The 72,089-nt window shown below is 37.4% G+C and overlaps 1 protein-coding gene across 1 annotated transcript; it reads right to left on the bottom strand.

The window, feature by feature from the left end:
• Nucleotides 1-24,318: 24,318 nt before the first annotated feature.
• Nucleotides 24,319-44,516, bottom strand: LOC131047913 (protein PAF1 homolog). Its single transcript, XM_057981731.2, has 12 exons — nt 43,133-44,516; nt 41,264-41,332; nt 40,930-41,037; nt 40,635-40,818; nt 40,342-40,421; nt 40,048-40,167; nt 39,830-39,935; nt 34,788-34,874; nt 34,614-34,685; nt 26,382-26,453; nt 26,127-26,294; nt 24,319-24,901 (listed from the first exon to the last, which is right to left on the bottom strand). The coding sequence occupies exons 1-12, from the start codon at nt 44,182-44,184 to the stop codon at nt 24,773-24,775; spliced, it is 2,247 nt and encodes a 748-aa protein (XP_057837714.1). The 5' UTR covers nt 44,185-44,516; the 3' UTR covers nt 24,319-24,772.
• Nucleotides 44,517-72,089: the final 27,573 nt, after the last annotated feature.

The raw sequence follows: 72,089 nt of genomic DNA on the forward strand, positions 1-72,089 counted from the left end.
AAACACACACTTTTTGGGATTCAAGCGTAGTTTGTATTTTTCTAATCTTTCTAAGATCTGCTTTAGAATAGGAATGTATTCTTGTCTTGTCTTGGATTTGCCTAGCCGATCATCCACATAGTCCTCCATAATTCTATGCAAGAGGTCATGAAAGATTGTTGTCATGGCGCGTTGATATGTAGCTCCTGCATTTTTAAGGCCAAAAGGCATGACCCGGTAACAAAAAGTACCCCATGGTGTTGTGAATGCAGTTTTATGTTGATCCTCATCTGTTATTATGATTTGGTTGTACCCGGAAAACCCATCCATGAGTAATAGCATTTCATGTCCTGTTATAAGGTCCACAATCATGTCTATATTGGGGAGCGGGAAATCATCTTTAGGACAAGCTCTATTTAGATCTCAGAAATCTGTGCAGATGCGGATGCCTCCAACAGGTTTGCCGACAGGTACAATGTTGGAAACCCATTCAGTGTAGTCTATAAGTTTGATAAATTATGCATCCAACATCTTTTGAAGTTCTGCCTTGACCAGGAGAGCAATATGCAGGTGCATTTTGCGTAATTTTTGTTTTATAGGTTTTGCATCTGGGCAGACGGCAAGATTGTGAACCACTAAGGCAAGATCCAACCCTGGCATATCAGCGTAGGACCATGCAAAATTGATTTTTACCTCTGTAAGGAAGTTGATAAAATCTTGTTTCTCTTGTTCTGTGAGGGACTTAGCAATGAGCACATTTTGTGGGATGCTTTCGGTGCCCATGTTGATGCTATATGTTTCTTCTATTAGCAAATTCGATCTGTCTTGCGGAAGGTAACCAATGGTAGGGAGGTCAAGTCCCTCATCGTTAAGTTCCTTTTCCAGGTTTTCACTTTTGGATACACCCTTTGTTTTTATTTTTTGCTCATCCAGAGGCACCTCAAAGAGGTTTTCACCTGAGGAATCATGTTTTTTGCTTTGATTATCTTTTTTGCGGCTAAGGGAATTGACCTAACTACCAAAGTATCCCTTTTCATGTAGCTGAATGCCCTCTACTATGTTACAATCTTCCAGATTTCACATTGTTAGGAGAGTAATGAGAGAATTATCATCGGCGCGGATATCTAACGCGGGTTTGTCTCGTTGGCCCCAGTCTATGAGTTCAGGATGAACAAGATGTAGCTCGTGTGAGAGGGAAGAGGGGATGGAGGAAATGGTATTGACATGAGTGTCGAAGAAGATATCGTTTTCGTATTCATAAGGCATTTCGTGGAATTCCTCTTCATTAGCACTTTCGATATCCAAAGAAGGACTAGAAGGGGCACCAGCGATTAATCTTGGGCACCGGGGTGTATCCTAAGCCTCTGTTGTACTTGTAGGAGATAGGATTTATGGGTGCTTTTCTTCCTTTCTCCTCTGGTCCCAGGCCATGCCCTTTGTAACCCATTTTTTCAACTGTGATTGATGCTTTTGGATACATCTTTTTGGATATTTTTGTTGGATCTCCGTCCTCTTCTCGATACAGCCATGAAGAGGCATCTGCTTCGAGGTTCTCCTCATCAAGTGGACCCCATTGTTGGAAGGTGGTGTTTTGGCATTGCATGACTGGTTTTGGGTCCTTTTTGAGCTCTTTCGATTTTCCAAATAACTTAGGAGAGAGAGGGAGGTTGCCTATTAATAAGACGTCCTCCAATTTGTATTCTCCACAGCCATTGTCCAAGATCTTGATTTGATTATTTGGTTGGGATGAAGTGGAGGCAACATTTGATGTGTTAGATGGAGGTGTTGGTGAGGGTCTATTTAGTGGGCAATGATATGGATGTTTCCCCTCTAATAGTTTACAATATTGAAAAGGTTGGGGATCACCTTTGATAGTGATCTCTCTTCCATTATAGGGAAATTTGATGCATTGGTGGAAGGTGGAGGGCACGGCCTACAAGGAGTGAATCCATGGCCACCCGAGGAGAACATTATAGGGGAGATCAAGATCTAGTACTTGGCATGGGGTTTCAATTGTGATAGGGCCCACTTGAAGAGGTAATGTGATCATGCCCTTCGAAACTCTTTCTGCGTCATCATATGCTTTTATGGTGATCCTTCCTGATGTGTCCACCAAGTCCTCAAAAAGTCCCAATTGTTTTATTAACTTGTATGTACACAGATTAAGTCTGGATCCACCATCTACCAAAATACGCTTGACCTTATGTTTTTGAATAAGGGCTTCGATGTGCAAAGGTTTATTGTGATCTTCATCGTCAGGAGCATCTTTGGAGGTAAATACAAGGTGTTGTAGGGCAGAAAGATTTCCAATGAGAGCTTGGAATTGAGTAGCATTGATGTTATCAGGAACGCGGGACTCAAGGAGGGCTTGTTCCAAAAGTTCCTTATGTACAGGGGAAGTCTTGAGAAGTTTGAGAATGGAAATCTGTGTAGGGGTCTTCCCAAGTTGGTCCAAGAGGTCATATATGCGGGTAGAAGACATGGGTGGGGGGTTTGGTGGGTGAGGAATTCCTTTGATAGTGACTTTGCCCCGACATGTGGTTACATTACAGTCATTTTGGGATGTGGACGGCATGGTGCCTTGAATGACTATCCTAGCCGGATTTGGTTTGCTTTGGGGAGGGGGAGAGTTGACCCCTTGGATAGTTATGACGTTAACATGGTTGTCTACGAGCTTGATGCGACCCACTAAAGAGTCAAAGTCAGTTATGTGATTGGTATAGTCATAACCCATTGCGTTAGATGATGAGCCTTTTCCTTTATCATGCTTCGGGAATGATTCCTGGTACATTTTAAGTTTGTCATTGTTATTACCAGGTTTTGCATTTGCTACTTCAATCTCACCCCTATCAATCAGATCTTGTATGTATATTTTGAGCTTCATGCACTTTCGTGTGTCATGTCCCTTGATATGATGAAATTCGCAATACTCATTCTCATTATACCATCTAGGTTTGGGTTGATTGGGGTCAAACAGGCGAGTGATCAGAAAAACCACTACACCTGCTTGGACAAGTTTTTGAAACACCATTTCAATAGGCTCGGCAAGAGGAGTGAAGTCTCTTGGAGCTCTGTTATTCGATTGGGGTGGTCGTCCCTGGATTGAAACATTGTTGTGAGGCTTTTGTGATTGATTTTGGTTGTTTTGATTGTTGAATTAATGATTATTGATGGTGGATTTTTGGGGAGCAACCACTGTTTGGACCTGCTTTGCGTCAGTTACACCATCATTGACCACGTTTTTGTTTTTAGACCAGAATTTTGGCTTGTCGTTATGATAAGAGGAAAAACTTTATGTCGATTTCTAGTAATGTTTCAAGGTTCCTTACTCCAACAAGACACATTCAAGAGTGAGGCCCTTATCGGTCAATTTTTGGAAGGATTTGATACATTGGGATGTCAAGAGTCTTGAAAGTTCAAGCACCAAGTTCTTTTGAAATAGCTCAATTTGATGTTGTTTTGGCATGTCCCACTGGAATTTCTTGATAATATGTTGTCATCTTTGTAGGAAGTTGGCGAAAGTCTCTCCGGTCCTTTGTTTTATGTTACATAGGTCCATCATAGAAACATCATTAGCCATGTTGTAAGCATAGTGGGCCACAAATTTCTCTGCCAAGTCTGGAAAGGAGACAATGGAGCCTCGTGGTAGAGATGAGAACCATGCCAGGGCATCTCCCGCGAGACTCTTGGGAAAGAGTCTGCGAATATAAAGATCACTATAGGAGACTTCTTGACATAAGATGTGAAATTCCCGGACATGGTCGCGGGGGTCTCCTTTGCCCTCATACTTGGTGAATTTGGGGATCTCAAATTTTGGAGGGTATGGTGCAACTGATATAGAAGGGTCGTAAGGACAAGGACAAAATTCGTCAAATGAGTAAGGTTTCCTTTTGTTAGTCCCTTCTTTCATGTCCCTGGTGATATTTTTCATGTCTTGAATTTCCTTGATGAGGTCTTGTTGTGGATTTTGATAATGATGAATTGTATTTTCCCCAAGAATTGGATGAGTCAAGGAAGGTGCACCACCACCAATGTATTGAAATGCTGAGGAGGCAGGAACGTGAGATGTGATGACCGATGTCGTAGGGACTTGGGTGATAGTTGGTTGGGATCTGCAAACTGTTGTGACAGGATTGAGTACGGCCCGGATAAAATTTGCGACATTGCTAACAGGAAGGGAAGTTTGTGGAATAGAAATATGAGGTTGAATGGAAAGAGGTGGTATAGAAGTGTGTTGGAGGATGGATGAGATCGGATTTGATAGTGGTACAGATGGTAAAGAGGAAGAAGGTGGGATGGAGACCATGGTGGGAGGTGTCGCGGGTGGCATTGATTGAGCTTGGATGATTGATGGGGCTGCGATTGATTGAATTTGAGTAGCGGGTGCAGCGCTCTGTGTGGATGTAAGATCCCCTTGTGGTTGTTGGCTGAGAGTGGATTTATCAAATGCAAGTGGAAGTTGAGCTCCATTTTCAAGGAGAGTCTTTAGAAGTGCAGTAGGATTGTGTTGGATGAACTTTTCAACCATCTCTTGGTTATAAGAGTCTGCTAGAAAGGTTTGCACCTCCGGGGAGAGTTCATCTTGGCTAACCATGTTAGGATTTTGGCTTTGATCTTGATTGCTAGGTTGCCCACTTTGTGTAGGATCTTGCGTGCGATCTTCATATAGGACACTAATGTCTGGCATGCCATATTGTTGTTCAGCCATCTTTTTCTTTTGGGATCGAGTTGTGACCATACACGACGAGAGTTAGAAAAGCTTGGAGGAGGAAATCTCTTGATGAAAGGACTTAGCAAGATGTTTGTGGAATTTTGGATTTTGTCTTTAATGAAAAGGGATTTTGTTGATTTGGTGGGGGTTCTTGGATTAGAGCCCGGATTTGATTAGGATTTGACACCTTAGTCCTTGGATGAGGATTTTAGGTGGTGGATGAAACCACAAGCAAGGTAATGACCAAGTTGGGTAGAATTTAGACCTGGGAATGATGATTAAAAATCCCCTCTTACACCAAGGGTTGACTAATGACCATAGGCAAAGTAAAGATGTGAATTAAGAGTCTTGATCAACTCAAAAAGATTAGGAAAAAGATACTTGGAGAGGATTCTTCTTCAAGCACGCGAACCAATTGATTAATGATGAGGTCTAAATGGAACTTCACAAGGTATGCAACCTTGATGTGAGGTTAAATTGGATTAAAGGATGATTGGATTTGGAATTTGATAAATTGATTTGATAAAGGTGAGAGATTGATTTGATATGCTAAGTCCTTAGGAAATTTGAGGATGATTGATTGAGGAGGTGTGATAGTGATGACTTAGAAGAAATTTGATGACTAGGTTGTTCTTGGCATGAACATGACTCAAAAGAGGATCAATTCAAATGGCAAGTTGTATGAAGGGACACGACCACCCATATTTTGACGATAGTTGGTGTTTCAAAAGGACAAACTTGGCAGGGAAGTTGGACTCTTATCCTCTCACTTGGGCTTATGGGGTGTGGGACGAACGGAGCTTTGACGCAATTTTGGACTTTGTGTGGGTAATGACTTGGACAATTGTTTGTGTCTTGACAAGTGCTCGTCTTTTCTTTTTTTTTGCAAGGTGTTTGGGGAATAGTGATGTGTCTTTAGTCTACTCTTGGCAAGTATGTACCAAACAAAGCAAACATGATGATCAAATGCATATTATCTCAAAGACACTCATGCTCATATACAACATTCTTAAGGCTCGCAAGGACAATAGTCATTGGATCCCAATTGGTTTCCCAGCTACGCTTACCCAGAGCGGACACTTAAATGCTTGACCCCACTAGCTCCCCTCCACGGCACTCACTTCTTGGGGCAACCAAGCATCAGTTCCCATGAAAACTCCTCATGACGAACTTTGTGTCTCTACTAAGGGCCGTAAAAATATGGGCGGCTTTGGAGGTTCGACCTCCTGTACCAATGACTAGAAGGTTTTTGGTCACTATAAACAAGGTGTTTAGTAAGTCTTCACGTTAGGAGCTACCCTTCGCAGTTGCGCAAGTACAATTGAGGCCTATATCCCAACGAAGCACCAAGAACTTAGTAGTCACGCAAGCGTGATTGAGATCTCTAGGATCCTACTAAGCACCCAATGTGAGAGTGAACTCTCATATAGCCCCAACCATTGACCCTTTCGTAGTCAATGGCCTATTTATTATAGTCAGTTGGGAACCCTAGGTCCGGGTGTACTCACTTGGGTCTTTCCCCTCTTACCTTCTCAAAGAGCAAGTTGGGAGGGCAGGCCCGCTAGAGGTACACACACAATCAAACAAGAAAAGGTTGGAGGGTCTGGATTTCTAATCGTCTAGTTAGACGAGAGCATACTCTCCTACCTTTACGCTTTTCTTAAAAACACGTAAGACAATGGTTCATTCCCTTTTAATTAATATCTAGGTGCCTAATTTAAATAAATGCACAACATTTGGTTGAATCTGCTAGGCAACCTACAAAACAGCGGGATTAGTAGTTTTTCTGATTTTTTTGAGTCTTGGACGGTCAGATTAAACTGCAAAACTGAAAAGATGGAAATTAGTCCTAACCATACTACACAAACAGCGCACGCGCTGAAGTGCAATCAGCCGCATCGAAACGCCTGCATATGCGTTGAACTAAATAAACCAGTAAAACAAAAAATGACAGAACACAGAATAGGAAAGGACTTTATACCTGTCTGCCGCTCTGGTCAGAAATGCTCGCGTTGAAACACCTGCGCTAGCACTGGACCTTAAAACAGAGACCTGTGGGAGTTAGCGCGTAAAATTTTCAAAATTTAAATTCAAATAGTTGGGCGGGAATAACATAAAAATGCTCGCGCTGATTAAAAATCACCCACGCTAAAACGCCTGCACTCGTGGTAAACAAACAGACAGATAGTAAAATTTTAAATTTTAAACAGCATGCGGGAAAAAATTTGAAATATGTCAAGTCGGTCGCGCTGATACGCTATCGCTCGCACCGATGCACCTGCGCTCACACCGAAGTAGGTTTTCTGTCGCGCTAAACCCGAGTCGCTCGCGTTGTTTTGCAGTCTCTCGCACTGTTCCAGAACCTGCGTCTCACAACTCATTAAAAACATTAGTTCTTAGGGACGTGGGTCCCACCGGGCATGCCAAAATGAAGAGGGGAAAAGACTAGTGAGGCAGATTAGATAGCAAATATGAAAATCAAACATATAATCATATGAAATTAAAAGACATAATTTGAAATGCTCAAAAAAAGAATAAAATGCATATACCTCACAAATCTTATACCATCTCCTTCAGATGGAGCTTGATGAAGTGAAGGCACCCTTGGATGATGCTCCACTTGATGTGCTTCTCTTGCTTACTTGATGTGGATGGCTCTCCAATGTTGTGCACAATATGAAATGGATTTTGGAGGATGATATGGATGAGATGATTAAGTGTGGATGAGTTATGATTTTGACATGGTAAGGTTGCTAAGATGATTTTCCTAAGCTCAAAAGGGCAGCATAAGATTACTAAGCTAGGATCTGAAAAATGGAGGGATGAAGTCCTCAATTTATAGGAAGAGGAGAGAAAAAATGGATGGTTAGGATGGATCCAAGATGGAGGGCTAGGATTGCTTGTGAGCTCACACAAGGACCAAGAGAGGGTGTGGAGACCAAGAGATATGCCTTAAAGGCATTTCTTGTCTCCACACTCCTCAAGGTGCATTGGGAAGACTTCCCAAGGTGCTTTGAGAAGAGAAAGATGCATTGGGAAGACTTCCCAATGTGCCTTGAGAGGAGCAAGGGATGTGACATTCCTTGAAGAATGGGGAGGAGGAATTTAAAATTCCCCTAAAAGGGATGATCATAGGGATTGGAGGAATAAAAAGGAATTAAAAATTCCTTGGGAGAGGGGATGCCTAGAGGAATGTGAGAAATCTCACATTCACCTAGGAAAAGAGCATTAAAAGCTAGTGGTTGGATGGAAGGGACAAGGAGTTGACTTTGTGGCTAATCATGATGATTAGCCACTAGCAACTCATTAGGAGGGGATTAGAAGAAGAATTAGGTGGGATAGGATTTGTAGGAGGATTTGACTAGGAGAGAGAATGAGTGGGGGAATTAAAAATTAGCAAAATAATGTTAAGTGGGTTTAGGGAGTTTCTAGAAGACTTTATTAGGCTAATAATAAATTAGGAAGATGATTTGGAGGGGTCATGTGGGTTAACTAATTAATTGAAATTAATTAGCTAGGAGGAAGATTTGTGAGGATTCAATTTTTAGAAGAATAAAGAAAGGGATTGATTTATTAAATAAATCAGTCACATATTATAGTGACAATATTAATTAATTAATATTGAGGAGAATTTAAATTAATTAATTATGTTTAGGAATTAAAAATAATTATTATTATTTTTAAGTGTCTACAAGTATGTTGACATGAATGACAACCGGTAGCCTATACACAAAATTCTCCTTCACCAAAAGGCATAAGCATCAATGACAAAACTCCAACATACCTATTGTATAATTACATGTTGTGTTTAAGAATGGGTATCCATTACTTCAAACTTGAAATCTTGACCCATGTTTTGCTTTTGGTTTCATCTTAATAAAGGCATTGGGAAGTAAAAGATATTCTCCATGAGTCAAATTATGATATTGCTATTAGGATTCAAGTGTGTAGTTTTGAGTCAAAACTCATTAACCCTCATTTTGTAGTGGTTCACAGGTACTCATCTCTCGTAAGAATGAATGGTGCACTTAGCACTAATGTGATGCTCATAGATGTGAAGCATTGAGCCTTCTTAAGAGGTCACCCAACTAAATACTAATCCAACTCAAGCATGCTTTACCATGGATTTTCCCCCAAGATAAGTCCACTTAGCTTGCTACCCCATTTGCAAAACCTTCTGCAAGTATCCTTATGAAATATTCATTATAGAGCTTATTTACCTCATCAATTGATATGTAAGATATATTTTCCACAGCGAGTCAAATTATGATATTATTATCAGGATTCAACAAGTCAAAAACCACTAGTTCTTATCTTTGTAGTTTTTCCAATTCTCCACCTAGCTTTAGTTAATTGATATCTACACTTTTTTGTTATTTGAGCTGAGCAATTACTTTCTATTTATGTCTATCAAGTATAAGTAGCTAAAATATACTTGGATGCAATAACATTTTCAAATCTCCCTCTTCCTGAGGAGAGCATTTTTTATAGAACCCAAGAAATGTTCTAAGATTCTCAAGTAGTCTTTTGGAGATAAAAATTCATTGAAATATTTGTAATGAGTTCCTCAAATTAGATGTACCTCAACTAAAAATCCTCTTTCACACAACAACTCTAGAAAGTGATAGCTAAGATCAATGTGCTTACTTATTTCATGACAAACTAGATTTTCAGAAGACTATAAATATCATAATATCATAATAGAAGACTATAAGATTTGAAGATTTCTTATCTAACTCTAAAATAAGCACCAATAACCAAATGGTTTCACAACAAGTAGAAAAGTGAGACCGATAAATCAAATGACCCAAGGGACGCACTTGTCAAGAGGAATCTCTAGTTGTCACATCTCCCATCACTCAACAAATCCAAATAATTCAAAACCAAAACCAATAGTTCCTTTGAGATGTGAATAATTTTTTTGGTTGTAGATGACCATTATTTTGTGCCACAACTACATAAGTTGTAATTCTCAAAGGTAAGGATGTTTGTTTGTAACTATACTGAGCATAAGCCTGTACAACCCACCTTCTCTAACCCTTTTTACCAAATAATCTTAGTGGTTTGAGATTGTAATCTAAAACAATGCACTATTGATCATTTAACTCATTATGAAATTCTTGCTTGTGATAACTAACTCTAAAAATATTTGTTTAGTAGACATAGAACTTAGTAGTCAACCTATGAAAACCTCTTGTAGTAAGCGTGACTATTTGTAACACCTCTCATGTTTTTGTTCTTACATTTATATTTTGAGATCTAATATGTATAGCGATACTTGTATATGATTATTTAGGATTGTGCATACCACCGTTCTTTTTGTATTCACATCTATATAGTGCACTTCGTGAGACACTTATAGTATTATTACAGTGTGTATTATGTTTTTGCTATTTCAGTTGATTATGCTCATGTATAATCATGAGACTAGTTTCATTTTTATGATGTTTGACCTCATTTGGGAAGATTGTATGCTCTTTGGGTATTATATATAAGCACAAGTACCCTTGACATGTGTTGAGTGGTTATATGTACTGGTAAATTTTCCACCTGGTCTTGCAAGTCTAAGTTGTTCCCAAATAGTGGTTATGAGGAAATATCACATCAGGCAATTCCTTCCCACTATACCTTACCAATCATACTCAATTCGAGTATGATTTCCATGTTATGACCAATGATATACCTTGGATAGCATTATCAGTAATGTTCCATAAAATCTAACCCCTAAGTGTTTGTCCAATGAAGAGTGTTTCAATGTTTATGTTAATTTATATTTTTTGTATAATTTAATGTGAGAATGAGTTTTATGGTTTTAAATGGTAATTTAGTATTTAAAAAGAAAAAACGTAGCTTATGTTTATTCATTTCTAAATGTTTTGCATAACTAGGGTAAAATGGATGTATTTGGCAATTAAAAAGTGACATTTAATAATTTATTTTCAAAAAGGGATAGTGAGTTGGGTATTAAAACGGGAAAATAAGTTCATTTGACATTTAGTCACTTTTGGAGAAATTGGGTGCATTGAAACCCTCTTTTTATTTAAAATTTTAATTTGGGATTGTGAATCCAATGTTGGAGGGAATGGAATGAGATTTGTTGCAATAGATTATAAATTGGGAAGGATTATTGTTGCTTAGTAGATTATTGTAGAAAGGACACATGGGAGTCTCGTGCTCCTTTTGGAAGAAAAATTCTCGCATCAAGAAAGTTCCATGCGAATGGACCACGTGTTAGCACCGAGTGAAACTAAAATTAGTTGAAGAAATGCAGCATGAAGAACTCTACTTGTATGCCACATGCCAACATCTTAGAGTACTCAATCGCCACCAAAAAAGGGTTCTAAGATTTTTCCCACATTCATGACACATGTCCTTCATGTGCCAATTAAGCAATTGGGAAGTATGGCTTGAAGGTCAAGCATTATGTGGCAATTATATAAAAGATTCCAAGTGATCCTAGTTGGCGAAATCACACATGCATTAGTAGTTGGATCAAAGCAAGTAAAAAAGATCGACAATGCAAATGGAATTGGGTTTTTTTTCCCTCGAATTATGGTAAAGAGGTGATCAAGATGCAGATGGTAGTCATGTCGATGAACAAGGGAAGATCAAAGGTATAGAATTTTCTTGCACAGAAATGATTATCTCCACCATCATGATTTCGCCACCAAAAAGATATTATCAATAACTAAATGAAGATCCATTTGAAGGTAGAGGAAAATATATAAAAGCCCCAAAGGATTATAGAAACAATGAAGAATTTTTTTTTTGCTTCTAATGAATGGCAGGCTTTTGCAACCCTTTTAGTCCTGCATTATACAGCAGACATCGGCTCATTTTTGTTTGGAAGGAATTATATCTTGGTTTTGTGTTCAAGCCTCGGCATGTTTGCCCTTAATATAATATCGGATTGTGCCTTAGTCATCTTTCTTGTATCTATTGTGGGAAATGTTATGTGCTTCTAAATTAAATGCTTGATTATCTTTTGTCTAAGTTTTTTGTGTTGTTTACATCTCTGATGATGAATGGATCGTGTAAAGAATTTAACTCTTCCAATTTTTGTAAGGGATAAACACTGAACTATACTATTTAATACAGAATTAACAAGGTAGTGGACCACTGTGGAAACACAAAGGATTTCTTTAATTTTGTTTGGCCTTTATGAGTGCTTCTTGCAACGAAATTCTGAATATTTCATCTTATGTTTCTGTTACTTTGATGATTTATTCTCCTTCTTCACAAAAAGTCTCTAGTTACTCTGCCCATCTCTCAAAATAAATGAATCCTAGATGTCTCCATATTGTAAGGATTAAATTGTTATAAAAGCCCTACATTTCATTATAGGCTTAAGAATTTTTTAAGTGATTTTTTTGGCTTTAAGCATTTTGAATTGTTTCTTTCCTTTTCCCCTCCCCTTCTGGATTTATGAAGATCTGGCTTCTAAAATCCTAGAGGTTACTTCACAGGTCGCACTACGTCCCACACTTGTGGAGCTTCCTGGCTGCCCTCGTTTAAGGTGTGAGCCTTCTTAAGAATCTACAATATTTTTTGGCACTCCTGGTAGGACCACCAAAGTTTTCACTAGCATGTAACAATTCCTTGTCAGGGAGCTTCTATCAATCAATAATGGATGACTATTTTGTGAATCCTCGCAAATGTCCCCCCATTCAAGATTCATTTATGGCATTAATTTTTTAGGAGTATAGTTTCCCAAAAGCTGGGGAGTTATTATTTGGTTTCCAGAACCATTTGAAGGCCATTGAGGTCAAAAAAATGCAATATCAGCATTCACTTGAAGATCGTGTCTTGATGCAGCAGTAAAGGGAGGAGAGACAAAAAGGTAAAGAAATGTCAGTTTTGCCTTCTCATGTGACGAGACATTCCCGGAACGATGAGGAACTAAACTACACATCTGAGCAGTCTGATTTTATTGAAGAAGATTGGTCATCCCTTCTTTTCTTGGAAAAGATTTTTTCATTTAATGAATCTCTTGAAAGAAAACTGCTCTTTAAAGGAGGACCAACAATCTGGAGTTCAAATTGGTCTTATGAGCAAATAAGAGGGATTCCATAGTTAGATACCATCCCAAAAATCCCTATTGTGAAGCTGCCTCTGAAAGTGGCTACACGTGAACTAGATTTGGAGCTTAATTTCTTGGACCTAGAGAAAGTTTATCCCCTAGAAAACAAGGAAGCATTATCCAAGGATGGTGAAGGTCATTTAGACATAAGGAGTGAGGCTTGTATTCTGAGTCATGAAGCAAACAAGTGGATGAATCTCAATTTTGGGATGAATTAGAGCTTTTTTGCCTGTCTCGAGAGTCAGAAAATGCTCGAGAAATAAGAGAATGCTCTAGTTCGCAAAGAAAAACCTGTTACAACATCTCTTGAGAGCCCCTAAGCCTAACGTACGAGACGAGATCAAATGGTGGAGGACTCAACCCATGCTATGGATTTGGTATGCATTCTTATAGCTACCCAATTAGATATCATGCACAACAAAAGGTCAGTATATCATTTCAATTTGCTCATCTCTTTGAGCATGAAGAAGACTCTCTCGAGGTAGGATCATCAATCTTTTCTTTAGGAATTAGTCCTTCCATGTGTGTATATGTTATAATTCCTAATGTGCATGTGAAATCTGATTGAAAGCAATGTTTGGTATTCTTTACTTGGCTTCAAGGTACAGAAAAGACATGGAAATTAGCGTGAAAAGGGAGTTACTTCCAAAAATTGGTTAATCAAATTATTTAGCTTGGTGTTGTCATAACCTTTAGAGTTAGGTAGGTAGTGATGGTTATTTCTTTTCCAAGAAGCACTATTGTGTATTCACTGATCCTCTTTGGGTCAGTTATGTACAGTCCTCATTTTCCCTACGTGCATTGTGCAAGTGTTTTGTCATTCATCGGGTGGTGACAGTGATTGTCATATGTTTGTGATTATCTTGATTCAAGTTTTAGCAAAGGTGAATATCATTTATGGTGGTGGAATTCTGACCTTCGTGCAATGTTTTTTTAAAGAGAAAACAGGCTCAAGATAGAATATGAATTATGTTGGAGTTAATGGTTTCTCAACCCCGACAGGTATCGGGTACCCTCTCCTCTCCACTGCTTGTTGTATACAGTGAATGGTGTCCATCATTCTACTTCTACATGTTTTTTTTTAAATGATAGCGGTACCCATTTATTTAGTGTTCTTTCTATATAATGATTTAACAGAGCCTTTTAAGGTTACATCCATCAGAAATAGTTGCAACATACATTGAAAGAAAGATGCAAAAATGAACACAACTTTTGGCAAAAGTTATATGTATATATTCATTACTATAGATAAATATTTACCATACACATGTATGCTTCACGTTCAAAATCTTTTAAATAGAAAAGTTGCGTTGTATGCAAGTCTTCGCAGCGAAGAAAAAGAGGCTAAAAAACAAAATGCAATGGAGTCCAGTTTCGCTTGAGTTGTTGTCTTCTTCTTTGTCGTCTAACACCAAGAGTTCCTCATCCCTCAGCATGTCACTATCTTCTGTATCCCAGCTCTTGTCATCATAGACCAATGCTTTGAACTCCTCGATCCACTCTACGTCAAAAACCACATCTGCCCTCGTGATCTTCCACAGAAATTCACAGGCAGGCCCAAAATGCTCGTGATGTTTCCTAAAGCTCATGGTGCGGAGGTTGATGATAAATGGATGCCGAGGAACCACGGCGTCGCGTTCCACATATTCTTGTAGGTATATGGTTGTGGGAATACAAATCCCATATTGAGCCACCTCCAGAATTCGGTCCAACCCCCCTATGTAGTCTATCCCGAACAATCCCCACGTTATCAATCCTATATCAAATTTTGGTTCTCCCAAGTCCAACAAAGACCCCACGAAGCGAGATACAAAATCAGTATTTACCCTATATCTATCCTTGTTGGTGAGAAAATTGGCCCCAAGGACCCATTTAACAATCGCAATGATCAAATCTTTGTCAGTTTTGAGAAAATGCTCTAACCTGCAATTTGTAATGAGGCCTAGAAACCCATGTTGAGCTTTGTTAGTTGTCAACCTAATAGGGTTATCCATGCTAGCTCAACTCAAATAATTAGTATTGATCTCACTACAAACTTCATGATAATCTTGCTTAATTTAGAATGTCTTCTGGACCAAGATTGCATTTTTTTTATAGCCAGCAAAAGTTTTTTCACATGCGCGAGTGGTTACCCTTGAGTTAAATTTTGAGGCAAGTAAACATTCCCAAAGGATAGGTCAGTAAGCAGTAGCAGTCCTGAGGTTCCAACAGTTACCAAACATTCAATGCAAACATGCTTCCGCATGACAACAAAGATAATACAAAGGAATCGTATGTCTAGGATGGAGTGAAAATAAATGCATTTAACACTATCTTTTATGATATAAGATTTATTTGGATTTTTTTTTAGGCTCTCAATTTTATAATTAAAAGAATTGTGTGCTCTTAAATGTCTTGTCATATATAGGTGAAGTCTCTATGAGTTTCAACAATAAATTCACATCTTAAATACTTTTAGTAAGAATGAGATGGCAAACATGTACATCTTCGATTTAACTGAAAAATCCTAAGGCCACTTCTACTACCACTGTGGATGCCAACCTGATGACATGACTTTATTGTCAAAAGCAAAAAAGAATAAAAAAAAAATCTTAAAAAAGCAATTAATCAGGTTTTGTTGGTAAATCCACCATGGTTATAGACGCCCAACTGGTAGTGGAGCTATGTCATACAGCAACTAGAGTGATAACCTTGTCGAGGCTATGGATGCTTGTTTGGCAGCAAAGCTCTATCTGGTCAGCTATGGAAGGTTAGGCTCAACTATGTAGCTTAATCCAAGGACGTACATTTCTACTTATTCTACTCACAAGGAGGAGGAAAATGATCAGAATGCACATGCATTTGGATTCTCAAATCTTCAACCTGAATAAGGCTGCATATTGAGTACGGAGGTCTTCTGGTTATAAAATCAGGAGACTCAAAATAAAGCCCTTAAATCTTATATGATAAAATATGGTATTTAATTCTAACAATTTTCTTCCTTCTATCAGCTAGGTTTCCTTATGTATAGTTCTTTCTAAGAGTGATATGTGCTTTTTCCTTGAACAATCACTCATAATGGACCATTGTTTTATTTTTGGAACCTTAATTGTAGTCTTGCTCCAAATTGCAATTCACTAAGAGTAAGAAGCCCCCTACTTTTTGTAAAGGAAACATTTCTTTCATTTTACACTCTTTAATAGTCCTTTGACACTCATGGTTGTAGGAGAGCTAGAGATGCAATGATGCGCAAGTGGAAATACCAAAAGGCCATGTTCATTTGGTTAATCATTAAGATCCGATCAGAGACATCCCACATGAACCTACGACACCAAAGATTATAGGTTTGCCTCTACAAGCGGAAGTCCCCTAAAAGTCAACAGAATTGTAGCTTCCACCTACCGTAGTCAGTTTTCCAACTAAAAGTCAATCATTTTTTCCTTGGCCGCACAAAATAAATCATAGAAAGGAAACATGGGAGCCTCACACTCCTTTTGAAAGAAAAATTCCCCGCATCAAGAAAGTTCCCCACAAATGGGCCACATGTTAGCACATAGTGAAACTAAAGTTAGTTGAAGAAATGCAGCTAGAGGAACTCCGCCAGTATGACATGTGTCAACATCTCGGAGTACTCAGAAGCCACCAAAAAAAGGTTCTAAGAGTTTTTCTGCCCTCCCAACATGTGTCCTTCATGTGCCCCACCTCAGTTAAGCAATTGGGAAGTACAACTTGAAGGTCAAGCATTATGTGGTGGTTATATAAAAGATTCCAAGTGATCCTAGTTGGCAAAATCACACATGCGCTAGTAGTTGGATCAAAGCAAGGGAAAAAGAACAATCATACAAACGAAACTAGATGATTTATTCCCTCAAATTATGGTAAACTGGTGATGAAGATGCAAATGGTAGTCATGTTGTTGATCAAGGGAAGATCAACAATATAGAATTTTCCAACACAGAAATAGTTATCTTCACCATAATGCTTCTCCCACCAAAAAGATATTCTTTCTAACTGAATGAAGATGCTTTTGAAGGTAGAGGAACAAATATAAAAGCCCCAGAGGATTAAAGAAAAAAGGAGGAACTTTTTTTTTCTATTTCTAATGAATAGCAAGCTTTTACAGCCCTCTTAGTCTTGCAAAATAAAGCAGACATTGGCTAATTTTTTGTTTGGAAGGAATTATATCTTATATCTATGTTCAAGCCTCAGCATGTTTGCCCTTAATAAATTACTGGATCGTGCCATAGTCGCCTACCTTGTATCTATTGTGGGAAATGTTATTTGCTTCTAAATTAAATGCTTGACTATCTTTTTGTCTAAGTTTTTTGGGTTGTTTACATCTCTGATGATGAATGGATCATGTGAAGAATTTTACTCTTCCATTTTTCGTAAGGGATAAACATCGAAATGTACCATTTAATACAGAATTAACAAGGTGGTGAACCATTATAGAAACTCAAAGGATTTGTTCGATTTTGTTTGACCTTTACAAGTGCTTCTTGCAATGAAATTCTAAAAAATTTATCTTATGTTTTTCTTACTTTGATGATTTATTCTCCTCCTTCACGGAGAGTTTCTAGCATACTATGCTCATCTCTTAGAATAAATGAATCTTAGATGTCTCCATATCGTAAGGATTAAAGTTTTGTAAAAGCCTTGCATTTCATTACAGGCTTCAGAATTGTTTAAGTGATTTTTTGGCTTTAAGCATTTTATTGTTTTGTTTTGTTCTTTTCTCCCCTCCCCTCTAGAATTATGAAGAGCTAGCTTCTAAAATCTTGGAGGTTGCTTCATAGGTCGCACCAGGTCCCACACCTATGGAGCTTCTCGACTACATTTATATAAGGCGTGAGCCTTCTTAGGGATCAACAGTAGGTACCTCATCCCTTCCCCATTTCTCTTCTTTTTTGTTTCTAGTTGCTTGTAAATGGTTTAATTCATTAAAAGAAGCACTTCCTTTATTTAGAGTTCTTCATTTGATATAGTATTTAAATTGTTTTGAGAAAATTTTGTAAAAAATCCAATTTAAGTCACACAATGCCCAAATTTCTTTAGGATGGTTGAATTGTTGATTTTATGATGGAAATGAGGTGTTGGGCACCTTAGAACCAAAAGCGTATCTTCGATTTTTAATTTTAAGATTTTAAAATTTTCGTGAATTTTGAGTTATCTTAATGGAGTTTGGGCATTTTTGTTGGTTTTTAATGAAAATGAGAAAATGATTTTTTAAAAAATGGAATTCTTGTCAAATTAAGATGGATTATGATGTGGAATGATCGGCATATTGAGTGAATTATGAATTTGGATCTATTTGGATCATGTTTCATGTAATTATTGCCAATTGAGAAAAATGCACTTCTAAGATGAAAATTTGTGAAAAATGAGAGATTTGCATTGTTTGATTTTGATTTTGATTTCATGTACATGGAGACTACGATGAGATTAGGATTAGGTACTAGAGTGGGTTAAGGGAGTACCTCCCAACGTGTCCCCAACCTGAAGTGGCTTGTGGGCTTGATCAGAGATGGGGAGTCATTTAATCAAGTGAAAATTAAAGAAACATAAGTAATAAACTAATTAAGATAATGAATGCCCCTTGCATACCTTGAGATCTCGTAAAGGCTAAGGATTATGACTTGGGAAGACATGCCATGTTCGCTTGTGGACCATTGGACTTGTATCGACCGCACGTTCTCATCCGTATGAGAGGAAGCTAGGTTCTACGTAATGACGTCCCTTCGTACACACATGATGACACTCCCTAACTAGCTCTCTAGAATCTAGTCCCAAAAATATTATCGAATATCTTCCTCGAGCATACATATCAACAGTTATTTCAGATATTTTACACTAGAAAGCTAACCCAAAAAAAGTCTTCATTGTTTCAATACGGAGGCTTCAAGATCTTACAAATGTATAAGCTATTAAATTTTAACATCTCAAGCTTCAATAGGCAAGGACAATCGGCTAGTAGTAGCTATTATTTTCCTATTGTTATTTTTCAAATCATGTAAATGTATGATTCAAGGACCTTGTGTCCTATGCAATGTAAATTTGTAATATTGTTTATTGGAGGATTTGTAATCAAATGTAAATGAAAATGATTAGTGTAGCTTGCATGTCTTAATTCATACTCGAGCATAATGAACTTGCATCTTGAATGTCATAAAATGGTTAAATTTAACATAGGAATATTATTTTAGGTTTAAAATGAACCTAGTGAGTTGTAGAGTCATCTTGGAGGGTGTCGTAGATCCCTCATTTCATCATCCAAACTTCTAGTCTCGAACTATGTCGTGTTATGAAATTTGTGGGTTTGTTTGAGGCCTTTTAGAGCATCTTGTAAAAGCTTGTAAACTTGAAAGTGTCATCATGTCGTTTTCTTGCATATCCTAGCTTTGGGTAGGAGCTTAGGATGTTGGTGAGGTCATTACACATCTCCCCATCCTCTTCTTTTATGTGTCAACGGTGTCTAGTGTTCAAGGGAGTCATTTTCCTTCCTTCTTCCCTCAAGTCTTCTCTTGGTGTTTTTGTGTTTCTTTGGCTTAGTTGGCACCTCTAGCCTAGTCCATTCCATTTGTGGTGTCTTGTAGGTTGATCCCTACTTTTAGATTGCCCATTGGCCATGACATTTGCACATCAAAGGACACCAGCGCAGGAGACGATCAACACACTTTGTCATAACACCATAGGACACCAGCACAACATGCTAGTATCCTCTAGTGTCCTCGTGAGCATTAGTGTCCTAGTTGGGTGCCCTAGTCCTCTTGGGGCACTACTGTCCTCACACTATGGACGACGAGTATTTTTGGGCCTTGGAGGGGCAAACCTTGTACATGGAAGTTGTTTGATGAGTCTTTGAAGGGTCTAGAGAATGTTTGAGGTGGTCCATGTGTGTTGTCAATGAAACATTATGGTGTCTTTTACATTATTTTGTGTGCCTTATCTATTGTGCATCAATTATCACACCTAGGACTGAGGAGATGGTTAAGATCGTCTTGTGATGTCTTCTGAAATCTTGTAAGGCTTGAACCCCTTGTTGATCATCCCAAAGGTGTTCCAAGCCTTCCTCCTCAATTGGTTGGTGTTTTGGATCCTAAGCCTTCCACTTGTACGTCATCCAATTACCACAAGATGTTGTATGTTTGTAGTTTGAGCTAACTATAAGTTATAATGTTTAATTCAATGTTTCCAAAAAAAATCATTCCATGTTTTCTTGGCTAATGTCCTTGGGGAATCCTTGGTAGGGCATTACCTTATTCCAAAAACCTTAACTAGGCACGGAGTGATCATTAAAGGCAACATGACCTCCTGCATTCTCCTGAATCTCTCAAAATAATATCCTATCTTGTAGCATGTCAGGACGTACTAGAATGCAATCACCACATCGTAAGAAGCAAAATTTGTAGTCAAGGGCTACAGCATGGAAAAAAATAGTTTCTACTCTATGAAACGATACATCGTCATCATTCCGATCTCTGCATTACAAAAGTGTAACTTTCTGATGGTTATTAAACTTTGTTTCTGGACACTCACTGACATAACGTGCTTTCCACTTGCAGCCCAGTTATCTGGTTCCATGGATAGATTCAAAAAATGGTTATTCTTAATATCCTTCCTAGGGAATTTTGGTGTACACGTGACTAAACACTTACAGGTTTGGCTCCACAACAGAGTAATGTGTAAGAACCACTTCAGACAATGACTGAGAACATTTTGGCAGAAACTGAGTCCTCCATGAACACAAAGCAGACCATGTCCACAAATTTCTACCAGCAGACTGCACTACTCAATCTTCTGCACATATGCAATAAGATGCATGCATGCATTTAGGATGAATGTTTTCCATTCATTTAACACAGCTACCACAGGACTCAACACAACTCTACTGACCATATTCTTTTGTAGGTTTGTCTTAGGTTCTAACTTCTTATCACAATTATCATACGATGCTGCACTTCTGCACACAGACAGATTTTACCACCAATCTACCAAGCAGATACTTGATACCAATCATACATCCAAGACGCTTGAGAAAACTGCCCAAATAAGTTAGGTGCATCCCAAAAAGTTCATCAAATATCTTCCTTGGGTATACATATCAACGATTATTTAAGACCTTTTACACTAGAAAGCTAGCCCAAAAAAAGTATTCTTTGTTTCAATACTGAAGCTTCAGGATCTTACAAATGTATAAGCTATTAAATTTTAACATCTCGGGCTTCAACAGGTAAGAAGAATTCGCTAGCAGTAGCTATTATTTTCCTATTGTTGTTTTTGTTTGCTTTTTTTGACAGAAGTATCATCCATTCAGAAAGGAAAACTTACCTGAGTTTCTCCGTAACAATATTTTTTCATTGAAATTTGTCAAAATTCTACATAAAACCCAAGGACTCAAAGAGATGATGCTATGTAAGCAACTAGATCAAAAGAACCAACTAAATAAACTACTATATCTACTATTATAGGATCTACTACTAGGTCTACTATTACTTGTTGCTGGATCGATTGATGTTGCATCAAGCAAGAAAGTTGGCTTACCTTTATAGCATCTGGCGAGAAGCTTTTACTTGGCCTTCATTCTTAGGAGCATCATCCCTAGTCTAGCAATATGCTACCCTTTCACTACCACTGTTGGCAAAAAAACAACTTTCATCATGCTACCGTTCCATAAAGTTCTTCGACGTCTTCATTACAGTAGTATATAGTCCTATGTAGTAGTGTCATAGGTCTTAGTAGCATCTTTGGAAGTGTACCCATGGTAGGAGGCCTCAGAGTGTAACTATGATAGACAAGCATACCCACCGTGTCCTTTAGCAGCCCACCCATGGTGAGATGTATCCCCGTTTCTGAGAAGTGTTACTGTGAGACTAGGAACCATCCCGACATACTCGTCATGAGAAGAGTGTGATTCAGATTCTTGAAAAGAAGAGTTGGATTTTTAGGATGAAGCAGAGCTAACAGATTTAGATGCTAGACTAGTAATTTATGATTATGATCTAGTTGATGCTGCAGTTGGTTTAGAATTTCTTGATAGTGATCGGGGTTCTGACCTTAGTGATCGAGGTAAAGAGTTTAAGTGTTATGGTCAAAAGATATATTAAGTCTTTCAAGATTGAGATCTAGACCTTAGTAATCAGGGTTCAATCTTTCAGGATCGAAGGGAGCAAGAACTAGTTTCTTATGATGGGCATGGTCTAGACCTTCATGATTGAGAACCATTTCCAGAATGAGACCCAGTTTTTGAGAAGCGTGATGCAGCTGATCGAGACTAAGACCCCACTCCAATTCAAGTAGCATATCCTCCACCCCTCCCAGCTTATCTACTAGCAACACCATTAGTAGAACCATCATCATCAGAGCCATCATCTCATCTAGATACATATCTACTAGTAGCAGATCCAGAGATAGTAGCAAAAGTAGGATTAATAGCAATTGCAGAACCAGAAGCATATCTAGTAGCATTAGCAAGTAACCTAATAAAGAGAGTCATTTTGCCTGTGCTACACCCCCTTAAAAGCCGGAGTGCTCCAGACAACAAAGGGCCTGCCTATATACGCAGGGTCCTGGAGTAAAGTAAAAGCTAAATGCATAGGTATCGGAAATAAGACAAAAGGCAGTGGTTTGTTCTCCAGTAGCAAAGCTATCATAAGCAGAAGCAGGGGCATAGCCATATCCAATCGTAGAGTCCCAGTTGTCGTAGGTCGAGATGGGCTTCCCAGTTGTCATAGGTCGAGATGGGCTGGTCACGGTTTACAAGGGCATATGACAGAATCAGCTCGGTTGCCCCAACCATTTGCCCACCCGCCTGGCGAGACTTTAACCACTAGATTTAGCTTTACTATGGGAAGGAGAAAACCTCCTTAAACTGTTGGAACAAGCCAAACCCTACCTTGCTAAATTTCCATATCTGCACGCTGATAGTGGAGCTTTGCTATAGGTGGACGATAGTCAAAACACTTCACCGGGCCCTTTTTATCTATTGTTGGATCTGAAACACGATCATCACTCAACGCTCTTATGTGAATTCTTCTCCATTGTCAGCTGGTCATCTTTATCAAGCCAGGGTTCATCGCAAGTCGATTCCATACCTCTTATGCCAGCAGGGTGGGGGGCATAAAACCCTAGCCCGACGCGAGTAAAGCGTAGTTCCCTCCCCTGCATAGGAACTAGAATTCCCCATGAATGCATGAACACTTCATTATGAAGCAGGGTGATAACTATGCCCCCCACCCCTTCGCAATAATAACCCGGGGCCCCCTTTCTATAATCGTAGCTCGATTGTAGGGGAGATACCTCCAACTATCGAGTAGAGGAGGGGGGAGGGAAAGAAAAGTTGGGTGGGTGGGAGGAGGAAAGTTGGTGGAGGAGATAGTTGCCGCCTATAGTTCAAACCCGGGCATGTTACATATAGAATCAACGGCACTTCCCAAACTATTGGCCACCACGTAACAGCTTCCTTCAAGTGCGCGCCCCACCACCCACCCTCGACAGAAGCAACGCATTGGTTGGTTGTCGTAGTGTACTTTCTCATATCAATAATGGTTCTCCATCTTTAGAATCGTAACTACGAGCCTAAGCTGAGCCCGTTTCTAGCTGAGAAGGCCTAAAGTAGAGTAAACTTCAAAAGGTGGTGGGAATGTGGGCTAGAATAAAGTCCCGTCTTTCTTAGTTGTTCTCTTCCTCCCTACGGCTCCCACCCTGCATGCAGGGGAGATCTACACTGCTCTGTGGATGAGCATCGCGAAGAACTGCAAGATTATTTGGTTATGGTTCAACCCGGACTGCTACCTTTCCCTATGCCAGCCGGTGCCTCTACCTTTTCTAGTGATGCCCCCGCTATTAGGAACTCTGCAATTGGCGCCTCCACCATTTCTACCTATTCTGTTACCTATGCCCCTGGATAATCTACACCTGGTGGTTATGGATAAGCTTCAGGATCTTACAAATGTATAAGCTATTAAATTTTAACATCTCAGGCTTCAACAGGTAAGGACAATTCGCTAGCAGCAGCTGTTATTTTCCTATTGTTGTTTTTGTTTGCTTTTTTTGACAAGAGTATCATCCATTCAGAAAGGAAAACTTACCTCAGTTTCTCCGTAACAATATTTTTTCATTGAAAATTGTCAAAATTAACCCAAAATAATAAGGAAATTGACATAATATAATCTTCAAACTTAAATTTTGAAAAATTATTTTAAAAAAAGGCTCACCGAGATTTTGAAACTTCAAAAATTCTTGACACATATCTGATACCCTCGCACACGTTTAATTTTTGTATTCACGGTTATCATGGAATGATTCCAATGTTCCTATATCAGACCAGTCCATATTTAAAGCAAATTTTTAATTGATCAAATTCATGCTCTGCTTGATGTGAGATAGTCAGGGTAAAACCCCATCCATAACTGATTTGGAAGAGACTTTAGGATATTTAAAAAAATCAGCTGATTCAATTTTTTTTGACAATTTTACTACGTGAATCAAAAAATACAATCCCTTGGTTAAATACTTATATAAAACTTTATTGGTCCATATAACATAAAAAATTGCTAAAATAAACAATAGATGAGTAAAATTTGGCATCTCAATAAATTCTTGCCCATTACATAATCTCTGAATCTACACTCATATTTTTCAAGCTAGATTCTGACAGCCACAGAGGATATACCAATATATAGGCCTCTGAAATGCATTGGACAAATATTTGCTTTCGATGTTAGAAACGACACGTTTCTGAAATGCCCGAAGCACAGGATAAGGAACCAGTGCTAGCTACAAATACAGTTTGTTAGAGGTGTAGCTAATCTCATAATTTTTGAATTTTCACAGATGCAATCTATTAATGACTACAAAACTACTCTATGGGACAACATCACATTCCCCACGTGTGATGTTTGTAAGAAGCGGATAGACTTACACACATATACAAGTACCCCATAGAAAAAACATTTGATCTGTTTTCTTTGGTACTCTTTCCTGTATAAAAATTAAAAACACTTAGCTTCATCTTGAGTGCAAACTTATTCAGACATATCTTCCTCTGGGCTTAGATTAGGATCAACTATTTCAGTTCGTCCAATTTTATGCCTAGATCGATGAATGTCTTCATCCGGTGACCTGCGCTTTGAACCAGTAAAACTTCCATGACCCTGGAAAAGACAAAAGAGTTTAAAAAGAGGTCTAAATACAGCATATTGAATTCAGTATACCAATAGCATTCACTTCTTATAACATTATAGGCATATAAGAAATCTGACCTTTAGCAATACAAGTAATTAGATATTAAGTACGTGTCTTTACAGAGGATCAATTTTTATTCAAAAGATGTATGTGTTTGGACTAATTAACTTTCTTCCTGCTAGTGCATTTGTTTTGTAAAGTGCATGGTGGTAAGATGGATTCCAAACCTACCAAAACTGAAAATTCATAAACTGAACTAATATACTGTAGCTAAATATTCATGCAAATTGTTATGCGTTGCCTACATTAAATAGTGTTGTGAAGTTTCAGCAAATGTTTTTGAATAATATCACTTGGAAATTGTTGATGCAAATTGTTATGCACTGCCTACATTAAATAGTGTTCTGAAGTTTCAGCAAATGTTTTTGAATAATATCACTTGGAAATTGTTAATGCTGAAGAAAAGGGTAGTAGACAACAGAGAAATTTATTTTTCTAAAAATGATTGTCCTGGTAAAATGTTTCTCAATTCTTCTATCATTGGTTATTTAAAAAATTTCCTGATTTATACAAACATCGAAGTACAATGATTACTAATTCCTGCTTGTTAAAAGAGATTAAATTATTATCAGATTAAAGTACACAGCATAAACTATTTGCAGCTAAGCCAGCATAATGGCCCCAGAGAAGTCTTGCCCAAACTCTTGTGGAATTATTAAACCCATAAATTATCACCATAGTTACCAGAGGCATGTCCCAGCCTTAAAATAGATGAATCTAATAAATAATTGCAATGGTGCACATTTCCACCATTGATTTAATGATCTTTTTAATACTTCGTCAAAATATACAAAGAATTTTTGTATACTCTGCACACACCAAAATTAAGGGGTCCTCAATGAGTGCTACACTCCCATACCTTTAAAAAACCCCAGCTCAACTAACCTTGATAATAATTTATTACCCATTACAGTTGAAATGCCAAATGGCATGCTTAGCAATTGGAGGATTCAAACATTCATCATGAATTCTAAATAAATAACACTACTCAGAAGATAGAATTTTTTTGCCATTGAATAAGGAAAGCCACAGAAGATAACCACAAAATGAGTTGCAAATATTTCCGTCTTCAACCTAGAAGACTTCTATGTCTCTAGAAGCAAATGAATTTCCAACAAACAAAGATATCATTACCTCCATCAACCTTGCTCTCCCAGAACTTCTATGTTCTTCCTCCTTGTGTGTATGGGACCTATTTCTTACAGTCACCCTTGAAGGTACAGGATATGGATTTTCAATGTCATCATTGGATCTCCCCTCCTTCGCCCTTCTTTTCTGTAGGGAAAGCCTTGTCTGAAGGGGCTGCATTCAAATCAAATCTATTTAAGTCCATGCAAGCACCACTTGTGCATCTTCAAATCAAAACAATAACAAAGAGAAAAGCATCACCATATATGTAGCAGCATCCTCGCCTAGTGTTATAATATATGTTGCTGCATTGTTCACATCATCCGGACGCACCTGCAAAAAAACATGCCACAGTTTAGAAGTATCTCATGACCCTCAATATTCAATTAAAATGAACTGAACAACCAAATCACTGTTCCTTCAAATGTATGAGGAATGGCTGTAGTAGATAAACTAAACTACCAAGCTTTACAAGCAGGCCTGCTACAATGACTGTCAAGTGAGTTATCGGTTTATGCAGATATGGGCAGGTTTCAATGAGCATTGAATAAGTTCATGAGGAACAAGAGTGCAGTAAGATTTCAAGAGACTGCACAAGCTGGGACATTGATAAGTCGTAGAAAAGCATATATATTTTAGCAGTTAAATTGTCACCTACAATAAACTTCAAGAACTTGGAGCTCTTGCCAAAATTGCAGTAGACCTATAATAGTTGTGAGCTATAATCAAGAGGGTACAGCATGAAATTAAAGCTCTGCCCAATCATCCATGAAGCAAGGACGTAACAGTCTGAATAAGTGGATCAAGTGAAGTTGTTCAATGGTTGTAACTTGTAATCATATGAAGTTATCCTAAGACTTTATTTACTACTATTGTAGCATAACATTTGGACCTCTTGTCCGTGTGCTGCAGATATGTGTCTTTATTGTCAATGATGTCAAACAGAGTGGTCAAGAGTGGTCCGGATATATTCTGGTCTGGACATCTGGTGGATTGAGCTCAGTGTTGAGAAGCTGTTGAGCTGTTATGATTCTTAGACTGGAGAGTGTTTGGTAGTTCTATGTTTTGGTAAGTTGCATTGGAATAGTGTCAGCATGTTCTTAATGATGAATTTTGTTAGAAGCATGTTTTCGATGGTCTGGGTATTATTTGTTTTGGTCCAGACTCTTTTCTTTGAGCAGAGATATATTTGGTGCAAGCTTTGGATCACATTATCAGAATTGGATATACTATATATGCATTCCCGTGATTCCGCGGGAAGTGTTTTTTTGGTCCAGTACTAGGCGTTGGATGTTGTTCTTGGTCCGGCTTGTATTTTGCGTTTTTCTTATTGGTTCAGTCATATATCTTGGTCGGAAAAGTGTATACATTTCAATCCTTCTTTTGGCCGACCTTGGCAAGGATGTTTTTGTTCCGGATTGATATATATATATGATGATTTGTTGAGTTGGTGTGTGAAAAAGAGAGAGATGTGAATAAGATGCGAACTGGTTGTGTATGATATATTGGTGTAGAAAGATGTGAGTAATTTTGATATGCGAATGGTAAAGCAGCAAAGATCGGTAAGGGTGTGATGCAAGGTAGTCAATCAGTTGTTTTGTTGTAGTGGATATAGATGCAGTGATTCAGAAGGTCCGGTGGTTCAAATATTTCGATAAGAGCGGAGTTTTGTGCTTCAACAGTGACTATAATCTTGCCCTGAGTGCAGTTAGCTTCAGGTTTGCAAGTCTCTTTTGTATCTTGCTCCATGAGCAGTTAGCCTTGGATAGCAAGTCCGGACAAGTTAGCTCTATCTTTGTAATCATTTCATATATAGTGGATTATCTTGCGGGTTGGCTCCCACCGTGGTTTTTCCCTGTTCGGCTTTTCCACATATAAATCTCGGTGTTCCTGTATGAGTGCTTATGTTGTTGTTGTTTAATTCTTCATGTTGTGGTTAAATGGATTTAAGTGGTTAATTATGTTATTGAGTTTCGGAATTTAGTTTATGTTGATTCACCCCCCATCTCAGCGTCCGCTGTGTTCAACAATTGGTATCAGAGCGTGGTTCCTCTTGAGTAAGCTTAACCGCTTGAGGTAGATCCAGAGTCTTGAACACTATGTTTGAAGAAGAGCTGAATGATATGAGTGCTTTAGATCAAAGCGATTGGAATGATATCGAAGGAGTTGTCGATATGGAATGAGAATTGAGAGCTGCATTGGCTGATCTGGATGATTGTAGAGACAAGTACAAGAAGGTTGTTGAGAAGATTACTTTTTTAAAGGGTTTAGTTGATAAAGGAAAGAGAGCTATTGATGATTATGAAACAAAGCTTGATGAGTAGTCTAAGGAATGCTTGAAACTTGAAGAGGAAGTGTCAAATCTGAAAAAGGAACTTAAAGATGCTAGAGATCAGATTGGTAATGGGTTAAGTCTGAAAGGTGGAAAAGAGATTTGGGAATCCGTCTTGCAATTTCGAAATTGTGGAAAGATTAGTGAATGTTCAAAGGACAATGAAGGAAAGGATAAAGGATTGAAGAATGCTGCTGAGGATAAGAAGACTTTCACGCCTAATCAAAATTTCCAGAAGTTTGTGATGGACCGGAGACCTCCTCCAGTTTCTTCCAAGTATTTATCTTTTAAAAGATAAAAAATTCCATGCAATCAGATAGGACACACAGCAAGTGAGTGCAAAAATCAGATAAAGAATCACTCTTTTAATGGAAATTGTCATTTTTGCAATAAGTTTGGACACAAGGCTAGTTAGTGTAGAAGCCGAATGAAGGTGATCAGAAATGTCATATCTTTCAATGGATATTGTTATGTCTGCAAAAAATTAGGGAATGAAGTTATTGAGTGCAGGAATAAGAATTTCAAAAGAAATGTGATTGGAAATATGATGCAGAATGGTCCAGTATGTTATAAATGTAATGCTATTGGGCATATTGCAAAGTTTTGTAAAAGTGGTAAAGGAAGAAATGCTCGTCCGAAGAATGGAGTAGGCTCTAAAGGAAAAGGTAAGGCTGTAAGGGTAAGGAAATCAGAAGAGAGGACCGTAGGAAGTATTGAAGGTGGTTCGGCATCCACTATGGATGCAGTTCCTTCTCCCAGTAATTGACTCAGACAACAAGGTCTGAGGGGGAGCATCAATAAAAATATCTTTTCGACCCCTCTCGAGTTGATGATGGGATTCTTATCAGTATGGCAAATATGAGTGATAATTTTTTCCGGAGGTTTAGAGTTTATCTTGTGGTCCGAAAGCAATTTTCAGAGGTTCGCCAAACAGTGTATCAATTTTTTGAAGACCTAATTTGTGAGTATTTATTTGGCGATTATGATCATTTGAGCATTGAAGAGAACGAAGGACATTGAATTCGAGCATAAGTGTGAGAAAGAAATTTGCAAAACAAAAATTTGGCCTTATGGTGAAAATTGTAAGTTTCAACAATGAACATAGACCTGTGTATGAATTGAAGCCTTTTATTCCATCGGAAATAGATCTTGTTGGAGCTTTTTCTAGAATCAATGATCGAGTTATCTATAAGATGTTTGTCAATATATTCATGTTGCTTTGGAAGAGTATGATCATAAAAAGATTAGGGCTTTCAGGAAGAGCAATCAGGATGATAATTCGCAAAGGTTGAAGAATGAATTTGATGCCCTAAGTCGCAAGAGTTTGGATACATGGAATAGATTCCAATGATTGAAGACGAAGAGATTGTTAGGATTGTTCTGAGCAAAATTCATGGTGAGTATTTATGTCTTGATAAACCGTACTTAATTACGAAAGAAGCATTGCAGGCTATGATAGGGTTATGTGCAACCGATGAAGTGTTGATGCTGAAGTCCATTAAAACTGTTGAGGTAAATTGTCTAACCGGTGTTGTATCAAATGGAAGAGCACTGAGAATTGACACTATCAGAGATATAGACATTAGATATGCTACAATGGGAATTCCATACAAAGTTTATTACAGGAATAGAGAGGGTTCTTGTGCGTCTACTGGTGTTCATTTGGCATACAGAATGGTTCGAGAGAATGTTGATTATGATCTATGTGAGATTTTGTGACGACAATTATTCAACAATCTGGAGAAGACGAAGAGTGATATGTATCCGTTTTGGTATGGTTCTTTGATTGTCTGCTTAGTTTTATACTTTATGCATGCATAGCCTGGAGTTGAAGATATTGCTTGGAGAAATGATACAACTATTGGGTCCCAGATTAAAGGATATCTAGATGGTTTGGATGATTGTTCAAATATGCGCAAGATTTTCTTTGAGAAGCTTAGAAGTGTTCCAGTTTTGAGGGATCGGATTCCTCCTAAGGTTTTGGACTGGTATAGAAATGACATTGTGTTTTAGTTAATAAAGATAAATACTTTTTAGAAGCTATGGTTCCGAAAGTATCTTGGGTAACTCCTTTACCTTATGAGGTTTCAGAAGATGAATACATGAAGTTGGCTAAGAAAATTTTGATGATGCCTAAAGATCCAAATGCAGAGATTTGGCACAAGGGATGAGATTATTGGAAGGTCCAGAATGCGGGTACCGATGAAGAAGTCTAGAAGATCTTCCGAAGATGTGTCCGCCTCTAGCTCTAAGGTTCAGATAAGGGAAAAAGAAGTTCCGAAGAAGAAGGAAATTGTGTCGATGGTTATTGACAGCGATGTTGAGGAAGAAAAGACAAAAGTAGAGCATGAGTTAGTTTAGAATGAGCAAAGAGAAGAGTAGCAAGTTTCCAAAGAAAAGTTTGATGATGAAGAGCTGATAGAAGAAAAGGTATTGGAGATGATAGAGATGCTTGGCGGTATGAAGTTAGTTGGTGATTCTTATCATGATCATGTGTTGTATGAGCGGGATGTAATTGAAAAGGCTTATAAAGTATTTAGTGTAGAACAATTTGGTTGCAACTGATATTACAAATTGTCTTCCGGAGGAACTTGTTGAAGTGCTTGTTGAAAGAATCGTTGAGGAAGATGTTGATGAAGAATTTACCGAAGTAAATGTGCAAAAAATGATGATTGTTAAGTGCAGGAAGGCACATCATGTGTTAATTCTTAATTTGCTGAATTTCAGGAAATCGATTGGTGAAGTTGAAAAATTGTACAAATACTACTTGAAGTGGCCGGCTGCCACACAGAAATTTAAAGGTAAAATTGATCAAATTGAGTCTTAATTGATTGATATGGGAAAAGAATATAAAGTGTTAAAAAATATTTATGGTAAAGAAAGGGACAAAGCACATGAATTGCCTAATCAATTAGCCCTAAGGAAAAGTCAAAGAGATGAGTTCATCAAAATGTTTGCAGAGTTGAAAGCCGATGTTGAATTGAAACTGTCCACTTATTTGAAGTAGTTGATTGATGCTGAAAGTGTGGAGAAAGGAGCTAAGAGCATAAATTCGTTTGATTAGGTTGAGAGTAAATGTGTTAATTGTGAATGTCAAAGTAGAATTTTGGATGCTTCTACTCGTGCTTGGAAAGCCTTGGTGATTAAATTGAAGACGCAGTTCAAGGATATCTGGCCAGGTGACTTTGAATGATTTCTATGCTTATTGATTTGTGGCCTTTGTCCTCGATGACAAAGGGGGAGAAAGTTTGCTGACAAATGTTTATATTTCATCTGCTTCATGTTTCATGAGATATTGTTGTTAGGGGGAGTTGTTGGCTATTATTGTTGTTAAGTGGTTTTTAAAGACATTTCGTTTGGTAAACATTTTTTTTGTTTGCCATCAGTGACAAACGGGGAGATTGTTGCAGATATGTGTCTTTATTGTCATTGATGTCAAACAGAGTGGTCGAAAGTGGTCCGGATATGTTCTAGTCTGGACATCTGGTAGATTGAGTTCAGTGTTGAGAAGCTATTGAGCTGTTATGGTTCTTAGACCGGAGAGTGTTTGGTAGTTCTATGTTTTGGTAAGTTGCGTTGGAATAGTGTCAACGTGTTCTTAATGATGAATTCTGTTCAAAGCATGTTTTGGATGGTCCGGATATTATTTGTTTTGGTCCAGACTCTTTTCTTTGAGTAGAGAGATATTTGGTGCAAGCTTTAGATTGCATTGTCAAAATTAGATATACTGTATATGTGTTCCGTTGATTCCGCGGGAAGTGTTCTTTTGGTCCAATACTGCACGTTCGATGTTGTTATTGGTCTAACTTATATTTTGCACTTTTCTTTTTGGTCTGGTTGTATATCTTGGTCGGAAAAGTGTATACGTTTCAATCCTTCTTTTGGCCGACCTTGGCAAGGATGTTTTTGTTCTAATTTGATATATATATATGATTATTTATTGAGTAGGTGTGTGAAAAAGAGAGATGTGAATAAGATGCAAACTGGTTGTGTATGAGATATTGGTGTAGAAAGATGCGAGTAATTTTGATAAGCGAATGGTAAAGCAGCAAAGATCAGTAAGGGTGTGATTCAAGGTAGTCAGTCAGTTGTTTTGTTGCGATGGATATAGATGTAGTGATTCACAAGGTCCGATGGTTTGAATATTCAGTAAGAGCAGAGTTTTGTGCTTTAACAATGACTGTAATATACATTCTGAGATGCCTCTATTGAAACAGTTCTTTTTCTAATATTGCAATTTTGTATCTTGCCCTGAGTGCAGTTAGCTTCAGGTTTGCAAGTCTTTTTTGTATCTTGCTCCATGAGCAGTTAGCCTTGGATAGCAAGTTCAGAGCAGTTAACTCTATCTTTGTAATCATTTCATATATAGTGGATTATCTTGTCGGTTGACTCCCACTGTGGTTTTTCCCTATTCGGGTATTCCACGTATAAATCTCAGTGTTCCTATGTGAGTTCTTATGTTGCTGTTGTTTAATTCTTCGTGTTGTGGATAAATGGATTTAAGTGGTTAATTATGTTATTGAGTTTCAGAATTTAGTTTATGCTGATTCACCCACCCCACCCCTCTCAGCATCTGGTGTGTTCAACACCATGTTATAAAAGTAATGCTAGTTAAAATTTACAAGCATTTTAGAGGGAGCCTCAGCAATTAGAGAAAAATGTTTGACAATTACATTAAAAAAAGAATGCAATTGCATTGATCTCCATTAGTGTTCCCTTTTTCGAATTAGCATCATGGAGAAGACCTCTATCCCCATTTCCTATAGGCTAGAGAATTTGTGAGGAAAATGAATTTTAATGCTTTTTGAGTTAGGCCCCATCACAATTATTTTTAGGGCAACTTAAATAATATTATTTTAATAAATTAAACAGTGTTTCTGAACACAAATATTAAAAAGCATTTTCAAATACTCTAGAAAAAAATTGTTCTAAAGGCAATTCCATACGGGTTGCATGGTGTCCTGACTTGGAATTTTAATGCAAATGTGCCAATTGGCATTTGGAGAGTTTTATGTTGGATCTTCAGAATTTATTGCTACTGTTCATCACCATTTTAGGCTAGATCTGGAGCAACATTTTGTGGAGGAGATTGTCAACATTATTTACACCAAGCCCAAGGTTGCTGATATATATGTTGTTTCTGTATATTTTATTGCTGATTTTGACACGTTTTCTTGGAGTGCCTGCCCTAGGGCAGATCTGTACCATTTTGAGAGGAGACTTTGGAGGTGTTGTACCTTCCTATTTATTGCTGACATCATCCAATTTGCGAGCAAACTGCAGAGTAAGAGATTTTGTGAAGGCTTCAATCACCATTAGGCACATTTTCATGTGCATATTGGTGTGGCACTGTCTGTCAGAGGGTTTTTGGACATCCTAATGACTGCAATCTGCCATCCTCAAGAGTACCACCTGCCATCATTTCCGAGCTGAACACCTCTCATTTATTGTTTACTGTCCTATTTGGAGGGTTCTCATGATATTTTCTGGAGGTGTTAGAACTGTACAGCAGTCCATGCTGCGCTATCACAGAATTCAAAAAGCTGTCCTAATCAGAAATCAGTGCCTTATTCGATCCTTTGGTTGGTATAACTCAGATTTGCATAAGTTGGTTCGATATCTGCATTTTTGTTAGAAGATTTGACAATTGCAAGCTCAAAAATATTGTTTCCAGAGAATTTGTGTCCACACTGTAATTGTACAATTGATCACATATTAGATCTAGCTTTTACTGCAATGTTATGTACTGATGCAATGCTTTTCCAACCATATGTTATCAAATGTAACATACAGATTTGATCAATTTCAGTGCATTAGGGTTTCATATTTTCTTTCTAACGAAGTTGAGGGTTTAATATAATAACTTTCACTTATCTACAGTACTTATCAGCAATTTTATTTCCTTTCCAGTTTGCTGTTCCTTCCTCGGAAAAATCAGAAAATAACAAAAAATTTACAAAAGGGGACATTACATTACAACTTATCAGTAGTTCTAAAAGGATATAAATTTTATGTTGTATGGCAGTGGAAACTTGTAAAACTTTCAAATATTTTTAATGTTAAATTTTTTAAGATCTTTTATTAATGTCCCCGCTTATGAAAAGAAAAATCGGAATAAACAAAAGTAACTCCCATGTCATTCAATTGTAACTGATACGTACATCCCAATGGTACTCCCTCAACCAGGTGTAGGACATCTCTTCATCATCCTCATCATACATATCTTTCATGAGCTGCCATTTAATATGAAAGTTGTTAGCATGCAATCCATGAAATAGAAACAAAATGCTTGGGAATATCAGAAGTATGCATTTATCATGAACTCTTTCACATGCCTCCTCCACTCCAGGGACCATGTATGCCAAAAATGTATCTTTTTTTGTTGAATTTGTGCCAGAATTAACAAAGCTCTTCATTATAGCCTGCATTCAGATAAGAACAAAGTAAAAAAAATTATCTGGCTGTAATAACATCATGTGAAACATCTAAGCCATTTTGAGTTTAAAAAAGAGAAGCCTTCATCTTCTTCTAAAAAACATTTTAAGATTAGAATATACAATATAACTCCAAAATATGGGATATCACTAAAAAACAATCAATGTTTCACTAATTAGATAACAATGCAATGTTGTTGCCATGATTGTGTGTTCGTATGTAAGAGAGGAAAAGACGAATTTAACAAGGATGGTCTTGAGAAAATAATGCCAAAAATGATTAAGAAAAAACAGCCATAGAAATGCATATTTTTTAGTATCTTGTAAATAAGGTAAGGGAGCTCTGCCAGGATTTGGTGCATGGTAAACTGAGCTGAGAAGAGTAGATTATGCTTTTGATTTCTCTTCGTAGCGTGAGTTTTTTTTGTGGAAGGGTTTAGAGATGTTTTTTGGTGAAAATGCAAGAAAGAGAAAGAAGCACCTAGATTCCTCTAGGTTGAATTTAAACAGAGGAATTATGCAAGATGGTAACTTGTAAGTGGTCCAAAAGGCGATTCGTACAGCAAATACAGTGGCCGGGCAACAGTGCTCTCCCTTAAGACTGAAGAAAGGTTGGTGATACTTGGGGAGATTTGCACAGCAAAGGAAGCCTGCACAATTAAGGAGCTTGACATCAAAAACCTTGAGAATAATATTTATACACTCCTCTCTGAATGTCTTATCTATAGCTTTTGTAGAGTTCAAATGTCTATTGATGACTTGAATGAGTAGACAAGAAAGAACTGGAGGATATTTCAAAGCCACCTTTGCTGATGAGTTGGACAAGGAACAAATCTTTCAAGGACATTTTTTCCAAAATGTGAACCTATTTACGAGAAAAATGACATATTGGAAATAAACCCATGATGGAAGAAAACATTCAAGAGCTCGTCTGGATATATATGTAACCCTTACCAAATGAACTATGATCAGATTATATTTTTCATTCTCTAGGGAATTTTATGAGCATATTTGTGTGTTCCAAAACCAATTTCACGAAGAGCTGCTAACCATGCAAGGATGTGTATTGAGTTGGATGTGAATGGAGAAAGGCAACTGACTATGAATCCAGTCTATTTAGATGCAGAGCCTCTCAAAAGTATGGCCATTTTGCAAGTGAATGTGCACTCACAATGCAACAAAAGATTTTTGCCCAGCCAATTGTGCTCTCTAGGACAGATGAGGAAGGTTGCCAGAAGACTTCGAAGAAGAATACAGACAATACCATGTGGAGGAAAGTAGGTATATCACATAAGAAAGGAAGCAGAAAATCAGCAGTGATGAACAGAAAAGAATCTTGCAAGGGTTAGTGGCCTCAAAGGAAAAGAAAAGAATAGAAGGTTGTGATTTCAAGAAGAATACTTAAGGCATACTAGAGCAAACATAGGAGGGAAAGGTGTCTAAGGAGGTCATGATGAATGAGGCTCACATTATTTCTTAAAGGCACAGAGACCACAATAGATCTGAAAAAGATAAGAGGGTTTGAGGAAGAGTGAAAAGGTAGAAAATTTGAATAAGCAATGAAAAGAACAGCCCATAGTTAAGTCAACCACTGGAAAAAGTACCTTAAACTGGCCAAAGCAATCAAAATTACGAAGAAAACTATGCTAGATGGCCAGTAGGTCATAATCTCCATTGATGGAAGTACTCAGAAAGACAAAATGCAAATGCAATTCATGAAGATAATATCATGGAATATCAAAGGAATGCATGCCCCTTCCAAGAAAAGGCTATTGAAATCAATAATAGAGCAAGAAATACAACCATTCTAAGGTAACTAGGGCAAGAAGAAGCCAGCTGGAAAGATATGGCAGATCAATTTGGAGTAATAAGTGTAGGTTAGTGGATGCTAAGGGTCAGGTTAAAGGTTTAGTCATATCATGGATTCTTGACTCCAGAAATCAAAAATTCAAATTCAGCAAAAACTCAGTAACCCAAAATTTTGATTCAGACTCTGGACATAGCATATAGAAAAATTACATATAAACACAAAACAAACTTTAATAATGCCTGAGACGCATAAAAAATGAATTTAGAGAACACATATCTCTCTTTTGATCATAGTGTCATAACTCAGTGTCAGAATTGCTTAACAAACCAAAACTACGAACGGAATTAAGTCAGTTGGATTTCAATCAGGAGACTAATATGGCTAGATAATTCATACAAATAACCAAAAAACACTGTTTTATTATTTCAAGCCAAATAAAGAGAAAAAGCTCTGTTTTTTCATCCCGCACAAACAATTGTCAAACCCGGAGCACAGATTTGTGGGCAGAAGCCCCCAGTGAGAAATTGAGGACAGAAGCCCCCAGTAGGATTAAGTGATGGCACCCCAGGTACATTCCCTAGCATGACACAAGATGGGATCAAGAGGCAGAGTCCCAACCATCAGGGTCAAAATAAGGGCTTTGAGGCCTTATGGTGCATGAAGATTTTCATATTTTTATGGATTTTAACCAATCATTGGTAAATCTTTTAATCACTCTACAAACATTTCACACCACTAAGATGCTAATTGCTGAAGACAAAAATGATAACAAACACAAAAAAATACGGTTTGGTCAAGAAAACTGGCAAACAGAGTAGCCGGAAACTCCTTTGTCCCTCCTTGGGCACGCATATCCCCGTATCCGAAACAAATACGTATCCAATATAGCCCGGATACACATTGAATAATGTACCCACATGTGCCCAGAAAACCTTGATTTCCAACCATGCTAGATACTATGTGATTTGATTTTTAAAAAAATTGACGGAAATCTTCCTAAATTTAATTTTAAAAAACTTCATTCATGCATTTTTATTTTTTTAAATTGGTATAAACAAAACCTACACCCAATAAGAAAGACAAATGAAATGTTTTTCTATTTGAGTGACCCATCAAAGTGTATCAAAGTGTATTATTCTTTTGTATCTCCGTTTTGGGTTTTTAAACCTTTTTGTTCCAATAGACTTTACTACTAATCCAAAAAAAAAATCCATAACCTTAACAAATTAAATCTAAGTTACCAATCGGGGTACTGGTTCAGGTTCAGGTTAAAGTTCAGTAAACCAAATATCATTCATATGCTAAACAAATTACCACAAATATTACAAAATCAAAACCTAATTCTATATAAACTTGTCAAACTTAAACGTCATAATAAATATTCATTTTTATAAATATTATGAGTATATTTATTTAATAAATAGGCAACATATATTAACTATTTAAATAAACAAACAATTACTTATTTAAATAAATCAAAATTTGAAATCCCAAAATCAAAAAAATCAAAAAAGATAAATCAAACAAAGAGAAAAATAAAAGAGATGACAGAAAAAGGAAAAATGAAAGGAAAAGTTATCAAAAAAAATCATTCTATGAAGGAACGGCAGCAAACAGGTCCATGAAGGAAATCCGCCAAAGAAATGAAATAAAAAATGCCCTAAACCTTCTAATCATGTCACTGTTCATTGTCTTTTCCTCGTGGTGGATAAAAGTCACAACAAAACAATGAGGTTTAGATCTTTTACACGGCAAAAAGGTCAAAAAAAATCCTTAGAAAACTGTAACTGCGGTTCAAAACACTCAGGAATCACCACCTGGAGTCAGTCAGATTTGCCACATGAAAGTTGGAAATGTTTCAGGTGATACAAATTCAACCTCTAGTTGAATCTGGTGGGCACAGATCTTTGCCACATATTAATTCCATAGGTGATTCAAATCAGGATCCAATTCCAAGACGTTTCTTACTCAAAATCGGCCTGTATATGTGCCAATTCAGCAACTCAGGTAACACTAATCGAATAACTAAATAAAGTTTATATTTGACCATCCTAATCTCCACACATCTGCCATGGTATATAAACTAAATAAATAAAGTTTATATTTGGTAGCGTATAAGAATATGGCAAATTGTCGGCCATTGTATGCCAAAGAATTTTGTATTATGCAGAGTGCTTGTTTTTGTAATCCCATCCTTTGTACTATAATGCCTTCGTTTCATTTTGTGTCCTAGGTTACCATCATATAAGTCGTATTCTTCTTTTATGTCTCTATTAGAATCATGTCACTGATTGAGCCATGTGTCTAGAAATATTGGTGAATTCATATTTGCCCTAAGGGTGTGCAAAGTTAGTATATATTATATCATAATCATGTGAATAAGTCCATCATAATTGTGTGCAGGTAGTCCATGTCTATTGGTGCTGGCAATTCAAATAAATATGTGTGATGAGGAGGGTGAAGGAGGCAAAAACAAAGCAACAAGTAAGAAATCATGCCTAGCAGTCTTCCATTTCGGGCATGGGATTTCTTACAGTCATTGAGTTAAAAAAAATTTAAAACAAAAAGTGGGCACAGATCTTTGACAGATTCACACAGAAAAATTAAAAAAATGCACAGGTTCTTGACAGATTCACACAGGTTCATCTGGAATGAATACACAGTCAAAAAATGCCATCTGCCAGAACCCCCAACTGGATTGAGTTGGAGTCTGAACTGTGTTCAAACCAGACCTGGACTCAGGGCTGCAAAGGACAAACCAGTGGTGTAGAATAAAATCATGTTGAGCGATCCCCAAAAATGGAAGTTACTCTCACAAAAAGGACACTGGTGGTTATAATATTTCAACTTATGAAAAGTCCAAGGCTGCAACAAGAAGCAACCATACTTCTAGCAAAACCAATAACAATTGAAACCATTATGTTAGAATGAGAAGTGATAATAGTCCTGGTAAAACTGTAATAGATTTCTCGAAATGAATGGCAATCTATAGAAGACATTATCTCATCCCATATCACATCATATTAACATTTTAAATGCCATATTCCCAAGAATATAAACTAATATGCAATCTCTAACACTGCAACCATTTATGAAAATGTGAAAAGGTGATGAATAGTTCATCAAACATTACCCGAGCCTCTATTTCATCACGGACAGAAGGTTCCAACTTGCTAAACATTTCAGTATCTGCTGTTGCTTCACCGTCAAATGTGGCAAGAAGAAGTTGTTCTTCCCAACTACCAATATAAGTTTCAATCAGGTATATTTTGATTAAAAAATTACCACAAATGACATCAAACTTGCTATACAAACTATTAAATTATGGTAATATTGATATACAGTACATACCGATCCAAATCAGGAAGAAGAGGAAGGATTTCCATTGGCTCCAGACCAACTTTGGTCTGGTGAACTGGGCGTAATTTGGATACCCTGAACGACTCTTCAATTGCCTCAATTTGTTGATCTCTGTAAACAAGAAAAATAAAATAGATAATTAAATGTTCCATCACTTTCATTTTCCTTATCCCATTTAACAAAAACAAATACGACAAAAAAGGTTCCTCTTTGTAATATGTCAAAGCTTTCAAAATATTATAGTATCAAAAGGTCTAAGAGCATCACAATCTCATTGATACTTGCCTGTTGTTAAGATTTTCCAAAAAGAGATTGCGTCCTTCCCTTGTTTCTCGCAACTCCTTGGCTTGTTTAATCGTTAAATTCTACAAATTTCAAGAATCTCAAGGTCAAATTTTGTTTGAGCCTTCTAATTTGAATCAATACCTTCAAACTATGAGAATTAAATATAGAATTTCTTTCATGTGATAAACATTACAATAATCCCACGATTCAAGCTTCGTATTGAGTTTGAAACACCATGAGGTGGAAAGAAGATCCTTGAAAAAAAACACAATTGCAAGACAAGATTAAAATACCTGCTTGGTAGTAACGTCAAGGCTGATCGGAGAAATGTATTGTGTTTTGACAAGCCAACCAACACCTTTATCAGTCGGCCTTTCCTTTCTTCTAATACCATCTTGTCTGTTCGGTGTTGTCATCTCATCATCTCGCAAAAGTTCCTCATCTTCTAGAGCTATAGGTTGCTTCTCACTTGTAGGACTGCACCCATTAAACTAAATTCTTAATGCACATTTCAACAAGAGTATCCTGCGACCAAAAAAGAATCAAGTTTTGACTATTTAAATATAGTTTTCAGAAAAAGCTTCTTACTTGTATACATTGATGTCAAGGAGATCAAGTGGGATCCCAAGGTCCGGTTCAACAAATAACTTTGGCTTGTGCATTTTCTCTAAAGATGTGATTGTGTATTTTGTGTATCTGCAATATATTCATGATGAACACCAAAGTAGAATGTGAAATCAAAAGACAACCTGCAATCTGTATGTATATATGCCATGCTTGAAACTTGAATGCAATTTCGCTGAAAAATAATTAATTCGACCATGTTGCATTGTTCAATAAATCAACCATGGCAGTGCTTTAGTTTGCACCATACAACAAGTGTTGGACAAAGGGTAGAAGAGAATGAAGAAACAATACTTACTGATCTTTATTAGTATTAAAGGATAATAATTTTGGTTGTGCTGTTGGGTCTGGGAGCTCATTTCTGAACCTGTAAAACAACAAAATAAATGGATCATAAATATGATATGACTACTAAATCAGATACCTTTTACAATTATCTCAAATAACAAACCAACCATAGATCAAGATTCATTTCACCATATATGATACCCTAACTCCACCAAGGAGGCCAGAACCAACAAGAAAACAGAGTAGGATGAATTACAGTGTGGAAATTCCTCTGCATGTAATGATTAAAATAAAAAATTGAAAAGAACAGAATTGTGTAAAGAGAGACTACAGTAAAAGTACAGAGAGATCCAACTCGTGTAGTTATTGAAATTTAGGGGAGTGGAACAGAATAAAAAAAGAGGAACAACAGAAGGAATGGCAAAAGTATGCCTACAACCTTAATTAAGGATCTCTAAGCAGTACGCACGACAATAAATGCATAAATATATACAAGAATGTCATGGACCACAAACTTAAGGAAAAAATTTAAGGCCCGTACTAAGTTTCAATATAAAAATGAAAGACCTAGTTCAACTTTATAGATTCTACTACAAAATATATTTAACAAGGTAAGAAAATTAAAACATAGTCAAGTCTTTGAAGTTGTAATCAGTAATTCTGACATTTTTTATATACATGACACTAGTCAATATCAACAATTTGCAACCATAGCTGAAAAATGTACACAGATAAAAAAGAATGTCAAGGACCACACACTAAAAGAAAAAAAATCAATTTGTGTTAAGTCCATCAACAAGAAAATGAACTACACGAACTTAGATTACAAATTCCACTTACAAAATATGGCATAAAACCTTGATGGGATCCACAATAACAATGTTTTAAAGACAAGCTGTAGGATTCTAAGCTAATATTACTAATCAAGCAGTCCAACATCCATACTAGGGCAGGCACAACTATCAGCAAAGGTTCCATCCAGAGAAAATGGATCTTTCTCTGTGAGAGCTGATGGGACTGCTGCCTTCCAAAAGCATTGAACAAAGCCCACTCAAGCCCTTGACTAGGCTAATCTAAGTTGCTCAACAGTTTTCAAACTGCTCATTGACTGAGCAAAGCTGATCAAAATCCTTTTCCCAAGAAAGCTGCCGGCCTTTATCATTCTTGTCTCTGTATACAAAGATTTTGCATTCATCACCATTTATTATATATTAAGTGCCTGTTTTGTAAAATCTTAACAATATCATAGAATTAATATCTATGATTACCTTCTGAGCAAGGATGTAAAATGGGGTGCAGTTGGTCGATGCAAGATTAAAATTGTACCTACGGAAACATTTTAAAATGGTGAAACCATTTTCTCTGGAGGAAGGTGTGCGGATGCTGCAGATGGGTGTCTGGAGGTTTTCCATGGCTGGAGAGATATTTTAAGATTTATTTCTGCAAAATGAGAAACCTTTATTGGTGCAATGCATTTTATTCTTTCTCATAAATTAGACATTGACAGTTTAAATAAATCCTACCTGCAAGAGAGGCAGTGAATTTTATTTGGCGTGAAACCATCTTCAGACAGACTACTTCTAAAGTCATTGAGAATTTAAGAACCATATTGAAATTGAGTATAATCTAGATTGTGGTTTAGGTTTCGTCGGTTTCCTTCTTGTGTCTACTCTACTCTGAACCTTCTGCTTAAGGCTTCGACCACCCAAAGAGCCACCATAATGCAATTTTATGAATCTTTAGTTTTAAAAAGTTCCTACTGCAAGGACCTACAGTGAAATTATATCCTACATTTCTAAATAATTTAAGTCAAACAAGTGATTTTCAACGGTGGCAATAACAAAACAAAGACACGCAGAATTTAATAAGTAGTAATTACTTCAATTTACACAAGAAGGTGGTTGGTTTCTTGAGTCTATTCTCAATCTTGTCAGCAGTCAAAAACTGAGGCTTTCTGTCCACCCTCGCGTCTCCTACTCCTCTTGACCCTGCTGCTACCTGAGGTGTTGATTGTGGTGGCGGTAAAGCTTTAGCTGAAGATCCCAACTGGGTTTTCCGCAAAAGGGCAGCCTGAGACTCTTTTTCGCGACGTTGCTTCTCCTTCTCCTTTTCTTTTTCCTGCTGCTTTCTCTGTTCATGTTCTCTTTTCTTGCGCAAGTGCCTTTCTTCCTCGGTCTCAACCTTGGTGGGCAGCTGCTGCGGAGGCTTTGCAGCACTGGCGGGGGGCTCTCTTTGCTTAGGAGTCATGCTGGGCTTAGGCAGAGCACCCCATCCACTGCGTGAAGGAGAAGGTTGATTAATCTTGTGGTTTTCCTTGATTAGATGAGAATTTGCAGAGGCGGAGGCGGAGGGAGGAGGAGGGAGAGGGAAAATGGGTGGTGGAGGAGGGGACTGAGGAGGAGGTGGCGGAGGTGGGGGCGATGCCGGGCGGTCGTGGGAAGGCGGAGGCTGCGATTGAGAAGGAGGCGGGGGTGCGTAATGGGGGAATTGAGAACTGGGGTAATAAGGAGGATGTTGATGTTGTTGATGTTGATGCTGATGCTGGTGTTGAAGGTGAGGCAGAGGCGGCGGAGGGGGCTGAGAATTCTGGGGAGGAAGAGGAGGCGGAGGAAGGGGAGGTGGAGGATAGGCGGATGATCCAGGAGGAGGAAACGCATGGTGCTGGAGAGGGGGCACTCCGTAGGGCGAAGGCTGCATCATGTGGGATGGAGGAGGAGGAGGGGCAGGTGCAGGGGCAGATCCATAGCCACTGTTAGGGCGAATAGGGTTGTAAGGAAGAGGAGGAGGGGCGGGGGCAGATCCATAGCCTCCAAAGTTGTTATTGGGAGCCGCTCCATACTGAGGCGGAGGCTGCCTGTACGAGCCCTGACCAGGCGGAGGGGGAGGAGGAGGGCGGCGCCCTGGACCAATGTTTTGATAAATCGACGCCATTAATCAACCTACGATCTTGGTGTCCCTCCACTTCTATCTTAATCTTAACTTACCCAATAACGAACATCCTGCGCACTACTTGCTAGCCTTTCAAACTGTTTCCCCAAGAGACCATGCTTTAAAACGAGAATATATATGCTTCTGTAAATATTAAACTTTCAAACTGTTTTAGAGTAGCGAAACAGTAATCTTGTTACAAGTGATTTCCTTTCTTCGATCTGTATCAACTATCAATCCATCTTATTCCGAAAACAGCCCAGGATTTTTCTGCTACCATTCCCAATGTTCATGCAAATCGTCCTATTGTTTCCGATGATGTACTTCCATATTGCATACCAATTCATTATTTTAAAAAGCTTTTAAATTTTCTAAATGTAAGTAGAACATATTATTGAAGAAGTTGAAAATATAATTTTAACCAAATTTTGAATGCTATCAATTATAGAGTTTTAACTCTTTTGGTTTAGGAGAAAAGGTGTTGGAACCCCCTTTTTCACACGACTTATGAAGGATGTCATATAGATCATTATAATTTATTTATTTTGAAAAAATAAAAATAATAGAATTTTTAATGCGATTTTTATCATTTTTGTGATAATTTATGCAAGTAATAATGATTTGATTGTACATGTGATCGTATTACCAAAAAATTCTAAGAGCCTAGTGTTCAGTTCAATCTTAAGATTCCTAGGCCTTTTTGAACATGAGGGCAATGTCTATTTTAACCTAAAATGCTTTCAAAATGTAGTTATCTTCAAATTTTGACAACCACCTTTCAAACTTTGCAGATTTGGCCTCACGTGTCCAATTTGAACAAAATAAAAGGCAAAAAAAAAAATTGAACATTCTGACCTTAATGATGAGCTCATATTTATACCAAAATGCTCCAAAATAAACCTGTAATACAAATTCACAAAGAGGAACTCTCTAAAATATGACATTTTTATCAAGTTTTTTAAACTCTCCAAGTCATATTTGGATGCAAGAAAAGAGCATACAAAACTTTTCAAGATCTGTCGAGATTTGTAACCTAACAAAAGCTCATACATAAATCACTTTCAAATATGATGATGATATTTGCATATCTAAGTCTCTGATACTATGTTAAAGCTTATAGGTACTCAAGTTAAAGTCACTAAAGGACTCAAGCTCTTGGGATCACCTGCAAAACCAAAATATCCTTCCATAAGAGAGGAAAGAAAGAACATAAAATTGCAATGATGGATACAAAATGATATTAGATCAATATGATCAATGAATGTGTATATGCGTACAGATGTACAAATGGGACCTTTCTTATATAGGAAAAGTTGTGAGCTAGGACTAAGTAGGACAATGGCAAGTGTCTTAATTGAAAGGAAGCAAAGGTATAGAAAATGCTTCCTAACACCAATCTGGTGGTGTCACATTTTATCTATTTGCCTTGATTAATTAAAGAACAAGACTATTCATGTTAAAGTCACTAAAGGACTCAAGCTCTCGGGATCACTTTCAAAAACAAAATACCCTTCCACAAGAGAGGAAAGAAAGAGCATAAATTTGCAATGATGGATGCAAAATTATATTAGATCAATATGATCAATGAATGTGTATATGCATGCAAATGTACAAATCACTTTCTTATATAGGCAAAGTTGTAAGATAGGACTAACTAGGACAATGGCAAGTGTCTTAAATGAAAGGAAGTAAAGGTGTAGAAATCGCTTCCTAACACTATTCTAGTGGTGTCACATCTCATCTATTTGGCCTGATTAATTAAAGAACTAAATTATATTTTAATATTAATTAATTATCTCTAATTATTTGATTATGAATAAAATGTTAAAAATAGTTGTGATATTATTATTCCTTATCATGTGCATACTTCGATTATGATTTTGAGAGCTAGCATATTGACTAAGTGTGACTGAGTGCAAGTATGAGTCAAAGATGAGAAAATGGTTGAGGAGAAGTGATCTTGCCACTTGGTAAAGAATGGTCATGGTAGATGCCTATTTCACACACCACATAATCTCATTCAAAGTTGCATTGTGAACGACATGATGTTTGCATTTTTTAATGGCTTGATGATGTCTATGATCTTATCATTTTCATTGTGTTGCTTTAATGGTATGACAAGAAAAATCTCATTTAAAGTTGCATTATGAATGACATGATGTTTGCATTTTTTAATGGCTTGATGATGTCTATGATTATCATTTTCATTATGATGCTTTAATGGTACGACAAGGAAGATAAAATTCCCTTCTTTGTTTTACATTCATGAATCCATGTTTCATGTTCATCTACATTAAAGAAATGAATGATTGTTTAATATTGCAAATTCTTTCAAAGAAATCCAAATAATGCTTGTTATCATATATAGTATATTGATATTTGTTTAAATCATGAATCAAACTATGATAAGTTTGTATGAGTCAAATTCCATATGTGGTTTGAAGACCAACTAACTTCAACTAAAGCTCAAACATTATAACCATCCTTGCAATCAATTGCATAGCTTATGACAACGAACATTCAAAGGTTCAAATGCAATAAACAAGAGTCATTAAATCTAATCTTTTTTGACATCGATGAAAATATAAATGCAATTAGCAACAACAAATTCTAAATTAAAATGTAACACCTATCATAAAGGTGATTCTCTTTACACTATGTAATTTATGTTCTTTCTTGAATAACTAATAGGAATCCATGGAATGTACAACTCGTATGAATGCCATTTGGCAAAGGAAAACTATAAAAATTTATTTTGGGAGAAGGGGAATCATTACGAGAATCACTTATTTTGGTGTGTATTTTAACTCTTAAATATTTGTTTTTTATATATGCATTTCTTGTTGCATAGAGTACAAGGGCTAGAGTGATCAACATGCATCAAGAGAATGAGGAAAATGTGTATAGAAAAGAATAAAGAAGCAGAGTTTGAGGGAGAATAGGAGGAGAAAGGCAACAATCAAGGTCAAGGTATTTTCATCTTGTTCTCCCTTGGTAATGATAGCACCACCAAATTTGGTAGGTTTAAAAGGTATGCAAGTCAAGTTTTGTGCAAAAAGCCTCTTTTTTGCATTCATTTGATGACTCAATAATAATTTTGTGTGTATCTCTCTCTCTTAAATTCATCTTAGTTACAAGAAAACCCTCATAGAGACCTACATGTGGAGTTTCCCTTGCATGAGCAATGAATTCTTATAAGAAACCTTCCTTAGAAATAATAAATGATATATCAACTCATTCTTTTTTTTAAAGCAACATAATTCACATCACTTGAGGTTTAATGCCACCCAATTTGCATATGATGTTTATGCCATGGTGTTTGCATGCACACCAACCACTATATTAATCAACTATTAATTATTTGATAATTATATTTTATGCATTGATTTGTGTCGATATCCCAATTTGAGCCTTATCAAAGTATGGCTTTACACCTTGTCTGTGCAATTTTATTTTATGCAAATGAACATGCATGTGATTTAAAAGTTTGATTTTGTATTTGACATTAGACTACTCATGGCCTTTGGTAATGCATTTATTATGTTTCTATACTCTTTTTTAGCACAATAGGGAAACAATTAAATGGAATTTCTAAAACCCAAATCCATCAAATCCAATTGTGAATACCATTGCATTTGTAGCAACTACATCAAATAGATCACATAGACCGCATGCACTACATATAATTCCATCTTATGCATGTATTATCTAATAACTATTCTTTTAGGTACAGGATTGCAAGCACCAATAATGGTTTAATGTTCCATACAGGCACACCTATGATATTTCTATTTATGCCCTAGCCTTAAGCGACATCACTTTGTTGGGGATTCTTGATATCATATTTTTCTCAAGTTTAATGTAACAATTAGTTCCTTAGAATATGAATCTAGTAACATTGCATTGGAGTTTTATAGAGTTTAAAGGAATATTGGTGGTTTGTACATCTTGAGATCATATATATGAGAATCATATCTTTAAGCTTCAGACATCATCTTTAAAGGATAGACCCACATTTTTAAGAAATTATCAAATTTGCAATAATTAAATATAATAATTTAGTTCCTCCTTCAATGTGTAGGAAACTTCTTGAAGCATATAATTTAATAATACTTAAAGGCTAGGTATTGATGCTAGAATATCAATATGTTTTATGTCACAATTTCTCACAATGAATGGTATATAATACTTCAAACCTTGGTGTCGTTATTGATCTCTAATACTTCTTAGATATCAAGAGGAAGTTGATTATAATTATAGACGCCTAAAAGTTGCACAATGAATTAAGTGAATTTTATTCATTTAATTATTCTTAATTCTTCCAATTAATTAAATTAAGATTTAATTAATATCCATGTTCTTCTAATCGCCTATTAATTAAATTAAGATTTAATTAATATACCCTTCTTCTATCTAAGCCATTTAATTAAATTTACATTTAATTAAATCCCCCCACTTGCAAAATCCTACAAATGCAAGTTGCAACCACAATTGAAATAAATTAATTTTATTTTAATTAAATTATATTTCCCCCACCCACTTGCAAAATCCTACATCTCCCACTTGTCTCCTAAACCCCTTCTAGATTCTTCTAATCAATTGTAATTCAGCCTAATCCATAAAGCAAAGAGAAGTCACTTCTCAAAGTCTCCAAAGTCTTTGAAAACCATTAAAGGCTTTGTGTCTTCAACAAGCTAACTTGTTGAGTTCCCCCAAATTTGGAAGGACTCTTACAAATTTGTCCTCAAAGTCTTGCAAACCATTAATGGTTAACTCACCCTTTTGGCATGGTTAGAGACTTTTTGCCTAACTCAACCTTCATCTAACCCAGGGGTCTCATCAAGCACTCATGGCTTTACCCTTGGTTATCTCCTTAACCCTTGCACAAGAGTTTACCCCTTGGATAAAAGCTTTATCCAATAGATGACCCTAGTCTAACCTTAACCTTACCTCCTAAGGTAACCTTCACGTCTTCTCAAGCATTTAATGCTTCTTGCATCTCCTCTCAAGCAATCTCTTGTTGACAATTGTCACCATTTCATTGGTGAGAATTGTAAACATGGATTGATTAACTTTCAATCCTGGCCCTTGTTGATATTATTCAATCTCAACCCTCCATTGCCCTATTTTCCCTATAAATAGAGCCCATTCCTTCTTCAAAAGAATCAAGTCTTTGTGCATCAAACTTATAGTCTCATAACATTAAGCATATTATCTCTCTTTGATAGAATAGAATTTTAGATCATTTGGATAGCATTATGGTCTTAGATATATCATGTTAGCTTCATCTTAGTATCAATATTTTGCATCCTATCATCATCTAGTTTCGTATTTAAATCATTACTAAGATCTTGGTTGCATTCCATTTAGATCTTAGAATCATTAAAATCTCGTTCTTTAGGTTGTCATCAAAGAATCAAGTGTTCTTCCAAGCTAAGAGCTACCTTGAATCTTGAAGATCCTTGGAGATAGAGGAACATGGAATGATTTTAAAGAGTTTGGATTCATTTAACTTGCTTTGTTTGGATTTCTAACCTCTAATGCAATGTTTCGTGTGTGTTTGAATTATTTTCTCCTCTTGCAGGTTGATACCACATTTTTAGCATACATTTATGGTGCCCACTGTGAGGCACGTCCCAAAAAATAACATCATTTTTCATGCAGGTAGAAGACAACAATCACACCAACATACCAGAATAGCACAACCAGAAATTCCTATAGCGCATATGTGCTAAACTTTAGCGCATTTTGTAACCTTTCTGGCGCATCCCCTTTTTTGCTTGTTAAAGGCATAGGAGCATTGTTTTAGCACATTCGAGCCACATAATAGCGCATAGGTGCTTTTTATTAGCGCTTTTAAACCATTCTTTAGCACATCTATGATATAGTTTAGCGCATAGAGCTGACAGAGGCAAAAATTCGTAGCAGAAGTAAAAAAATTTGGCTTGGGGAAGAAAAATATATATGGAAGTCGACACATTTTGGCACCCACTGTGGGGCTGGACCTCACATATACCTTTAAAAATCTCGCAAAAATAAAATTAACGCATTTGTAATGCAGATTCACGCATGTGTGAATTATTACAACGCTTTTGTTTGATAGGTTAGGGCATTTGCATCACAGGCACATTTGCATCATAGGTTAGCACATTTGCATCACAAGTTAGTGCATTTGCATCGCACGTTAGCACTTTTGTAATGCAAGTTAACGTATTTGACAGATGGGTCAGCATATTTGACAATTGTTTTAGCGCATATGTTCTCTAAGATAGCGCATTTGAAACAGAGGCAAATTTTTTAATCATATCTTGAAATTAGGCTTGTGCAAGGGTAATATATAGGGAATATAACATATCATCTGATTTGTAGGATCGATTCATGTATTTGTGCTTTGTGCATATTGCAATTTTTATATTTTGCATCCTATAAACATAGCAAAACCCATATATTATGCTTTCTCGTATACTGTGTAGTGTGTAATCATTGTATTTAAGCCATCCTTATTTGAATGCATCCTTAATATACTTCTGCTATATAGCTTGTATTTCAGAGTTATTAATCTTGTGAATAAGAGGCTACTGTGCAGGAGTGGATATATTCTTTTTGTTTGGATAGAATCGATTCATTTATCAATACTAGAGATAACAACATATATAAGTGACATTTCCTCTTCTCTTTTCTCTCTCTTATACTTTAAGTTACATTCCATATATATTGTTAGGATGTTTGAGAGGGGTTTCAGACCTCTAGAAGTTATAATGCAAAATCTAGTTTTTGGAAGATCCTCCAAATTTTAGACTTAGTCAAATTTCAGGGCATTTCAGGATCGGGATTGTAAAAATTGTAACCAAGATTTGAAATTAGGCTTGTGGAAGCCCACCAAAGGTTTTAATTTTTCACTAACTTCTTTATTTGCAAGTTTTAACAGTTTCTTGCAGGTTGGACGAGTTAGAATTAGGATTTGTGATTTATTTCTAGCTTTTTAAAGTTGGAGGAAAAGAACTCATTTTTCCTTTGGACTAAAAAGAACCTCATCTTTCTTTTGGGCTTAAAATCAACTACATTTTCTTTTGGGCTTAAAAAGAATCTCATTGCAAGGTAAAAAGAATCTCATTGCTAGGTAAAAAGAACGACAAATCAAACACTTTGCTTTCTTGCAAGATTAGGGAAAACATTTCAATTTGGGCTTAAAAAGAACAACAAACTTGATTTTCAGTTTTCAAAGCGTAAAAAACAACCACATTTTCCTTTGGTGCATAAAACAACTCACTTCATTTTTGCAAAAGGATAAAAAGAATCTCACTTTCATTGTTTTGTGCAAAGCAAAAAGAGTTTTCATTAAGGATTGACTTCACGATTTTCCTTTTGTTGACCAACATAACGATTTACTTTGTCGACCAAGTTTATTTTTCAAAGGCTTTGGAAATACACACTTTGCTATAAAGAGTTAAAAAGAACACCATGCTTTTTGGAGCAACATCTCCAAATAGAAGTTAGCAAATCATTTCTTTGAAGGATAGAAAGAACTTTGTTTGCTTTGTCTCGAAAGTGGAAGGTATATGCTCTCCCCTTAACTAGGTGACCAAAAAGCCAAACCACTCTTAAAAAATTTATTTACTTCAAGCATTTTAAATCCTTTAGCAGGCCTGCCCTCCCGAGTTGCTCTTAGAGCACCATTTAAATGGTTGGTGAGAGGGGAACGACCTAAGTGGGAAACGACTTTGTCGTCAAGTGTTCCAACCCACTATAATCAAAAGTGGAGGTTGACGAAAGTCCCTTCAACGGTTTTGCTCAGCAATTAGCCTTCCCCAAGTATCTTTACGATACGTAAAGCCTTTGTTCTAAAGGTTGGGAAGCCTCCTGAGGGAGTTTATCACTTAATACCAAACATGAAGCCTGATTACGAACTTTACAAATAGAAACCTTGAGCCGTGTCAGTTGCCAAACATTGGCAATATCATAGTGCAAGGGTGGGGAAGAATCTGCCCCCAATATCACTCACCATATATCTCCCAAGATAACTACTGAATTGTGAAGCAATTTACTTTGGGTTAATTTCTGGCAAAAGGCAAAAAAATGGGCGCCCTCTAGGGGTGACAAGGTTGTTTGAGCTAGCGGAGTATCAAGACTAGTGGGCTATGATATTGTCAATGACCTTAGAATAAAGAGTCTATCTGATGTGTCTTTTGTTGTAAATCAAACCAGTGATAACATCAAGGATTTGAACACATCCTCAAAATAACATACACTCGATGTTTAGCATTAGGATGACCATTGTCTTCATGTGTGTTATGCATTCTTGTCACAAATGTTAAAATATATTGCAAAGTATCCAACAATCAAACTCAAAAGTCAGTTCAAACAAGGAAAAATCATAAAGTGGAGAAGATTTCCAAATCCAACAAAGCATATTTTGAGGTGGTTATCAACATTTCAACTATATTTAGGAAATACTTTCATCCAACAAGATTAGGGGAATATCAAACCAAGTGATCAAGAGTTTATCATGCAACTATCTCAATGACAACAATACCTAGCCAGGTATTCAAGTTAGTCAAATCAAGTTTCCATACCGGGAGACTTTATCCATATCATTTGATGTGCTTTGTCATAGGGTCCTATCGAACAAACCCTATTCGACTTAGTAAGCTTGAGTATCCAAAACGAAGTATCCATAAAGTCAGGTGTTATTTTCCAAAATCATAGCAAAAACATCAAAACAAAGAAATCAAGACAGTTAGCGCATAGGAGCGACAACCTAGCGCTTAACAAACATTCAATAGCGTATTTGCACTAAAACCTAGTGCTTTCATCACTCAACTTAGTGCACAATCAGTATCATACTGGTAAAATTTCAGGTAGCGCTTGTCAGCATCAGTTTGGCACATTTAGACATCAGCATAGCTCATTTGAGGCATATCATAAGGCTTTCAGTCCAAACAACAATGCGTAATCGGGACATATTAGCACATAACCCATCTAGAGCAGTCGGTTTCAAACAGTCTAAACTAGCGTGTGGGAAAGGCAGCATAGCGCATAGAGATCTTTTGCACTTTGAGAGCATTCTTTAGTGCATCCAGTCTCTGTTTTAGCGCATGATCAAAACTAGGAAAAATAGAGAGCAAATCAATCACCTTGAGAAAATTTTATCAACAGTCTTGAATACCCTTTCAGATCCTTTAGCAAACTCAACTGAAAAATTTCAAATCTAATCATCGGTGAGAAAATTTCCAAATCCAACAAGGCGTTCTTAAAACGAGTTTTTCAAATCATCAACTAGCTTGAGATAAGACTTCATCCAACAAAATTAGGCAGTATCAAAAGAGTGATCAAAGGTTCCACCACCCAACATATCCTATCAAAACAATACCTAGTTAGGTCCTCAAGTTGTCAAATCAAGTTTCCATATCGGGAGACCTTTATCCATATCATTTGACACACTTTGTCGTGGAGGTGAATCAAACTAAACCACTACTTGATAAAGTAAACTTGAGTATTCAAACAAAGTATCCAAATCCAACATCAACATCAACATTGATCATTCGTGTATGACCACTCCCCACATTTTGAGAAGAAGAAGTCTTTATCAAAAGACTAGGTTAAAGAAGAGACGGCCTAGTCCTAGGGCCCTTATCGAGAGGAGTAAATTTGTCTACATCAACCTATCAAAAACATCAAATTTGATCATTCATATGACCATCCATCATCAAAACGAGGAAAAGGAAACTCAGTCAAAGGAAACGAGTCCTAACATAAATCAAGATCACAATATCATGACTTCCCAATATGATCTCATCTTCGATCAAGATCCCACCTGTAAAGAATCTTATGATGATCTCCTAATATTTTGGTATTCCATCCATGATGATCCCCTTTCTGTTGGCATTTTGATGATATTTTGATTATCATTGATGGACACACACTTTCTTGCTGTATGAGTTATGCTCAACCAGAAATTGTTCCAACCGGTATTGTGTATTATTGAATGTATAGTCTTTAGACTGTAGGTATTTTGCAGAAGATGGTTTACCGGTCACAGATTGGCTGAAGATCCCAAGCGGTATGAAGACCCCAAGCGGTTCGAGGATCTCAAGCAGTATGAAGGACCCAAGCGGTAGTTAACTTTTGATCGGAGAACTACGATCTTCCAGTCTTCATTGTTGACAAACCGGTAATCAGTATATTGTATTAACCGGTATATATATGTGATGAGTTACCAACCGGTATTACTATAATGTGTGATGAGTTATCATCCTACGACACTTTGTGTGTCATGTTACCAAATGTGTCCAGATGCATTGTACCTAGGAACTTGTAGTCTAACTCTATTGGACCAACGTGAAATCAGATTCCTTTATAAGGACATCATGTCTAGGGTTTGCATGTATGAGATATAGAATAACAAAGGTTATGTGTGATCATCGAAGAGAAGATTAGGTTGTTGGCATTTTTTATGTTTATGTTATGATTGCCATTGATGGACACACACTTGTATTGAGATCCACTTTATATGTATGAGCTAGAGCTCAACCGGTATCTGTTCCAACTGGTATGTTGTATTCTAGTCTTTAGACTATTGGTGATTTTGCAGAATGTGTTTCCCGGTCTGAAGCGGCATGTCGACCCCAAGCGGTTCGTAGATCTCAAGCGGTACGAGGGAGATAAGCGGCACAACACATTCTTACCAGTCTTCATTTGTCAAACTAGCAACCAGTATTTTGTATGAACCGGTAATACTCTGTGATGAGTTACCAATCCACCGATTGTTTGACGGTGCCGACACACTGATGGTGCTTCTTGTGTCGTGTTACTAAGTATGTCTAGATTCATTGAACCTAGGAAATTGTAATGTAATCCTATTGGACCGACATGAAATCAGATTCATTTAAAAGGACATCATGTCTAGGGTTTTAGGTTGTTGCTGAAAGGGTTTATGTCGTACTAAGGTTTAAGGTGGTAGATGAGTTGTTGTAAGAGCGATCTTATCTGAGAAGATCAAGTTGTAATTGAGTGAGAGATAGAGAAGACTGAAGTAATGCTGGAATGCATTAGCAGTGAGCTATACTAGATCTAACCAAGCAGTTTTTGCTATTAGATAGATCAAACACTTGTTGATTACTCACATCTTTGACAAGTCTGTAGCCCTTAATCGGGTAGGCCCAAAAGCCTTTGTAAAATCCTCTAACCAGGTGGTTCACCTCTGTGAATCTAAAATCCTCTAGCAAGGTAGTCTTTAATCGGACTCATCTACTAACAGAGATTCAGATTCCTAACAGGATCTGTTCTGGTGAAGAACATTGTAAGACCTTAACCGATCTGGTTTCTATTCTGCAGATAGTGACTTGTGAGTTCCATCTCACCGTTGTTTTTCCCATTTGGGTTTCCACGTCAAATATCTTGTGTTATGGTTGTATTGCTTTTGTGGGTGAATGCTTTATTTGCATTTTGGTTTGCATGTGTGATAACCGGTCTATCTGTTAAACTGTTTTACCGGTTTATCTTCAGACTGTTTAAGTGTTTAAGTACGGAGATTTTTGGCATACTAATTCACCCCCCCTCTTAGTATTTATCAATTGGTATCAGAGCCTACCTTTCTATAAGTTTAACCACTTGGAAAGAGATATGGGGGAATACACCTTGAGGGAACTTACTCAATGACTCACTCAGTCTGAACAAGCCTATGTTGATCTTATGGTCAAATACAAGGCATCTCAAGCAAAAAGGAGAGAACATGCAGAGGAGCTAATGGAGCTATCTGAAAGTAGTCCTGAAGATGAAGCAAATATGGAAGCCATGATTGCAGAAGTAAATAAGTTGAATGATTCAAACTCCAATCTGATAAAGGAGTTAGAAGGAATGACTATCCGGTTTAGTCAAGAGCTTACCGAAGGAAAGCTGAAGATCTGGTAAAGGATAGAGATCATGAGATCTCCAAGTTGAAACAAGAGATTAGTGCACTGATTGCTCACCTTCATGAGAGCAGAATGGAGAAAGAAGGAGTACAAGATGAATTGAACATAGCCATCTCTAAAAATGCAAGCCTAGTGGAGACAAATACTGCTATTTCCAAAGAACTCTCTGAGTCAAAGGAAATACTTGCTAAGTTCAGCAAAAGTACTGTCAAGCTAGAGCAAAAGCTTGAGTCATCTAGACCAGTAAAGAATACCAATGGACCTGGTTTCTCTGGACATGAGGAAGGAGAATCCTCGGGAACAAATGCTGAAGCATCGAAGAAGCAACCGACACTCAAAGGAAAAGGTAAGCAAAAATTCAAACCTGTTTGCTTTAACTGTCTTAAAGAAGGACACACTGCCAATGTATGTAGGAGCAAAGCCTAAATTTTTTTTCCTTACTTTATCAACAATGTACCTAAATGCAATAAGTTCAATGGTCATTGTTATGCATGCAACAAGTTTGGGCATAGAGCATTTGAATGCAGGGCTGTGATGAACAACACCCGAAGATATCCTCAGAGGACCCAAGGAGTTGGTCCTGAACCTTTTGTAAACCGGAACTACAACCGGTTTAATGTCTTCAATCATGAGTCAAGAAGCGGTGGCCATCAAGCGGCAACTAGATGGAGAGCAAACTGTTGGATTTGTCATGGTCATGGTCACACTGCTGCTACATGCAGAAGGAAAAATGGAAACATGAATAATGGACCTTGGAGAGCACCTGGATTGGTTTGCTACCACTGCAACAAACTGGGTCACATTGCAAGATTCTACAAAAGAAGAAAGAGCATATCTGATGATATACCGGTCACTTAGGAAGGAGAAATTGATGTTGAAATAGTTCAAGCGGACATGAACAAAACCTAGAGGAAGAAACCAACAATGTTGGAAGAGGAACCGGTTTCTGCACCTAGTGTGGAAATATTGGAACCGACAAACTAAGCTCCAAAAAGGATTAGGGGGAGCAAACGGTGAAATGTTTTCGAACCCCCGATTTACACCGGTAAAAGACCTTAACCGGTATGCGATACTTGTCGCTTGGCAGAAGACCAGAAATGGTTAAAAGGCAAATTAGGGTTTATGCCCTAATAGAGGAGCATTAATGGCGGTAGGTGAGAGACATGTATAAAAGCATATTTCAAATCATTTCTCACTATCTGTTTTCGAGCAAAGAAAAGTTTTTCAAAGTGCAGAGCGAAGAAAAGGCGATTTGAGCTAAGATTTCAAGAGATTGACAAATCATGAAGGAGATTCAATTTCAGTTTGCAAACGGTCAAGTGGAGAACACAAAGTGGTGATTTGGCAACCGACGAAGTGTGGAGTGAAGGAGAATTAGGAAGCCCTAAATTCGTGTTTTAAAGGTATTTTTCGTGTTCTTGAAATACTCTACAATGGCTTCCGCATCTCATACTAGTTATAGCACATCCATTGAGTCAGAAAGTTCCATTCAAAGGAAGTCAAAGTATAATACCTTATCACAAGTTCCGGCTGGAATAATAGTAGAAGAGGGAATCTCTGACTATATTGATTGCAAAATTGAAGACCTAGGGTCTTTAGCTATTCACACCTAGTTAGGTTTATTTTGCGGCAAGGATAAGAAAATTAAACCAAAATTTAGTATCCTAGAGAAGAAGAAACTCCATAATGCAGTATACATTCTGGAAGACTTTACAGAGGATCATATTAGAATCATTTTGAGCAGAGTCCATGGTGACAAGATGTACCTGGAGAGGATGCATGATATCACGCCACAGGCAATTCATGCAGTCACCGATTTCTGCAACACAGGGGAAGTGCCAGCCCTAAGAACGGTAAGCAAAACGGAAATGGCCAAGCTCACCGGTTCAATAAACGACTCACGAGGTATGACAGTTAATCCTATCAAGGATGATCTGGTGAAGTACGCCTACATGGTGATAGGCTACATAACATTCTCAGCCAACAGGATTAATTCTGTATCTGCTGTAGCGGTAAATGTCGCTTACCAGATGATTAAAGAGGATGCATCATTTGACCTATGCACCGGTATGCAGAGGCAACTCCTATCTAATCTGAAGTCGATTAAATAGGATAATGCACTGAGATTCAAGTTTGGACAACTATTAGTTGGGTTGTTCTTCTATTTCCAAGGTTACTTTCCTGGAGTAGGAGATGTCCAGTGGTCCCTTGACCAACCGGTAACCAAACAGATCAAGGAAAGCATTCAAGCTATCGGAACCGGTTACCCTGACGTACTGAACAAGTATTTTGATGAGTTCAGAAGGAAGATGAGTCAAAGGGTGAGGATCTCAGGTGATATTGTTAAGAAATATGAAGATGACATATGTTTCACCATCCAGGTGGACAAATGCTTAATGGAGGTTGTTGAGCCTAGAATGGAAGAAGTGGAGCTAATGGGCTATGAGGTGATGTATGATATGCTGGAAGGGTATGCCTCAACCCTTATTGCCTCGCCTCTTGATCCTAAGGTGAAGAGGACAAGAACCTATCTGGAGAGGATTGCACCGGCCGAGGAACCCTCTGTTAAGAAAGGAAAAGAACTGGCAGCAAAGAAAGCAAAGGCAGTGCCTGCAGCATCGACACCAGCTACTACTGCAACTCCAAGAGTGACCAAGCGGTCACCTGCAAAGAAGAAACTGGTAGTGGCACCGGAAAAAGTCTTTGAAAGAAAAAGGAAGACTAAGTCAAATGAACTGGACTCTGAGGAGATTGAGTCTGATGAAATGCCAAAGAAGGCCAGACAGACAAAGAAGATGAAGAAGAATGAACCGACAGCGTCTGCACTAGTAAATATCGATATTTCCTCATACAAACCTTTGACACATTGTCAAAGAACAATAAAGAATATAAGGAGAAAATTACTTCATGATTTAGTAGATTACTATGATGATTTTAGTGATAAGGAGAAAGATGAAGTAATACAGGAAATTATTATTTATTTGTGTAAGAATGACCGATCGCCATCAAAGATTAAATCTCAGACACCAGATTCTTTATATAAGGCATTAGATAATAAATGGCGCATTGCCATAGAAAAAGAACAGGAGATTAGGGAGAAAGTCTTTGCACAGTACTTTCCCGACCTCTCAAACTCAGAATTAATTGATGTTTTGGACCAAAATAAAGGACTCTTCTTCACAAGGAGAAGAAGACTCTGGCTGTTAGAGGGAAGAATTGATGATGTTGAAAAAGACACTCATCAGCATATGAATCGTGCTATTCAAGCTCACAAAGCACGAATGGTCAACCTGCAAGCGGAAAAAGAACCGGTCATATCCAAACCGGATGAGGTTTTTGATGAAGAAGGAAACCCGGTTGAAGAACCAATCGAAACTATTGATGTCGATGCCCTGGATGTAGAATATGTCACTCAGGACATACCGTCTGAGGGAACAGAACAGGGGCAACAGGCAAAACAGGGCAGTGAGCAAGCCGAGGACAGACAGGAAGCGATTAAGGAATAGGAAGAGAAGAAGAAGAGGGATGAAGATGAGAAAAAGCAGAAAGAGGAAGAGGAGAAAAGAAAAGATGAAGAGAAAAAGAAGCAAGAAGATGAGAGGAAAAAGAAAGAAGAAGAGGATAAGGATGAAAAGAAGAAGAAGGAAGAGGAGGACAAAGAAAAGGAAAAGCGGAAGGAAGAAGAAAAGAAGAAGAAGGAAGAGGAAGAGAAAGAAGAGGAGAAGAGGAAGGAAGCTGAGAAGAAAAAGAAAGAAGAGGAAGAAAAGGAATAAGAAAAGAAGAAGGAAGCAGAGAAAAAGAAGAAGGAAGAAGCAAACAAGGCAGCGGAAGCGATGAAGAGCACACAGATGGAGACTCAGAAGGCAACCGGGAGTCAAGCCAAATCGGCTGACATCTCCAGTCCTATCGATCTCCAGTCTGTAAGTGAATCGGAGCTTATGCAAAGCATCAAGGTTGTTCAAGAGCGCCTTGAAATCATTCGAAGGAAAAAGGAGCAAGACATAATTCAAGAGGTTGTAGACACCCTTACCAATTTGATCCCTGGTACCAATCTTCCCAACACTGAATCATGACTAGCACAGCTTAAGCTACTATGTACTGTAGTGGATGATCAGGTGCAGAGCTTGGAAGAAGCAACTAAGGCAAATGTCAAGAAAGAGCATCAAAAGGCTCTTAACATTGCTCTGGTGAAGAAGTTGAATGAACTCCGGTCTACACTTCTGAAAGACCAAAAGGATATAAGGGACGCTTTGGGTGAGGGAAATCTGCTAATAAGCAAAATCTGTCAACCCCATCTATTCTGTGATGATGTGCTAGCCCGGAAGCAAAAGCTTCAAATGGACTTATAGTCTTACTTAAGCGCATTTAAGCCACCTTATGATTCCTTTGCAACTTATGGGCAAACCGTTCACTGGTTTCAGATCCAGTCAACCAAAATGGAGCAAGAGATTAGTACACGGTCTAGAGATTTGCAGGAGCTACAACTGGTTTTACTTCCACATCTGCAAATTCTTCAGAAGTGTTATCTGAACCTGGATGCCTTGACAGTTACGTAGGAGATGAGCACAGTTGATGTCGTGGAGGAACAGGTATCCCAGTTGCAAACAGAGAAATAAGTGGCCACCTCCCTACTTGAGTCCTGGTCTCTATCCATGAAACAATTTTTGCAGGACTATAAATCAGTTTTTGACAAGTATTATTCCTTGTTGTCATAAACTCTTATTATTTTATTATCAAATGGAAATAGGGTTGTTCAGCAGTACTTTGTCATTGTTGGCAAAAGGGGAGAAGTACTCTATCTATTTTGGAGAAGAATAGGGAGAAGTATCTGGCTTCAAAATTTTGATATGTGTTTTGATATATGCTTTATGCTCCGATATCTCAATGTTTATGCTCTATATGCAAAATTGCTATACATTGTATTGATTAAGGGATAGTGTATATGCTTAGGGGAGCAATTTTGCTAATGGCGTGTTTTTGTTGTAAAACACTTAGATGTCAGAATTTTATTTTCCTAAGTGTTGCCATCAATGCCAAAGGGGGAGATTGTTGGCATTTTTTATGTTTATGTTATGATTGCCATTGATGGACACACACTTGTATTGAGATCCACTTTATATGTATGAGCTAGAGCTCAACCCGTATCTGTTCCAACCGGTATGTTGTATTCTAGTCTTTATACTATTGGTGATTTTGCAGAATGTGTTTCCCGGTCTGAAGCGGCGTGTCGACCCCAAGCGGTTCATAGATCTCAAGCGGTACGAGGGAGCTAAGCGGCACAACACATTCTTACCAGTCTTCATTTGTCAAACTGGCAACTGGTATTTTATATAAACCGGTAATACTCTGTGATGAGTTACCAATCCACCGATTGTTTGATGGTGCCGACACTGACAGTGCTTCTTGTGTCGTGTTACTAAGTATGTCTAGATTCATTGAACGTAGGAAATTTTAATGTAATCCTATTGGACCGACATGAAATCAGATTCCTTTAAAAGGACATCATGTCTAGGGTTTTAGGTTGTTGCTGAAAGGGTTTATGTCGTGCTAAGGTTTAAGGTGGTAGATGAGTTGTTGTAAGAGCGATCTTATCTGAGAAGATCAAGTTGTAACTGAGTGAGAGATAGAGAAGACTGAAGTAATACTGGAATGCGTTAGCAGCAAGCTATACTAGATCTAACCAAGTAGTTTTTGCTATTAGATAGATCAAACACTTGTTGATTACTCACATCTTTGACAAGTCTGTAGCCCTTAATCGGGTAGGCCCAAAAGCCTTTGTAAAATCCTCTAACCAGGTGGTTCACCTCTGTGAATCTAAAATCCTCTAGCAAGGTAGTCTTTAATCGGACTCATCTCCTAACAGAGATTCAGATTCCTAACAGGATCTGTTCTGGTGAAGAACATTGTAAGACCTTAACCGATCTGGTTTCTATTCTGCAGATAGTGACTTGTGAGTTCCATCTCACCGTTGTTTTTCCCATTTGGGTTTCCACGTCAAATATCTTGTGTTATGGTTGTATTGCTTTTGTGGGTGAATGCTTTATTTGCATTTTGGTTTGCATGTGTGATAACCGGTCTGTCTGTTAAACTGTTTTACCAGTTTATCTTCAGACTGTTTAAGTGTTTAAGTACGGAGATTTTTGGCATACTAATTCACCCCCCCTCTTAGTATTTATCATAGGTCTGTGTGAAGAGATAGAGTGTGGAGATATTGAAGATTGGAGTAATGTTGAAATGCATTAACAATAAGTTGTCAAGGATCCAACTAAGCATAATGTGCTATTATCTAGATCACTCACTTGTTGATTACTAATATCTTTGACAAGTCTGAAACCCTTAACCGGGTAGGCCCAACAAAGCCTCTGTAAATCCTCTAACAAGGTGGTTCACAATTGTGGATCTGAAATCCTTTAACAAGGTAGTCTTTAACAAGACTTATCTCCTAACAGAGATCTAGATTCCTAACAGGATCTGTTCTGGTGAAGAACATTGTATGACCTTAACCGGTCTGGTTACTATTCTAAAGATAGTTACTTGCGAGTTTATGCTCACCGTGGTTTTTCTTATTTGGGTTTCCACGTCAAATATCTTGTGTTATGGTGATTGTGCTCTTGTGGGTGAATGCTTTGTTTGCTATTTGGTTTGCACTTATCTTAACCAGTTTATTAGTGAATTCGTTGCACTGATTATCTGCTAAACTGTTTAAAATATTGATTACAGTATTTTTTGGTATACTAATTCACCCCCCCTCTTAGTATTCATCAATTGGTATCAAAGCCAATCTTTCTATAAGTCTAACCACTTGGAAGGAGATATGGGGGAATACGGTGTGAAGGAACTTACTCACTATCTCACTCAGACTAAGAGAGCCTATGATGAACTCAAAGTCAAGTATAAAGCCTCTTTGGCCAAGAGAAGAGAGCATGCTGAGAAACTGATGGAACTCACTGAAAATAGCTCTTATGATGAAGCTGACATGGATGCCCTAGTTGAAGAAGTTGAAAAACTGAATGAATCTAAAGCCAATCTGAGAAAAGAGTTGGAAGGACTGACTATCAAAATGTGTCAAGAGCTTGAGAATAGAAGGAAAGTTGAAGATCTGGTAAAAGACAAAGATCATGAGATCTCCAAGCTGAAGCAAGAAATAAGTACCCTCACCGCTCATCTCCAGGAGAGTAAAATGGAAAAAGAAGAAATGTAAGGTGAACTAAACATGGCTATTTCTGAGAATGCAACCTTGATGGAAACTAATGCTGCTATTTCCAAGGAACTTAATGAGTCAAAGGAAATACTTGTCAAATTCAATAAGAGTACTGCTAAGCTAGAGCAAAAGATGGAATCGACAAAGCCAGTAAAGAATACCACTGGACTTGGTTTCTCTAGATATGAGGAAGGTGAGACCTCTGGAACAAAAGCCGAAGCATCAAAGAAAAAACTGACATCGAAGGATAAAGGTAAGAAAAAATTTAAACCTATTTGCTTTAATTGTCTCAAAGAAGGACATATTGTCAATGTGTGTAGAAGCAAGGCCTACAACATTTTTCCTTGTTTTCAAAACAATATGCCTAGATCCAATAGATTCAATGGAAACTGTTATGTATGCAACAAGTTTGGGCATAGAGCATTTGAATGCAGGTTGGTTTTGCACAACATTGGGAGATATCCTCCAAGGACTCAAGAAGTTATTTTGTAACTTCCTGTCAACCGGAATCCCAACCGGTACAATACCCATGACCATCGGTCAGTTGGTTATCAAGCGGCAACTAGTTGGAGATCAATTTGTTTGATCTGTCGTGGTAGCGGTCACACTACTGCAACATGCAGAAGGAAGAATGGAAATATGAATAATAGACCATGGAGAACACCCAGAATGGTATGCTATCATTGCAACAAACCGGGACACACTGCCAGAACTTGCAGATTGAGAAAGAACCTATCGGATGATATATCGATCACTCCATAAGGGAAGATTGATGTTGAAACCGTTCAGGTGGAAATGAATAAAACTTGGAAAAAGAAATCAGAAGAAGAGTCACAGGATGAACCTACTTCTGCACCTAGTGTGGAAGTCTCTGAACCGGCAAACTGAGCTTCATAAAAGCTTAGGGGGAACATATTGGTGAAATATTTCGAACCCCCGATTTATATTGGTAAATACCTTTACTAGTATATGTTGCCTGTCAGTTGGCAGAAGATTTGAAGCGGTAAAAGGCAAAATTAGGGTTTGTGCCCTAGCAGTGATGCATTTATTATGGTAGGTGAGAATTTGTTTAAAAGGGTTTTCATCATCATTTTCACTTATCTGTTTTCGAAAGAAGAATTTTCAAGAGCAGAGCAACCAGAGCGATTTGTTTGGCATTTGGAGAAATTGTGTGCGAAATCTTGCAATCATCTTCAAGCAATCAGTGAAGAACACTAAGCGGTGAACTAGCAACCAAAGTGGTGTACTGTGCGCAATATTGGAAAAACTAAATTTCATATGTGAAGGTATTTTCCAAAATTCTTGCTTATCATTTGGTTATGGCTTTTGCATCGCATTCTAGTTCTAGTGCACCTGAAGATACACCTGAGTTTCTTCAAAAGAAAATGAGATACAATGCCCTATCTCAAATTCCTGTTGGGGTTATTGTGGAGGAAGATATTTCAGGGTATATAGACTGTAAGTTGGAAGACCTAGGATCCTAGTAATTCACTCCCAGCTAAGTCTGTTCTGTGGAGATGACAAAAAGATCAAACCAGAGTATAGCATCCTCGAGAAGATGAAACTGCACAACAGAAGAACATATTCGCATTATCCTCAGCAGAGTGCATGGTGACAAAATGTATCTCGAGCGGACCCATGACATCACATTGGAAGCAGTTCATGTCATCACTGGATTCTGCAATGTTGGAGAAGTACCATCTCTACGGAAGGTCACCAAAACTAAAATGACAGAGCTCACCGGTTCTGTGAGTGACCAACGGGCAATGACCGTCAACACCATTACAAATGATCTGGTAAAATATGCTTGCATGGTGATTGGTTACAGGATATTTTATGCCAGTGGAATGAATTTTGTTCCTGCTGTTGCGGTGAATGTTGCTTACAGGATGATCAAGGAAGATACTAAATTTGATCTATTTACCTGTTTACAGAAGCAATTATTGGTGAATCTGAAATCCATCAAACAAGATAAATCACCGAGGTTCAAGTTTGACCAACTTCTGGTCAGCCTATTCTTCTATTTTCAAGGTTATTTCCTCAGAGTAGGTGATGTTCAATGGTCTATTGACCTACCGATTTCCAGACAAATTAAGGAGAGCCTACAAGCAATGGGAACTGCATATCCTGAGGTTCTAGGTAAGTATTTTGATGAATTCAAACAAAAGATGAGCCAAAGAATGAGGATATCTAGTGATATTGTCAAGAAGTATGAAGATGACATCTACTTCACAATAAGGATAGATGACTACATAATGGAAGCTGTGGAACCAAGAAAGGAAGTAGTTGGCCCTATGGGGTATGAAGTGGTGAATGACTTATTGATTGGGTATGTCTATACCCTACTTGCCTCACCACTGGATGCAAAGAAGAAAAGAAGCGATGCCTACTTGGAGAGGGTCACACCGATTGAGGAACCAAAGCAGAAAAAGGGCAAAGCAATGCCATCGGTATCTGCACCGGTTACATCTGCTAGTCTGAAAGTGACCAAGCAGTCACCAGCCAAAAAGAAACCTCAGATCATTCTGGCTAAAGTATTTGAGAGGAAGTAGAAATCCAGGAATCACTCACCGGAGGAAGAAGACACTGAACCGGAAATTCAAACAAAGAAGACAAGGCAATCAAGAAAAAAGCCGAAGTATACCGGTAATGCACCAGTAACTTCTGCACCAGTAAATATAGATATTTCCTCTTATAAACCAATGACACATTGTCAGAGGACAATAAAGAATATTAGGAGGAAATTGTTTGATGACTTGAAAGAACATTTTGATGACTTTAATGATAGTGAGAAAGAGGAGGTAGAACAAGAGGTTATTAAATATTTATGTGTTAATGATAGGTCGCCTTCTAAGATTAAATCGGTTACTCCTAATTCTTTGGATAATAAATGGCGCATTTCCATTGAGAGAGAACAAGAGATCAAGGAGAAAATTTTTGCACAATACTTTCCTGATGCTTCTAATTCTGAATTATTTGAAATTATGGACAAAAACAAAGGCATCTTCTTTATGAAAAGGAGGCGACTCAGGTTATTAGAAGGTAAAACTTCTGAAGTAGAAAAGGATACACACATACATCTTAAAGATGTTGTTGAAATACACCGAGTATCTGAAGCCACCAAGAAGGCTGATCAATTACCTGACCTATCCTCAGCCCAATCGGATGAGGTAATTGATAGTAAAGGTGAAAGAGTGACAGAACAAATTGACCCTATTGATGTTGATGCATTAGATAATGAGGATGTCACTCCTGACAAAGAAAAAGAGAAACAGGACAAGGAAAAAGTTGAAAAAGAGAAACAAGACAAAGAGAAGACAGAGAAAGAACAAGAGGAAAAATCAAGGCAAGAAGAAGATAAGAGAAGAGAAGAAGATAAGAGAAAATAAGAAGAGAAGAAGAAAGAAGAAGACAAGAGGAAGGAAGAAGAAACGAAGAAGGAGGAAGAGAAGAAAAAGCAGGAAGAGGACAAGAAGAAGGAAGAAATGGAGAAGAAACAAGAAGAGGAGAAAAAGAAAGAGGAAGAGAAGAAGAAGGAGGAAGAAAAGAAAAGAGTGGAAGAGGAGAAGGAAGCAGAGAAGAGAAAATAAGCAGAGATCCAAACCGAAGAAGGAGGGAAGACTCCTAAGGAAATCGGTGATCAAACCCAACAGGTTGATTCCACCAGTCCTATTGATCTAACTCTTTCATGTTTGACTCAATCTCAAGATGAGTCTGAGCTACTTCGAGGCATCAAACTTGCACAGGAGAGACTGGAAGAATTGCAGAGGAAGAAAGAACAGGATGTCAGACAAATTGCAGTTGACACCCTTACCAGTCTAATTCCTGGTACTAACCTCCCCAGTACCGAATCCTCTCTATCTAAGCTCAAACTTATTTGTACCGTAGTAGAGGACCAAGTACAATGCTTGGAAGATGTTGCTAAAACAACTACAAGAAAGAATCATGAAAAGGCACTCAATACTGCCTTAGACAAACAAATGAATGAATTCAGGATGCAACTACTGAAGCAACAGAATGACATCAGTGTTTCTATGGATTAGGGTAAATTACTTTTGAGCAAAATCTGCCAACCCCATCTGTTTTGTGAAGATGTGCTCAAACAAAAAGCTCAACTCCAATCGGAGTTACAGGCATACATCAACAACTTCAAGATGACCTATGACTTATTCACTACCTATGGGCAAATTGTTCATCATTTTCAGTGTCAGACTACCAAGATGGACTTAGAGATCAGCAATCGGACTAAAGATTTGCAGGAGCTTCAACTGCTCCTATTGCAAAACCTGCAGGTACTTCAGAGACGTTTTCTCAACTTGGAAGCCATCATGGTAACTCAAGAGCTGAGTACCATCGATGCAATGGAAGAAATGGCATTCTAGATGAAGACTGAAAGTGAGGTTGCTACCTCATTACTTGAGTCATGGACATTGGACATGAAATTTTTTGTGCAGAATTTTAAATCTGTTTTTGAGAAATTTCATTCCTTATTGTCGTGAACATCCACTCTGTGTTATTTTATAAAAAGGATAGTTTGCATCACTTTGTCATTGTTGGAAAAGGGGGAGTAGTGTACATTAAAATTTTGGTGAATGTTACCATTTTATGCACTTACTTGTAATTTTTGCAAAAGGGGTAGTGTATATGCTTAGGGGGAGTAATTTTGATTGTAGCATCTTTTGTGTTATTGTTGTAAAAATACTTAGATGTCAAAATTTTCCTAAGTGTTTCCATCAATTCCAAAAGGGGAGATTGTTGGCATTTTGATGATGTTTTGATTGTCATTGATGGACACACACTTTCTTGATGTATGAGTTATGCTCAACCGGAAATTGTTCCAAACGGTATTGTGTATTATTGTATGTATAGTCTTTAGATTATCGGTATTTTGTAGAAGATGGTTTACCGATCACAGATTGACTGAAGATCCCAAGTGGTATGAAGACCCCAAGCGGTTCGAGGATCTCAAGCGATACGAAGGACCCAAGCGGTAGTTAACTTTTGATCGGAGCACTACGATCTTCCAGTCTTCATTTTTGACAAACCGGTAATCGATATAATGTATTAACCGATATATATATATATATATATATATATATATATATATATATATATATATATATATATATATATATATCTGTGTGTGTGTGTGTGATGAGTTACCAACGCGTATTACTATAATGTGTGATGAGTTATCATCCACCGACACTTTGGCAGTGTGTTTGTGTCGTGTTACCAAATGTGTCCAGATGCACTATACCTATGAACTTGTAGTTTAACTCTATTAGACCAACATGAAATCAGATTCCTTTATAAGGACGTCATGTCTAGGGTTTGCATGTATGAGATATAGAATAGAAAAGGTTATATGTGATCATCGAAGAGAAGATTAGGTCTGTGTGAAGAGATAGAGTGTGGAGATATTGAAGATTGAAGTAATGCTGAAATACATCAACAATGAGTTGTCAAGGATATAACTAAGCATATTGTGCTATTATCTAGATCATTCACTTATTGATTACTAATATCTTCGACAAGTCTGAAACCCTTAACCAGGTAGGCCCAGCAAAGCCTCTGTAAATCCTCTAACAAGGTGGTTCACAACTGTGGATCTGAAATCCTTTAACAAGGTAGTCTTTAACAAGACTTATCTCCTAACAGAGATCTAGATTCCTAACAAGATCTGTTATGGTGAAGAACATTGTATGACCTTAGCCGGTCTGACCTTAACTGGTCGGGTTACTATTCTGCAGATAGTTACTTGTGAGTTTCTGCTCATCGTGGTTTTTCCCATTTGGTTTTCCGCGTCAAATATCTTGTGCTATGGTGATTGTGCTCTTGTGGGTGAATGCTTTGTTTGCTATTTGGTTTGCACTTATCTTAACCGGTTTATTAGTGAATTTGTTGCACCGGTTATCTGCTAAACTGTTTAAAAGATTGATTACAGTATTTTTTGGCATACTAATTCACCCCCCCTGTTAGTATTCATCACTTTCATCTCAAGAGTAGAGTCCCATTCAAAATCCACCTCCTAAGCAAGAGTGTGATATCCCTTCCATATCCTCCACCGATCTAATTTAAAATCAAGAAAAAAAACACAAATGATCCTACTCCAAGTCAAGATCAAGATCAAGGAATCCTTTCATCCTCCAAATCTATCTTTCGTCCTTTCATTCCAAAGTCAATCCTTTCATCCTCCAAATCTATATTTGGTCCTTTCATTCCAAATTCAATCTCTTCATTCTCCAAATCTATCTTAGGTCCTTTCATTCCAAAGTCAAACTCTTCATCCTCCAAATCTATCTTAGGTCCTTTCATTCCAAAGTCAAACTCTTCTTCTTCTAAATCTATCTTAGGTCCTTTCATTCCAAAGTCAAACTTTCCACCCCTTCCATCCATCTTGGGTTCTTACCTTCATCCATCCACCAATCCATCACCTCAAATGATCCATAAGAAAGATCAACAAAGGAACACATCTTTGAACTTCTTTCAACTATCTATCTAAAGATCTTTCCAAAACTATTCTTCCATCATTTCCTCTATCTATTTTGGGTACTTATGTCCCAAAATTCAATTTTCCTCCATTTCTTCATCACTTCTCGAGTTGTGTACCAACACTCATCCTGAATACATTTCCATCTATCCTCACACAAACCTTCAAAGATTCTATCTATTATCCAATACCTCTTTTCTATCCTTCAATCCCTATCATTCAATCCTTTGCATAAATTGTCATCTGTGAAATAGAAATTTGTGTCATTTTGTCACATACTTGCCCATTCTCGAATCTCATGTTCAGTCCTTTCCTAGATTTCTATTCATGAAATGCTTCAAAATCCGAGGTTTTTCCTCTTTAACATTTTCTTTTGGTTGGGATACACACTCAATCCAGAAAAGAACCACTTATTTTATCTTGGTACTGACATCTTTTGATTACTATATCTCATATGCTTAATCAATTGCTCTAAATCATTGTGATCTCTTGGTTGAAGACATGGTTAGTGAAAAATCTAAAATCTTGCTTCAACGCCACTATAATTATCAGACCTGTGTAAGTTTCATCACTTACAAGCCAATGCAAGAAAAATAAAGAGCAAAAAGAAATATCCAAAGATCAAAAGCATGAGCAAGAAAGGAAATATATATATATATATATATATATATATATATATATATATATATATATATATATATATATATATATATATATATATATAAATGCAATGAAATACAATATCAAAATGCTTGGCTATGGGAACATGCAAGTAACTCCATCGGGGCTATGGATGGACGCCTGGCTAGCAATGGAGCAATATTTGTGAGATTACAACGATAACCTCGTCGGGGCTATGGATGCTCGCTGCCAGCGAGGCACTATCCAGGATGTTTTTGAAGTCAGGGTAACTCATGTAGCTAGCCATGCTGGATTCTGAAGATTACAATGATCATATAAGTCAGAATGAACCCACTTGCACACACATGGGTAATCAAAGACTAAGTACCTTGATCCAGTTGGAGATTCTTCTTCCCTTTTGAGTATGCTTCCCAGTTGCTATAAATGTTCAGTTGAATTTTCTGGAGGTTCTAAGTGTGGGTTGGGTCTCTGTCTTTGAAAAGTTCAGGAACACTTATTCAGGTGGTGCTAAATACTGTGACAATATTACATATCACCTCTTTGCAAATGAAAACCTCTATGCTTGGGGTCAAAGTTCATCCAATCTATTCTTTCTACCATATCTCCCATTATCCTCTAATCCATATCCCTTGTCCTATCTATTCATTGCTTCTATCATCCAGTGCTATCTATGATCTTGCTACACCTCATCCATGTCCTATAATCCATATCCCTTATCCTATCTATTCATTTCTTCTATCATCTATCGCTATCTATGATCTTGTTTCTCCTATCCATATCCTATCTCTATCCATATCCCCTTTTCCATACTTGATCTTAATCAAAACTATGGACCAAAAATCCATTTCCACCTCAATGGTTCAGTCATCCATTCATAATCTTCCTTGTCTTGCTATACATTGGAGTAACCAAATACATCTTTCTTCTAATCCAAAAAACTCAAAAAAGTCAAAATATCCAAAAAATAAAAATAAAAAAATCGACAAAGTCAAACAAAAATTGAAAATCAAAATATGAATGCATGGACCATCCATCGAATGAGATCAACAACAAGCAAACTCTCAAAGTCTACAATCAAATTGATCATGTGTCTTGTTAATCAATTCATCACTCGAAATCAAAATCAACATCAAACATGTCTTATACAAGGATAGGTACACTCGAAACCATACAGATCGGTCTTATACGGGGTACTCACTCTTTGAAACCAGACATTCCTATCAATCTCAAGTCTTGATAATTAATCCATCTATCAACATCAACATCAACATGTCTTATACAAGGATAGCTACACTCGAAACTAGACAGATCGGTCTTATACGGGGTACTCACTCTTTGAAACCAAACATTCTTATCAATCATCGAACAAATCAAAACAATGACATAGATCAGTGCAATTGCTGGATTTTGTTCTAGTTAGCCTTATCTTTATCAATTGATGGCAGTACATGTTTCACAAATCATATTGTACATATCATATCCACCCATCTGAGACATCACCATAAATTCTCAAATTCTTATCAATCCTAGACATACTTAGCGTAGTCACTGTCCTTGGTTTATCTAAATCAATTATCCAAATCATATCCCACCATGGATTGGTGATCAATGTACATATCCATATCAAAGTAGTATCAACAACAAGGGGAAAAATCTTGAC

The sequence above is a fragment of the Cryptomeria japonica genome, chromosome 3 (genome assembly GCF_030272615.1).
Source record: "Cryptomeria japonica chromosome 3, Sugi_1.0, whole genome shotgun sequence".
NCBI classification, from domain to species: domain Eukaryota; kingdom Viridiplantae; phylum Streptophyta; class Pinopsida; order Cupressales; family Cupressaceae; genus Cryptomeria; species Cryptomeria japonica.

Coding starts and splice junctions, on each gene's coding strand:
- LOC131047913 (XM_057981731.2), bottom strand. CDS start 44,184: ATGGCGTCGATTTATCAAAACATTGGTCCAGGGCGCCGCCCTCCTCCT. Junction 34,875..39,829: donor GTGATGAAATAGAGGCTCGG/GTAATGTTTGAT, acceptor ATCTGAATGCAG/GCTATAATGAAGAGCTTTGT. Junction 34,686..34,787: donor TGGTCCCTGGAGTGGAGGAG/GCATGTGAAAGA, acceptor ATTAAATGGCAG/CTCATGAAAGATATGTATGA.